General features: G+C 58.6%; 1 protein-coding gene across 2 annotated transcripts; it reads left to right on the plus strand.

Moving 5' to 3' along the window:
• The first annotated feature begins 5661 nt into the window (after positions 1-5661).
• Positions 5662-56441, plus strand: ZFYVE28 (zinc finger FYVE-type containing 28). Of its 2 annotated transcripts, XM_068975345.1 has the most exons (13): positions 5662-5796; positions 14049-14186; positions 15338-15540; positions 16633-16722; positions 17883-17972; positions 20789-20890; positions 28465-29583; positions 44707-44757; positions 51429-51562; positions 53009-53125; positions 54200-54304; positions 55455-55558; positions 56310-56441. In XM_068975345.1, exons 2-13 carry the CDS (start codon positions 14079-14081, stop codon positions 56439-56441), a joined length of 2355 nt encoding a protein of 784 aa, XP_068831446.1. In that variant the 5' UTR covers positions 5662-5796; positions 14049-14078. The 2 variants fall into 2 exon arrangements, with proteins under 2 accessions (XP_068831446.1, XP_068831447.1); XM_068975346.1 differs by lacking the exon at positions 17883-17972.
• The last annotated feature ends 8051 nt before the right edge of the window (positions 56442-64492 follow it).

The raw sequence follows: 64492 nt of genomic DNA on the forward strand, positions 1-64492 counted from the left end.
GGGGATTCCATGTTCCTCCCCAACCAGTGTGTTCCTGGGACCCAGGCAGGAAGGGGCTCTCCCAGTCCACTTCACCCCAGCCCAGTGGGGGGACGTGCCCAGGACAGGGGGACGTGCCCGGGGAGGGCTCCGGCCTGGCCCGGCAATCCTGAGATCAGGGTAACCACCTGCAGTAATCCACATGGCCCAGAACCCGGGATCCCTGTTCCGGACTTCTGATTGCTCCTCTGATTAAACAAATAGGTTCAATTCACTTGCATTATAATTAAGTCATCTCAAGTCCTTTTTGAAGGAGAGAAATAATTCATAATAAGCAGTTTAAATTCCCATTTCCCACGAGTGGATTTCCATCCGTCCTAGAAGCTGAGAAGACCGCAGCCTCTCCGCGGCTGTTTCCCGGGTTGCTGTCAACCAGGTAGGGCTTTTCCCGGCAGCAGGGCACGGCCCCGTGTCGCCCTGAAGGCCCGAGGCTTCTGGGACAGTGTCCCCTGGCTGTCAGAAGAGAGTGAACAGACTTGATTGGCATGCTAACAAGTTCACTAGGTAATAAGTCTTAAAAATAAAATGCTTTTTAAAGAACCTGAAACCTATTGAAATTCAAAGACGAGCTCTCCTGCACTTTGAAAGCCCAGCTGTCAGATGCCGTTTGTTCGCATTGGTGCCACGGGGACCCCCTCTCCGCCCCGCAGGGCGGTTGCCACCCCGGGCTCCTTTCTTCTGCGGTTACGGAAGAGCTTCTTTATGGCCCACTGCAGCGGCTGCGGTTAAATTTCCTGCAACTAGTGCTCTTGGCCTGTCGTCTGTGTGTATATACAACCCCCGATTGGGAGTTTTATCTGAGAACGCATTCTCCTTCTGAAAACCGTCCTCGAGACGCTCAGCCATCTCCAGGCCTTGTGTCTGCATGTGCCACAGCCAAGGCCCGGGTGGGCTCCTGGGGTGTCGGCAGGGCCCCGAGCCCAGCTGTCCCCCGGAAGGAGGGTGTCCAGCCCGACGGGGCCACCTCATTCTGGCGGGACCAGACCAGCTTCCTCCAGGGAGGGGCCTGCTTCTCTGGAGCCGGTTCTCCTGTGCGGGGGGTCGGCATTATCCAGGGGCCCTCGCTGTGCCACACGGGCAGGGACCCTCTGCGGGGGTTCTCCTGAGGCGGGCTGCCCTCCAGAGTGACCCACGGCTCGAACTGCCCCTCCGAGCCGGCTGCGGCTTTCGGCCGGGGGTAACACTGCCTGGAGAGACAGCAGGGGCGGGGAAGCGACTCACTGGGTGTCTAAACTGGTCCGGGAATGGAAAGCTTTCAGGGCACATGTTCAGCAGACCGTCTAGTGGCCACAGAGGCCTGGCCTTGCCGCAGGGCCATCAGCGGTCGGCTCTGCGGAGGAAGGTTCTCTTGTTCAGGCGCTCGGTTGTGTCCCACTCTGTGGCCCCGTGGACTGCAGCAGGCCGGGCTGTAGAGGCGGTGACCTGACCCCAGGTACGGGTCCCAAGAGTGAGCAGGGGCTGGAGGCCCAGCCGCAAGGCCCTGGTGGAGGAGCCTGGATGGGAAGGCTGGCAGCTGGGTGCAAGTGCGTGCAGCGTAGCCAGCAAAGGCAAGGGAACGGCAGCAGCGCGCGCCCGTCTGGGGCTCCCGGTCCGCTGATGGCGGCGGATGATGCGGCTGGGGCCCTGACGCGCTGCTGTGGACCAGGCCAGCCTTGAGCAGCGGGGTCACGGCTGCCCGGCCCCCCCAGGCCCCGGGGACGGAAGGATGCGGTGGAGACCCGCGGAGGGCCTGGCTCAGTGTTTGTTTGGAGGCAGTGAAGGGTTTCCGGTTGGTGGCCCGTGGTCAGTGGCTTTCCCTGACAGTCTCGTGTGGCCTGGGCAGCTTCCCCTGAGCCCAGGGCCCGAGGGCCAGCGGGCTGTGGGAGGCCCCGCTCGGGGAGCAGCTAGACTCTGTGTTCACGACCTGAGGCTCTTCTCCGCTTTCTCGGCTACGCTCTTGTGTTCAGGCTTGGCAGAGCGGGGTGTAAGGCTTTGCTGGAGGGCTTGTCCAGGAGAGGCCCAGGCCTGGGCTGGCTCCACCAACTCTCACCCCTGAGCTGCCTGCCGCCTGTCCAGCTGCAGCCCACCTGGGGAGCCACCGAGATCTGGAAGGCTCTCCTCTGCCCAGCGTGAGGGTGGTGGGGGTCGTGTGTGGTGTGGTCTTGGGAACAAGGGTTTGGAGCCCAGCTCCTGTCCTGGGGCAGCTGCTGGGGGGCGGGGGCTGGCTGCTCTCCATCGCCGGGCTTGTGCTGGGGGTGCGAGGGGGCTGGTCCTTTCCGACCTGGCCACGCTGCTGTCCTGCCATCTGTCCTGCCCACCTGTCCTGCCATCTGCCTCCCCTTCTTCTCCCCTTCCTGGAGCTTGGCTGAGACCGTGCTGCCGTGCTGCAGTGACCAGGCATCCTTCTAAGGGTTTCCCGCTGCAGCGTCTGCTTCCTACTTGGGAAGCAAGAGTCACGGATCCGGTCCTGATTCTTCTTTCCCACGCGGACCCCCGAGTGTCCTTAGAGTGAGACCTGGGCTGACCGCCGGCTCTGCTGGGCCCACTGAGGTGACCCTGGCCGTTAGTTTGCTTCATCTGGGTTAGTATCGGGCCACCTCACAGAGGGTCTGTTGGCACCTACTGGGACACAGCCGGCGGTCTGCCCGGGGCTGGGGGTGCTCACGGTTCAGGCCACGTTCTGCCCCGGCCCAGCTGGCCAGCCTCACGAAGCGTGGGTCCCTCCAGCATCGTCCCATGCCTGGCTCAGACAGGCACTTGAGGGCAGGGCCTCAGCTCACACACACCCCGGCGTCCACGCCCGCATCCCACATCCCCAGCCTGCATCACAGAACAGCTGTTTGAGTGACGGATCATCCCATCGGCTTCACAGAATCGGTTCTGAACTGTCAACCTTGGCGCTTCGGACTCGCTCAGTCACTGCTGTGGTTCTGTGTGTTTTCTCTTGCCTTCTCGGAGGCTGCTGATTCACTACTCATCTAACCGCCTAAGTGCTATCTTCGTGAATTTTATTTTTGTCCTGTAACAGTGAAAGCTGTCACTGCTATGAATTTATTTTGAGAAAATATTGACATCGTGTGCCAAAAAGACATCCTTATTGGGCTCTATTTTATCCTCTCATGGTTTTAATTTCAAGGTAGGGTGAGTACTTCTTACTGTCCGTATCAACTGATTCTCTTTGCCGTGGACACTTTACTCAGGGACCTTTGAAGGTCTCATTTAAAATTTAATGGTAAACGTTGTTGAATGAGGCCAGCTGACCCAGGTCGGAGAGAGCAGAATGTCTGTCCTCTTCTGCGCTCTGCTTCCCTGCAGTCCACAGTCCTGCCTCCAAGCTGGCCTGAGGGTGACCCTGCCCTGCTGGACCGATTTAGGTCTGAGTGATGAGCCAGGCTAAAGATTGCTGTGTTCGCTTTGTTCTCTGCATACTTAGAAATGAAAATATGGCACCAAAATGTTCTTTTGGATCCTGGTGATCAGCACAAATTGAATCGTTGAAGTTGTGTTCATTCATTTCCTGGACCCCTGCCCGGAAGTTTTGTCTTCATAGCATTTGGGTCTCCCGGTGGCATCGGCAAGATTCTCCCGCCGCACCTTGGCAACCCGAGCCCCCCGGGAACTTTTTCCATCTTTTCAGTTCTGGCTGCTTGTTGTGCCCTGCGGGATCTCAGTTCCCTGACCAGGGGTCAAACCCGTGCCCCTGCGCTGGAAGCACGGAGTCCTAACCAGTGGGATGCCGGGGACGTCCACGGAGGGGAATTTTGATTCTTTGCTGGAAATCATCCCTTCTGAGGGGACCAGAAAGCTATCTTGGAATATAACTAAAATTTTAAAATCACACAGGCCTTCTGTGTTTCAACAAAATAATTGCTAGCTTAAAAAATACTTTTTTTCTGACTTCTCTGATTTCTTCAGTGCGCGCACGTGTGCACACGTGTTGTGCACACCTCTCTATTTTTGGTGATGGTCAACACACTTGTAGCTCTGGTCTCAAGGTCTTTGCTGTACTGGAAGCAAATCGTGGTGAGCGCAAAGGGCTCGTCTCGGCGCTTCCACTCCCAGGCAACAGGGTCCGCTCCGCCCAGGCCGTGTTCCCAGGGAGAGGGGAGGCTGGCTTCGGAGGATGTTTGTTGCTCATGGTCATGGAGGTGTTTGGCCCACCCAAGTCTGGGGGGCTGCTGGTTGGGGTCCCCGGTACCGTGTTGCCGTTTTCTTCCCTGCCTTCCCCTGGGCGGGCGGCCCTCCCCAGCTCCCTCCTGTCTTCTCCCTTGTGTGGGTGCCTGCCCCGCCCTGAAGGTGCCAGGGTAAACCCTGGCTGGGGGTCAGAGGACAAGCGTGTCCCTCCCTGCCCCCAGCTTCTGAAACCAGGAGGAGGCCCCAGGGTAGGAAGTGGGTCTAGATGGGCCGTAACGGACGGATGTGGGCCTGGGGGGCTTGAGACCAGGGCGGTGGGGAGCGTGTGTGAGGGCGCCGTCTGGGCAGATGCCCGCCTTCCAGCCCCTCTCCTTCCGGTCAGCACAACAGGAGGGGGGCAGAAACGCACTGCCAGCTGCTGACCCCACCCCAATTCCCCTCTCATTACAGAGGGGTCCCTGGTGGGCATCCTGGAGGAGTCAGCTGAGCCCACGGAGGGGACCAGGGAGTCAGGGACGCCGGGGGCCCGCAGGGTGGGGTCTGGCCGGCCCTGGTCAAGGCGTGTCCCCTGTTCTGCACTCTCAGCAGTGGGTGCTCAGGCGCCTTTGCTGGGTAGGGGGTGGGGGTGAATCCCCGATCTCCTGTGAAAAGTATCTGGGGGGGCCTCTCCCTGGTCCTGATAACCAAGACCCCTGCTCGGAGGAAGATCCACCCGGGAATGGGCCACACTGGGGGAGGGGCGAAACTCAGGCTCCATCAGCCAAGCAGAGAACTGAGAAATCACAAAAACAAGTTAGCCTGTGTTCAGCAGACTGCAGGGCATAGTCACGGGCAGGCTGATTCCCAGGCGGAAGAAGGAGGGAGCAGGGGCTGACCTGCTGTCTGGCCTTCGCTCCTGTCTCTCTGTGATCACGGAGGGCCCTCTGGGCTGCCCCAGAGCTGGCTAGGACCCCTTCCGTGAACATGTCCTCACCCTGCACTCAGATCGAGGGGACACGCCCTCGGCCCCCGGGCCGGAGGGAGACCACGTGGAGGCCTGCGGTGGCTGGGAGCGTGTGGGCAGGACACGCGGTGGGTGCCAGGCTGGAGCCAGGGGTGGGCAGGGACCAGGTGGCCCGCAGGCCGGACAGAGGCGCATCGAGACCAGGATCAGAAGGGCCCCCTGGGGTTCTGTGGGAGCTGAGCCTCTGAGAGGAGGGTGTCCCCCCCCAAAGGCCCGCTCCTCCTGGCGTCGTGGAAGCCGGGCTGTGGGCTGGGGGTGCTGGGGGCGCTGGCGGGGCTGGGCAGGGGAGCCGGCCGTCCGTTCAGCCGCTGCCATCATGGCCTCGGCTTAGTGTCCGGAGTAAAGCTCCTTCCTAAGTGAGCCCACTGTCCTCGGCCCCCAGCACTCCCCCAGCCCCTTGTCTGTGATCACCAACCACCCCCCCATGCACACAGGGATGCAGGGGCCCGTCAGGTGAGGGGGCCACACTCGGGTGTCTGCTCACTCCGCTCTCCCCACAGCGGTCGGACCCGCAGCTGCTGGCACAGTTCTACCATGCGGATGAGGAGCTGAGCCAGGTGGCCGCCGAGCTGGACAGCCTGGACGGGCGGAAGGACCCCCAGCGCTGCACGCTGCTTGTCAGCCAGTTCCGCTCCTGCCAGGTGAGGGGCGGGGACAGCGGAGGGGGCGGGCAGAGCTGCTGAGGAGGGCCGGGCTCACGGGCCCCCTCCAGGGGAATGGGGGGGACAGAGGGCCCTCGGGGGGCTGCCCCAGAGCTGGTGGGTGGTGACTTCCCCACTGCAGGGTCCAGACTGACGGACGGTCCAGGCCGCCCTGCTGGGAATTCCTACAGCTCAACAAGCACGGCTTCACCAGCCTGACAACTTCCATTCCAGAGTTCCAGAGCCTGCTCAGCCCGCCAGTCCACGCCTCTCCACTTGGGGAGGTGGGGGCTTGGGCGTGCGTCCCAGATCACAGGCGGGTAGGGTCCCCGAAGGGTTTCAAGCATCACGGTTCTTATAGGAGGAGCACACCCTCCTCTGTCATCTCTCAGGAGGGGCCAGGGCCCAGGGCCACGGGGGTCTCCCACCTGGCTGGCCCCTGGACAGCCTGCTTCCCCAGCGGAGGATGGCCACAGTCCTTGCAGCTCGCTGAACCCTGCCGGGCAGGAGGCCGCTCTCTGCCCCTCCCCACCTGGCCCGGCTCTCCTGGCAGGGGGGGACTTGCTTCCTGGGACTCTTGGATCCCAAGCCCCACCGGGCCTGCTCACTGCATGTTACACAGACGGACCAAGTAGGTGAAACTCAGCTGGCGCCTCGCAGAGCCTTGTCGGGAAAAGCAGAGAGGGAGGTCGGCCTGGGACTGGATGCCCGCGAAGCAGCTCAGAAAAGGTGGAAGAGAGTCATAAAAGTCGGCTGAAGCACCTCGCAGTCACACGGCAACACCAGAACCTTCCACGCCTCACACTCCCTGAGGACCTCCGGGTCGGGGTCCCCAAGGCCACCCCGGGTTCCAGCAGGAGGACGCGCGGACCGGGCACATCGGTCCTCTCGGCTCCGATCCATCACAGCCAGAAGCTGCGAAGCAGAACCAGCGAAGCGAGAAGGCCCAGTGGGGGACGGGGTGGGGTCCAGGGGAGACGGGCCCCAGCTTCCAGAATCCCGTCCCGAGGACACACACGGACCCACAGAGACACGTGTCCCCAGGGAAGCGTGTCACAGACTCAGAGCCGGGGTTCTTACTGGGGGCCGGCCCTGCGGGCCCCTCTGCTGGGCAGACACTCAGTCCAGCCCCAGGAGGGAGGGTGTGAGCACAGACAGAGCACGGAGGCATAGGGAGCCCCCATCCGTGGGGGTGCTGGGGGCCCTCCCGACACCCCAGCTCCTGGACGCCAGCCCACACATGGGCCTCTTGGAGGACGGCAGTCAGGCCCGCTGGGAGGACCCCTCTCTGCACAACCGCATGGCCCCAAGTGTGGCTGAGGCCCCCCGGGCCCTGCTTAGTACTCAGCTGCCCACTGAGGAAACAGGACTTAGAAGAGCCGCCATAGCGAGCCTCCCTGTGCGAGCCGCCCCTTCACAGAGGCCCGGCAGGGTCACATGTGGCTGGCCCGTTACTGCGGCGCCTCTCGTTGTCGGGGGCTCCCACGGCAGTGAACTCCTATGAAGCTCAGCTGGTCACAGGGGGACGTGATTTTCATCTCTAACGTCTCCTGAGACAGGCATTTTGCCCTTTCTAGTTTTCATTGAGGTCTCACGTTCTGTTTGTCACGATGCCACTGGTTCATTCCCTCCTTCGTTCTGTGGCGCTTCCCCGCAGAGGTGCCCCTCTGCAGAAGGTGGATGATGGCACTGGGGGCGGGGGGACGGGGTGGGCGTCTGCAGGCAGGGAGGGGTTTGGACAGAGGCCGCGCACCGGGAGGTGCCATGAGTGACCACAACACACGTGAGATAAAACGTGCCAGCCTGGTGGAGGGGCTGGTGGCAGCATGCCCTGCCGGGCCCCCGCGTGGCCTTGATTCAGAGCCCTGTCACCCTGGGGGGTCTCCCAGCTCCAGATTTAGCTGGTTCCCGTCCAGGTGGCTTGGTGGTGAGGAATCCATCTGCCAGTGAAGAGATGTGGGTCGATCCCTGGGTCGGGCAGATCCCCTGCAGGAGGGAGCGGCAGCCCACTGCGGTCTTCTTGCCAGGAGAGTCCTACGGACAGAGGAGCCTGGCAGGCTGCAGTCCAGGGGGTCGCGGACTCGGACCCTGAGCAGGCACGCGCTTGCTCTTCCCGCTGGCTTCTTCCCCGCCCCTGATGTTCCCAGCATCCGTGCGTCAGTTCCCGGAGCACGTGGACGCCCCCGGACGTGCCCGGAGGTCACAGCTTTCTCAGCCGCGGGCAGGGGCTCGGCCCCTTGCCTGGGGTGCCTCAGGCTTCCCAGATGCCATCACATCAGGTGCCCTGCACTCAACAGGGGCGTCTGTGCGGGGCCCGCAGGACAGCACCGGCCCAGCCTGATTCTGCTTCCCGGGGGGGCCTGGGGGTCACATTTTCCTAATTGTTTACGAGCCTGGTCATTTTTCTATTGGATGCCTGGCATTGGGAATTCTACCTTGCTGGTAGCTGAATAGTTTTGTTTTCCTGTTAAGCTTTTAGAGCTTATTTTGTAATACAGTTTGGTTGCTTGGAAATGGTTTGATCCTTTTGGGTCTTTCTTTTTTTTTTTTTAAGATGTTACGCAGCTTCAGAGCTCTGTTTAGTCTGGGGCTAAGAAGAATTGCTACCGGGTACACCTGGTGTTACTCAATGCCCTGTGATCTGTGAGCATTTCTATGCTGTGGGGCCTGCGCCCCCTGGACCCTCAGGGAGGGGCCTCCCCGTGACTGTCTCCCCAGGCAGCTCACTCACCTCCGCTACTCTGTCCTCTGGATTCTGGTGGCCTTGGCTTCCGCAGACTCTCGGTTCTGCCTCCCCATGCTGGGCGCTTGCTGGGCTCCGTCTGGTCCGCCCTGTCTGTGCCAGGACCCGAGAACCCCCCCAGGCGGTGGGCTGGGCAGTCACGGCTCCCTCCTCCTCTGCTCCTCTTCTCTCTGGGGTCGCGCGTTGCCTGATGTGCAGTGTCTGGAGAGTCCTTGTCTTGCTTCCGTCCTTATCGTTTGAGGAGGTGGTTTTCATTCCTGTTACTCCATCCTGGCTGGAATCGGATGTCCCAGTAGATATCCCGTGAGGGACACTGCTCTAGCTCTGGGGACCCATCAGCGTTCCTGGGTCCCTCGGCGGCTGTTTACCGGGATGTCCTCAGGCAGCTCCTGTCCTGGGCTGGGCGGTGGGGAGCATCCCCACTAAAAGGCCACACGACTTTGGGCAAGGGCTTGGCTCCCTGGCCCGCAGTACCCTCTGGTGTTTCCCGGGCACTTGCTGCTGGTTTTGACATTAGTTTTTTGTTGGTTTGTTCAGTCGTGAGACAGGGACCTGCCCACCCAGAAAATCTTTAAAAAGAACTGACAGTGAGACGGCTCAGTGATGGCTGGATTGCATTTTCATGTTTGGTGCAATTCTTATGCTGCCTAATTTCCTTCAGAGATTAGCACATCACCTGTTTGCATTAGAAAGTCACGCTTCCTGCTCAGTCTACTGCCTGAGGAAAACGAAGCTCGGGCCTCAGGGGAGGGGAGGGCTGTTGAGACAAAACTGCCCGGGGCGAGACTCAGTCAGTGCCGTCTCTCTGGAAACCAGTCCGGCTGATCGCAGCTCACACTCGGCTTTGTCGCGCTGCCTCTAGGCATGGCTTATGAGGGACCAGCCTCAAGTGCAGCGTCAGGCCCCACGCGCCACATGGTGACTGCGTTATTCACGGAAAATTAGAAGTGTCGTGAGCATCCAGCAGAGGAGGCAGCAGGGAGCTGGAAGGATGGGGCGTTCGCTGGGATCTTACGAGGCTCCCCACCACAAGCTGGATTTGTGGGAAGTCAAAATAACGTCTCCCAACAGTAGGCGACAGCAGCGTGCAGAATTACGCACACAGACAATCCCAGCTGACGGGAGGAAGCCCATGGGGACGAGAGCAGGGAGGAGGCGTGCCACCTCCAGTCTCTGCTCCAAGGACACTCCCCGCCCCTCCGCTCGCCCGGTTCCCGATTCCTGGGATGGGTGTGCATTCATCTCACCCCTAACAAATCACAAAGAAACGAATTTTGAACATTCTCGTGATTCTGCTGAATGACCAGCGCACGCATACAGAACAGGACGGTTTTGAGAAAGCAGTGGGATGCCACCTAAGATTCAGTAGAGCAGGTTTGCGGAGGCCGGGCTTGCAGGTCAGCCCTTAGTGACCCTCAGTGACGTCGGATGGCCATGTTGCCATCGAGCCCAGGATGACACAGGCCAAGAATGTCCGTCAAAGCAGCACAGAGAGTAGGTGCTGAAGAGCCTCTCTAAGAGCGTCTGTCCACCCAGTCCAGTTCAGTCGCTCAGTTGTGTCCGACTCTTTGTAACCCCGTGGGCTGCAGCAGGCCAGGCTTCCCTGTCCATCACCAACTCCCGGAGCTTGCTCAAACTCATGTCCATTGAGTCGGTGATGCCATCCAGCCATCTCATCCTCTGTCGTCCCCTTCTCCTCCTGCCCTCAATCTTTCCTAGAATCATGGTCTTTTCCAAGGAGTCTGTTCTTCGCATCAGGTGGCCAAAGTATTGGAGTTTCAGCTTTAGCATCAGTCCTTCCAATGAATATTCAGGACTGGTCTCCTTTAGGATGGACTGGTTGGATCTCCTTGCAGTCCAAGGGACTCTCAAGAGTCTTCTCCAACATCACAGTTCAAAAGCATCAATTCTTTGGCACTCAGCTTTCTTTATAGTCCAACTCTCACATCCATACATGACTACAGGAAAAACCATAGCTTTGACTAGACAGACCTTTGTTGACAAAGTAAGTCTCTGCTTTTGAATATGCTGTCTAGGTTGGTCATAACTTTTCTTCCAAGGAGTAAGCGTCTTTTAATTTCATGACTGCAGTCACCATCTGCAGTGATTTTGGAGCCCCCCAAAATAAAGTCTGTCACTGTTTCCAGTGTTTCTCCATCTGTTTGCCATAAAGTGATGGGACCAGATGCCGTGATCTTCATTTTTTGAATGTTGAGTTTTAACCCAACTTTTTAACTCTCCTCTTTCACTTTTGTCAAGAGGCTTTTTAGCTCCTCTTCACTTTCTGCCATACGGGTGGTGTCATCTGTGTATCTGAGGTTATAGATATTTCTCCCCCCAATCTTGATTCCAGCTTGTGCTTCATCCAGCCCAGCGTTTCTCATAATATACTCTGCATTTAAGTTAAATAAGCAGGGAGACAGTATACAGCCTTGACATACTCCTTTCCCAATTTGGAACCAGTCTATTGTTCCATGTCCGGTTCTAACTGTTGCTTCTTGACCTGCATACAGATTTCCCAGGAGGCAGGTCAGGTGGTCTGGTATTCTTATCTCTTTTAAGAATTTTCCACAGTTTGTTGTGATCTACACAGTCAAAGGCTTTGGCGTAATCAATGAAGCAGAAGTAGATGTTTTTCTGGAACTCTCTTGCTTTTTCCATGGTCCAGTGAATGTTGGCACTGTAATCTCTGGTTCCTCTGCCTTTTCTAAATCCAGCTTGAACATCAGGAAGTTCACGGTTCATGTACTGTTGAAGTCTCCCTTGGAGAATTTTGAGCATTACTTTGCTAGCATGTGAGATGAGTGCAATTGTGCGGTAGTTTGAACATTCTTTGGCGTTGCCTTTCTTTGGGATTGGAATGAAAACTGACCTTTTCCAGTCCTGTGGCCACTGCTGAGTTTTCCAAATTTGCTGACATATTGAGTGCAGCACTTTCATAACATCATCTTTTAGGACTTGAAATAGCTCAGCTGGAATTCCATTACCTCCACCAGCTTTGTTTGTAGTGATGCTTCCTAAGGCCCACTTGACTTCGCATTCCAAGATGTCTGGCTTGAGGTGAGTGATCACACCATTGTGGTTACCTGGGTCGTGAAGATCTTTTTTGTACAGTTCTTCTGTGTATTTTTGCCACCTCTTCTTAACATTTGCTGCTTCTGTTAGGTCCATACTGTTTCTGCCCTTTATTTTGCCCATCTGCTTCCCTGATAGCTCAGCTGGTGAAGAATCTGCCTGCAATGCAGGAGACCCCGGTTTGATTCCTGGGTCAGGAAGATCCACTGGAGAAGAGATAGGCTACCCACTCCAGTATTCTTGGGCTTCCCTTGTGGCTCAGCTGGTAAAGAATCCGCCTGCAGTGAGGGAGACCTGGGTTCGATCCCTGGGTTGGGAAGATCCTCCAGAGAAGGCAAAGGCTACCCACTCCAGTGTTCTGGCCTGGAGAATTCCATGGGTTGCAAAGAGTCAGACATGAGTGAGTGACTTTCACTTTCACTTTTGCGTGAAATGTTCCCTTGGTATCTCTAATTTTCTGGAAGAGAAAATTCTAATCTTTCCTATCTCTGCTAAGTCGCTTCAGTCGTGTCCGACTCTGTGTGAACCCATAGACGGCAGCCCACCAGGCGCTGCCGTCCCTGGGATTTTCCAGGCAAGAGCGCTGGAGTGGGTTGCCATTTCCTTCTCCAACGCATGAAAGTGAAAAGTGAAAGTGAAGTTGCTCAGTCGTGTCCGACTCTTAGCGACCCCATGGACTGCAGCCTTCAAGGCTCCTCCATCTATGGGATTTTCCAGGCAAGAGTCCTGGAGTGGGGGGCCGTTGCCTTCTCCGTTCCTATCTCTAGTCTTTCCCATTCTATTGTTTTCCTCTATTTCTTTGTATTGATCACCCAGGAAGCCTTTCTTATCTCTCCTTGCTATTCTTTGGAACTCTGCATTAAGATGGGTGTATCTTTTCTCCTTTGCCTTTCGCCTCTCTTCTTTTCTCAGCTATTTGTAAGGCCTCCTCAGACAGCCAGTTTGTATTTTTGCATTTCTTTTTCTTGGGGATGGTCTTGATTACTGCCTCCTGCACGATGTCACAAATCTCCATCCATAGTTCTTCAAGTACTCTATTAGATCTAATCCCTTGAATCTATTTCTCACTTCCACTGCATAATCATAAGGGATTTGATTTAGGTCATACCTGAACGGTCTAGTGGTTTTCCCTACTTTCTTCAATTTAAGCCTGAATTTGGCAATAAGGAGTTCATGATCTGAGCCACAGTCAGCTCCTGGTCTTGTTTTTGCTGACTGTATAGAGCTTCTCCATCTTCACCTGCAAAGCATATAGTCAATCTGATTTCGGTATTGACCATCTGGTGATGTCCACGTGTAGAGTCTTCTCTTGTGTTGTTGGAAGAGGGTGTTTGCTATGACCACTGCGTTCTGTTGGCAAAACTCTGTTAGCTTTTGACCTGCTTTGTTTTGTACTCCAAGGCCAAACTTGCCTGTTACTCCAGGGATCTGCTGACTTCCTGCCTTTGCACTCCAGTCCCCTGTGATGTCAAGGGCATCTTTTTTTGGTGTTAGTTCTAGAAGACCTTGTAGATCCTCATAGAACCGTTCAACTTCAGCCTCTTCAGCGTTACTCATTGGGGCATAGACTTGGATCACTGTGATATTGAATGGTTTGCCTTGGAGACAAACAGAGATCACTCTTGTTTTTGAGACTGCACCCAAGTACTGTGTCCTGGACTCTTTTGTTGACTATGATGGGTACTCCATTTCTTCTGAGGGATTCCTGCCCACAGTAGTAGATATAATAGTCATCTGAGTTAAACTCACCCATTCCAGTCCATGTTAGTTCACTGATTCCTAAAATGTCGATGTTCACTCTCTCCATCTCCTGCTTGATTACTTCTAATCTGCCTTGATTCATGGATCTGACATTCCAGGTTCCTATGCAACATTGCTCTTTACAGCATCGGACTTGACTTCCACGCCAGTCACGCCCCCAGCTGGGTGTTGTTTTCTCTCTGGCTCCACCTCTTCATCCTTTCTGGAGTTCTTCCTCCAGTCTTCTCCAGTAGCATGTTGGGCACCTACCCACCATCTGTCACCCAGGAACTCCATTTCTCCAGCTCTGTCCTCAGAGATGTGTGCACAGGCATTAAGAGAGACACTGGGGCTGTCGCCGAGGCCGAGGCTGCAGGGAGCCAAGGGTGGGTCTGCATGGGGCAGTTCAGCCATCACGGAGGGCGCCGCACCGTGCCCGTGGGGACTGACGTGGGAAGTGGCCCCCGCCCTGTGGCGGGCGCACTAGATACCTGGCCGTGGGGAAGAGGAGGCAGGCAGGTGGTCCTCCCTGGGTGCTTCTGGGAAGGCTGGGCTCCCTGCAGCAGGCCCCAGGTGCTGCCACGTCGCCGCCTCACCTCCCAGCACACCGGGCTTGCTTCTCGGATTTGCCCAGCGGTCCTGCTAAGCTGCCCGCTGGAGCTGTGTCCTAGCACCCTTCCCGCTTCTGTTTCAGGACAACGTGCTGAACATCATTAACCAGATCATGGACGCGTGCATCCCCCATGACCGAGCCCCGCGGGACTTCTGTGTCAAGTTCCCTGAGGAGATCCGCCATGACAACCTGGCTGGCCAGCTGTGGTTCGGCGCTGAGGTAGCCCAGCCGTCCCTCCGTGCCTGGCCCCCTTGGGCACCTGCAGGTGCAGGGCGTCTCCTCTCCCACGGGTGGCAGATGGTGCTGAACCTGCTCCCCTGAAACTGCACACGCAAATACAGACATGAGGTTTCACGTGTGATTTCTGTGAGGCCCTTAGGCCCCCAGGCATGTGAAAATGGTCCTCTGCTACAGTGACACTCAAACAGCACTGCCCCCCAAGGGGCTGTTTACTCCTTCCCCGGGGCCGGGGGAGCTGCACCAGCCCACACCGCCGCCACCACCCACGTGGCCCCTCAGATCTTGGTCTTCAGCGCCCGAGGAGGCGCCTGAGGCTCTGGAGGGAGGTGCTCCCCCCAACCCCAGGCAGCACCAGCCTCGCTCTGTGCAGCGGTGTCCGTGGGAGCCCCTCGCCCGGCCCCTCTCTCAGGACGCTAGCACATGCCGTTCCCCCCGCCCAGCTCTCCAGGACTCCCATGCGCCCACTTCCCTGCACACTGCCGGCCCTGGGCCTGCCTGCTCCCCCATCTCAGTCTGTCCCACCAGCTCCTCCGAACCGCCTGGGTGGGGTGTCCCCAGTGGGGACGGCTCCAGATGGTGGGGGTGGCCCCAGGCAGGCTGTCTCTTCCCCTAGCCTCAGTTTTCACCTCGGCAAAGTGGGTCCCAAGGGCAGGGGCAGCTGTGGGGGCCGAGAGGCGAAGCAGGGAAGCTTTGTGGACACCAAGTGTCTGCATCTTAGAAAGGTGGGGGTCTCGGGGAGCAGGGGGCAGCTCCCGGGCCGTGGGCCTGGGCGAGAGCCAGAATGGGGTGTCTGCGGGGCCGGGGGCGGGGCGGGGAGACAGGGGTCACATGCCCAGCAGGGCCCCGTGTGGAGCCGCAAACCCAAAAGCGTTTGTTATCACCGCTGTGCACCTAAGAAATCAGGAGAGAGCTGGTGCCCAGAAAGGAGCAGGAGGGTCTCATGGATGGGAGGCGGGGGAGGGGCTCCGAGAGGGGCTCGGGGAGGGGCTCGGGGAGGCCACGCCCCCACCCCGCCCCTGCCGACGTGTGGCCGCGGCCTCCCGGGGCACGCGGGGGGGGGCCTGTCCCGGCGTCGCCGGGGTGGCGCGTGCTCCGCGGGCGGGCTGCCCTGACCCCTCCGCCGCCCGCAGTGCCTGGCTGCCGGCTCCATCATCATGAACCGCGAGCTGGAGAGCATGGCCATGCGGCCGCTGGCCAAGGAGCTGACCCGCAGCCTGGAGGACGTGCGCGGGGCGCTGCGCGACCAGGCGCTGCGGGACCTCAACACTTACACGGAGAAGATGCGGGAGGCGCTCCGGCACTTCGACGTGCTGTTCGCAGAGTTCGAGCTGAGGTGACCGGAGGCCGCCCGCGAGGGGTCGCGGCCCCGGCCTGCTGGTGGGGGAGCCGGCCGTCTGCCGCGGAAGACTCCGCGAAGGGAGGCGCCCTCCCCGGCTGGTTGCGGCCGTCGGGGGTGGAGCGGAGCCCTGGGGTGGGTGGGGGTGGGCACGGCGAGGGGAGGGGCCAGGGCAGGCGGAAGGTCGCAGGGACACCCCCGTCCTGCTCCCACCTCTGCCCCTGGCGCCCCCCAGCGGTGAAGACCCCGGGGCGGTCCTGTGGGTGCAGGTCATCCACCGCCCCCTCCCCACCCAGCGCGTCTTAGGGCTCCCACCCGGGACACCGCCCGAGCCGGGATGAAGTGGCTGCTAGGGTCCTGCTGGGTCCCCAGCTCCACGGTGCGGAGAGCCCCCTTCAGCTCAGCGAGTCTGCAGACGACAGGGCAGGGCCCCCTTCCCCCCACCCGCCCCCCAAGGGCCCTGGAGGGCCCGGGACTGTGGGGGCTGGGCTGCAAGGTGTTCAACAGACGCAGACACGCTTGGGGTTCCGGAGACGCAGGAGGCCCCACCCCCGCCCACCGCGGTGCGGGGTAGCAGAAACTGCCCGACTTGTGATGTGTGGGCGGAGGAGGAAGTCACAAGGTTCCAGATGGTTCTCTAGGGAGCCGGGCCCACACATGAGCTTTCTACCTTTCTACCTCCCTGTCTGCTCCAGGTTTCCCCAAGTGAGCTGTTATTACAAGAAAGGCCAGTTAGTCACTTAGGAGGAAGGGAAAGCGTTCTCACCTGGGGAATCAGCGAGACCTGCTCCGCAGGGGCCCGGGGTCCCTCGCTGGCCCTGGATGCACGTGGTCACTCCCTCGTTCCCTGGAGGCAGGGGAGCCCTCTCAGAATGAGGAGTGGCAGCTCCAGGCGGGCTGCGGCCCAAAGAGGGAGGAGCTTCGGCTGAAAACAGGAGGGGTGATGCTGGGGCCTTGTTGTGAGCCCTTGAGAGGCGGCAGGGGGCTGCAGTCAGAGGGACCCCGTTTGGTTGTCTGTTAAGCCCTACAGGGCTCGGAGGCATGGCCGGGTGCCCGGGGCTGGCCCTCACCCCGTCCCTCTGCCCGCAGCTACGTGTCGGCCATGGTGCCCGTGAAGTCCCCCCGGGAGTACTACGTGCAGCAGGAGGTCATCGTGCTGTTCTGCGAGACGGTGGAGAGGTGAGGCCCCTGTGACCCGGGGGCCCAGTGCTCCCGCCACCCCGACCTGGGGGAGGGCTGCACCTGGGAAGGGCGCCGTGTCCGTGTGCCGTGTCCACCAGCCCTGGCCGCCTGCCCCCAGCCCCACAGTCCCGTTTCTCTGGGCCTGGAGGGTCGGTCCAGCAGGTGAAGCTCGCAGGGGCCAGGGGGGCTCCAGGCTCAGCCCGAGGAGCCAGGCTCCTCACCTCCTCATCCTTCTCCTGCTGCTCCTAACATTCCCACCTCCTCACTTCCTGTCCTCCACTCCTCTCTCCACCAGGCCAGGATGGAGCCCCGGCAGGCTGGGTTTCAGGGGTGATTCATCGGTAATCTAAGCATGCGTTGTTCGGGGACAGGGGTCAGATCTGAAGTCAGGGTTTATGAATAAACTAAGATTGAACCTGGAATATTCCTCATATCTGACTAGTATTTCGCTGACAGGTAAGTTTTGAACTTGCCTAATATCACATCATTGGAGAAGGGAATGGCAACCCACTCCAGTACTCTTGCCTGGAGAATCCCAGGGACAGAGGAGCCTGGCAGGCTACGGTCCACGGGGTGCCAAAGAGTCGGACACGACTGAGCGACTAAAGAACAATGATGCCACATCATGAGTTTGTTAATTATTTGAGACAGATTATTCACTCTTAGGCGTTGATAGATATTTCAAATCAGCAGTCTGTCAGACGGCGGGGAACCTTTGGTTTTGAGCACGCTGGTGCGTGCCTGCCCACACGTGCAGGGACGCCAGCTCTGTATCCCTGGAGGCGGGTGAACGCAGGAGAGTGGCTGCTGCTTCTCAGGGGCTGCTGCTGGCTCAGGGCGGCGTTCCCGCAACACCTTTACTCTGCGGTGTCGGATGGCAAGCTGCCCCCACCAGCCCCGCTTGGCGGGCACCTCTCTCGTGCTCCCCGCTTCTGTCCAGCAGTGGGTCAGGAGGTGGGAAGGTAGGGGAGGCCAAGGAGGAGCTGGGGCTCTCGGAGCGGGCTCGTGCAGCCGCCGTCCTCCGCGTGTCCACGTGTGAGGCCCGCGCGGCCGCCCTCCAGCCCCGCCTGGCCATGGTCACATGTGAGGCCCACGCGGCCGCCCTCCCAGCCCCGCCTGGCCGTGGTCACGCCTGCTCCCTGTCTCCTCCCCGCCAGGGCCCTGGGCTTCGGGTACCTGACCCAGGACATGATTGATGACTACGAGCCAGCCCTCATGTTCACCATCCCCCGGCTGGCCATCGTGTGGTGAGTGTCCCTCACGCTGCCCCGGGCGGTCGTTTTGCAGAAACCCAGGGGTGCCAGGCCCCTCTGGGTGGTGCTGAGCGGTGCTTGTACCCTGATGGTGGCCGTCCACCCGCCCCGGAGCAGTCACCGGGCGGGCCTGCCCTTGTTCCAGCAGACAAGGAGCCAGGTTTTCCAGGTGCACCCCCTCACCCTGGTGTGGGAGGGACCCCCAGCCTCGATGGGGGGACAGGTGAGCATGTCAGCCACGGGCACTCCCAGCCTGGGGAGGAGGACCTCAGGCACAGGGGACCAGCAGGGGCTGTGGGAGCCGGCTTTGCAGGGACGAGAGGCGAGGCGCCCCTGTCCCTGGGGAGGATGTGACGAGCTTGTCTGGATGATCCGCGGGGTGGCTGGGAGGCGGGGCCCGTGGGCTGAAGAGCAGGGGTCCTGGTGATGGGGCGGGAGCACAGCGATGAGGGCTGGGGAGCTCCAGGTCAGGCCTGCGGGCTCGTGGCCTCGGAGACGGCAGGGCAGCACGTGGGTTCAGGCCTAAGAACTCGGATGCGGGAGGCGCACGGTCTCGTGCTGGGCGTCTCAGAGCCACTCGGAGCCAAGGTCGGAGCTCAGGTGTTCTGGGCTTGGTCCACGGCTGTGCACCCACACCTGGACACCCAGATGGAGACTGCCTGCCCCCCCGCCAGGTGAGGGACCGGGGGCGGCTGGGGTGCCGGGCCGAGGCCCCTGGCAGGTGTGGCCATCGGTGGACTGGCCCAGGGAGAGTGGGGTGGACACGTGGGCCAGGACCGGTCCAGGCACAGGCTGCGGGGAGAACCTGCCGGGGGTGGGGGCTGAGCAGTTCCCGGGGCCCGGCCTCTGGGACATAGAGGTGTCCATAGACTGGACCACAGGGGCCTAGATGGGTCGTGTGCCACGTGCCGGACCGGTGGGCAGCGAGCTGGGCAGACGCCACTACCCGGGGATCTGGAGCAAAGAGCCTCATGTGCCCTGGAGTACAGGGAGGACCTAGGCGATGGAGACCCAGGAAGGTGGGGGGCGAGGGGCGGGGCTGGCACCCGGGGCTTCAGAGAAGCCTGAGCAGCTGCCTTGGGACGCGTGGCGTCCACCCCCGCCACACCTGCGGCTCCCCCTGGGCTCGCGGTGTGGCCTGCACCTCGCTTTTCCTGGCCTCGCTGCCTTCCCCCTGCGGGGTCTCGCCGGTGGTCTTGTGGGAAGCCAGACCCTCCCAGGAAACTCTCATCAGCTCCCGCCGTCTTAGAGGGCACCTGCTCTAAACCTGGAAGGAGGCCCTTAGGCAGCCTGCCCGTCTAAGGTCAAATGAGCGTGTTGAACAGAAGCGCGTGCTTCTGGGTCGTGCAACCATCACCACTGATTTCAGTGACCGTCGTCTCTGAAAAGAGATCACCGGCCCCTCGGCCGCCACCCGCATCCCCATCCTCCCGCCTCTCCGGAGGTTTTCCGATTCGGGATCTGGCTCACTTTTGTGTCCCTGCCCCTGGCCTGTGTCATGGAGCAGTGTCCTCCCTGCTAGTCACCCAATGTCCTTGGTGCCTGGCAGGCGGCAGCACGCAAATTCCTGCAGAATTTCATTGTATTGACCTAGCAGGACACAAAACGCGTATTTATGAAGCTTTTTCACTGAAGTTTTATTTTTAATTTATAAAAATTTGGTACGGAGGTATGTATCCAGAATTAAAGTGTGAAAGTGTTAAATCAGTCGTGTCCGACTCTTTGCGATCCCATGGACTGTAGCCCGCCAGACTCCCCTGTCCATGGGATTCTCCAGGCAAGAATACTGCAGTGGGTTGCCATTCCCTTTTCCAGGGGATCTTCCCAACCCCAGGGATCAAACCTGGGTCTCGTGCATTGCAGGCGGATTCTTTACCAACTAAGCCACCAGGGAAGCCCTATCCAGAATTTAAGGATTGGTTAAAAGTCTTGGGAATTCCCCGGTGGTCCAGAGGTTAAGAATCCCCCTTTCAATGCAGGAGAATTAAGACCCAACATGCCACAGAGCAACTAACCCTGGGTTCCCCAAACCCGCCTTTTTTTCTGTCTGTTTTCACTCTGATTTTGTGCTGTGACCAACACATTCTCCCACGAAGTCAAAGTTCTGTCTTGGGAAATTGTTCCCCAAACACACTAATTGAACCACCGCCATCTGGAAAGTCTCGCCCGGTCTATGCAGTACCCCTGAAGGACCCCGTCCCCACCGCCAAGGGCCCAGCCCTGGGGTCAGGGCTCCTGGGCTGGGGGAGGGCAGGTTGGGCCTCAGCCCCAACTCCTGCTTCTCTTTGCAGTAGGTGGTTTCAGGGCCAGTTCTCACCAACCGTGTGTCTGTGTTATATTTAAACACAAATCCGGTGTTTCCGGGCTTCCCTGGTGGCTCAGCGGTAAAGAATTTGCCTGGGTCAGGAAGATCCCCTGGAGGAGGGCGTGGCAACCCACTCCCATATTCCTGCCTGGAGAATTCTATGGACAGAGGAACCCGGTGGGCTGTGGTCTGTAGGGCTGCAGTCTGGACACGACTGAAGCGACTTAGGATGCCAGTGTTTCCACTTTGAAGGAGGCAGGTTCAGCAACAGACTTCGACACTGAGTCGGCTGACGGCAGCAGAGAAGTGTGCGGCCGTGTTTTGTGATTGTTATGATCCCCCAAACGAACACAGGCTGACCCGCTTTGAGAAGGGATGAAACCTGGGGCACCTTCACTGCTTTTTCCTAACTTATTTACAATTCGAGCTCAGAGGGAATCGCAAGCAGGAGCAGTCTGGGCCGGCCATGGGGCTGAGGCCAGGCTGGCTTTGTGCTTGGATGCAGCGGCCTCGTGGTCTACGCGGACGGACCCCTGAACCTGGACCGCAAGGTGGAGGACATGTCCGAGCTGTTCCGGCCCTTCCACACGCTGCTGCGGAAAATCAGGTGAGGGGGAGGGCGGTGTGTGCCCTTGAGCCCCTCGGGGCTGCGACTGATCCAGGGCTGACAGTGAGCTCTCTGGATGAGTCTGGTCTTGCTTTGCCGGCCGATAGCTCCAGGGTATGCGTTTCCTCCGGGCACAGCTTCAGAGCGTGGTTGCCTTTGCACTTCTCTGTGAGGCTGACTCTTCGCCTTCTGTTCACTGAGAGCCCCGGCGTTGACCTCCGTTCACCTCGGGGGTGCTGGCGTCTTCACCGCTGGCTCCGCTGTTGGGAGCGCCCTCTGACCCCCACCGCTTCTCCCCCAGAGAACAGGTGCTTGCTCTCGGCCCGTAGCCTTCAGACCCGTCCACAAACGCCCTGTCCCGAGACAGAGCCACCCTGGCTGACGGCGTGGACGCCAGGCCCCCCTCTGGTTTCTCACAGAAGCGCCTCTGTGACTGAGCGTCTCTGTGAGACCGGGGTGGGGCGGGGTGGGCAGGGCCACGCACGGCGTCCCCCTGGGCCAGGCCGCCCCCCACGTGCGCTGGACTGGGGCCCAGGCACGGGCCTCCTGCTAGTTTTCTGACTGGTTTAGGGGGTGTTGACTAGTTTAGAGGGTGTTGACTAGTTTAGGGGTGTTGACTGGTTTAGGGTGTTGACTGGTTTAAGGTGTTGACTGGTTTAGGGGTGTTGACTGGTTTAGGGTGTTGGCTAGTTTAGGGGTATTGACTGGTTTAGGGGTGTTGACTAGGGCTGTTGACTAGGGTGTTGACTGGTTTAGGGGTGTTGACTGGTATAAGGTGTTGACTAGTTTAGGGGTGTTGACTGGTTTAAGGTGTTGACTAGTTTAGGGGTGTTGACTGGTTTAGGGGTGTTGACTGGTTTAAGGTGTGGACTAGTTTAGGGTGTTGACTAGTTTAGGGGTATGGACTGGTTTAAGGTGTTGACTAGTTTAGGGCTGTTGACTGGTTTAGGGGTGTTGACTGGTTTAAGGTGTTGATTGGTTTAGGGTGTTGACTGGTTTAAGGTGTTGACTGGTTTAGGGGTGTTGACTGGTTTAGGGGTGTTGACTGGTTTAGGGGTGTTGACTGGTTTAGGGTGTTGACTAGTTTAGGGTGTTGACTGGTTTAAGGTGTTGACTGGTTTAGGGTGTTGACTAGAGTGTTGGCTAGTTTAGGGCTGTTGACTAGGGTGTTGACTGGTTTAGGGGTGTTGACTGGTATAAGGTGTTGACTAGTTTAGGGGTGTTGACTGGTTTAAGGTGTTGACTAGTTTAGGGGTGTTGACTGGTTTAGGGGTGTTGACTGGTTTAAGGTGTGGACTAGTTTAGGGTGTTGACTAGTTTAGGGGTATGGACTGGTTTAAGGTGTTGATTAGTTTAGGGCTGTTGACTGGTTTAGGGGTGTTGACTGGTTTAGGGTGTTGACTAGTTTAGGGGTGAAGCGCTCAGTTCTCCTCAGTGAACAGTGCCTCCCCTGCCCTGAGGCTCACTCTGCCCCTTCTCACCGCCCCCCACCCTCCCAGGGTGGCCTTGGCACCATCTGTGCCATCCTGTGGGCATGGTGTCCTGAGGGCCTCCCTTGGCCTTCAGCAGTGGGTCCTCCAGCCAGCAGCCCTGACCTCGACCCTTCCCCAATAAGCTCGCTTCAGGTTGGGTGGTGCCCCCAGCAATGGTGGCCTCTGTGAGCGACAGGGCCCAGCTGAGGCTCCTGTGGGGGTGGGTCGGGGGGCTCTCCTCTGAGGCTGTGTCCCTGCCACACTCTCCCTGGCCCCATCTCGGCGGACCCTGAGGTCTTTCCTCCCACCATCCCTGGTCTCCGAGAGGCCACTCGTCCCTAATTGTTGGTCCGGAACCCCAGGGCCCCCTGCCACACTCTCCCTGGGCCTGGCAGGCCTTCCTGGCTCAGGGCAGCTTTCCTCTGCTGGCCTTCTTGCCCTTCGCCCCGTCAGGAGCCAAACGCACTTTGAATCCAGGCAGGGAGGAGTGACCCGGGAGGCCCAGGGGGGTCAGTGGGCATCCTGAGCAGGACGTGGCCCTGGACCCAGAAGCTGAGTCCCTTGCCCTCTCTGGGCGCTCAGCTGGGAGAGGAGACAAGGAGCAAGGGGAGAGGGTGGACGATCCTAGGCCGGGAAGGGAAGAGCAGGCCCTGGATGGGCAGTGGCCGTGGGGGAGGGCGGACTCATGGGGTTGGGGAGGGGCCAGGTGCTGGGGACTCTGGAAGGGCAGAGTCCAGAGCCTCGGTATGGGCAACACACTCGAAACTCTAATGTGCGTGATTGGGATCGGAAGGAAAGAACAGAAAAAACGGGCAGTTTGTTGAAGCTGTATTCAGAGAAATCATGGCCAAGAGTTTTTCAAAACTGAAGAGAAATCTCTGCCCACAGATTCAGGAGACTCAGGAAAACTACACGCAAGATGGACAGAACACATACCTGGGTGTATCACAGCAAAATGGCTGAAAACGGAGGAAACCCTTGAACACAGCCAGAGGAAAGAGACATATTGCTATGAAACAAATATAAATTGATAGCTGTCTTCTCAAAAACAGTGGAGGCAGGCAATGAAATGATGTATATTTAAAGTGCTGAAAGGAAAAAGCTGACAATCAGAATTTTATGACCAGGAGAAATATTCTGCAACAATTAAGATGAAATAGTGGGCTATTCAGAAATACAAAACTAAAGAAATTTGTTATCACCAGACTGCGCATAAAGAAAAACTAATTGCAGTTCTTTTGACAAAGGAAAAAAATCCCAGATGGAAATATGGGTGCACAGGAGAGACTTAAGACCTTGATGTGAATTAATATAAACAAATAAGGGCTGTACAAAATAATTATAATGTCTTAGGAAGTTTGACTTATGCATAGCATAGTTTAACATTTGAAAATAAAGTCAATGTCTTTCTATATTAATTTTTAAAAAGGAAGAAAAACCAAATCATTTTGAAAGTTAGAGAAAAAGAATTTGAAAAATTCAACACCTATTTTAATCAAAACATCTCTTAGCAAATTAGGAATAGAGTGACATTTTCTTAATCTAATAAAAGATACACTCACACGTATGCACACACTTATGAAACGGGACGCTTACCTAACAGCTTATATAGAAATTAACTCAAAATGGATCAGTGATCTAAATGTAAGAGCTAAAACTACAAAATTATGAGAAAACATAGGACATAAGCCCATGACATTACACTCGGCAGTGGTTTCTTGGATGTGATGCCAAAGTCACAGGTAACAGAAGAAAAAATAGACACACTAGACTTTGCGAAAATTTCAAAATTTTGTGCCTCAAAAGACACTACAACAGAGTAAAAAGGCAGCCCACGGAATGGGAGAAAATATTTGCATATCATGTATCTGTTAAGGGACTAATACCTAGAATGTGTAGGAAACTCCTAAAACTCGACACCAGGAACAGCAACAAATACACAACCCAATTAAAAATGGGCAAAGGACGTGAATAGACATTTGTCCAGAGAAGATGACCAATAAGCACATGAATAGATGCTCAACCCGATCGTCAGGGAGACGCAAATCCAAACCTCACACCCGTGAGGAAGGCTACTATCAAAACAGAACAAAAACTAGACAGCAACAAGCGCTGGTGAGGATGTGGGGAAATTGGAACTCTTGGGAACCACTGGCGGGAATGTAAAATGGTGCAGCTGCCGTGGAGGTTCCTCAAAATACTAAAAGAGACCTACCATGAGATCTGGCAATTCCTCTTCTGGCTTTCTACCCAAGAGCATTGAAAGTACATCTTGAAGAGATATTTGTGCACTTGTGTTCACCGCAGCGTCATTCACAGCAGCTAAGACGTGGAAGCAACCGTTGACAGATGAGCGCGTAAGCACGGCGCGCTCCAGCCTTACTCCGGGATGTTGTTTAGCCTTGAAAGGGAAGGGGATTACAGCACGTGCGCGACAGGGATGGACTGTGAGGCCATGCTCTGCGACACGAGCCAGTCGCAGAGGCGGTGCGCGAGCCCACTGACACAAGTTCCCCAGCGTCCGCGAGGTGACAGAGACGGAAAGCATAAACGGTGGTTGTCTGGGGCTGGAGGGAGTGGATAACGTCTCATGGGGACAGAGGTTTAGTTTTACAAGATGAAGCGCTAGGGGATGGAGGCGCAGCAATATGAATATATTTAATACTGCTGAAAATGAAAGTCACTCAGTCCTGTCCAGTTTTGCGACCCCCATGGACCACATAGTCCATGGAATTCTCCAGGCCAGAATATTGGAGTGGGTAGCCTTTCCCTTCTCCAGGGGAGTCTCCCCAGCCCAGGGATTGAACCCAGGTCTCCCACATTGCGGGCGGATTCTTTACCCGGTCAGCCACCGGGGAAGCCCTGGCGAACACCACTGAACTGTCCCTTAAAACAGTTAAGGTGGTAAGTTTCATGTTACATGTATTTTATCACAACAAAAAAATTTAAGTGTTATTTACAATAGTGTCAATAACTGTTAATCACTTAAGCATAAATCTGAGATGTCTGAGACCTCTACTGAGAGTTACAAAATGTTTTTGACCCCAAATTTTAAAGACCTAAGTAAATAGCTGCTCCATCTTCAGGGAGTGGAAAACTCAATGCCAAGAGGATATCAGTGATTCTCAAATTAATCTCTGAGTTCAATGAAACCTCACACAAAATCCCAGGAGGCTTTTTCTTTTGTGGAACTCGACAAACTAATTCTAAAATTCACATAGAAAGGCACAGGGCCTGGAATAGCCAAGAAAAAAAAAATTGCTGGAGAAAAAGGGCAAAGAAGAATATCATTGCTCTGTTCTGCTCTGAGTTGCGTTTGGGTAGTTTCCACAGGTGGGGAAGGTGACGGCGTACACTCCAGTGCTCTCACCTGGGGATCCCAGGGACGGCAGAGCCTGGTGGGCTGCCGTCCATGGGGTCACGCAGAGTCGGACACAGCTGAGTGCCTTCACTTTCACTTTTCACTTTCATGCATTAGAGAAGGAAATGGCAACCCACTCCAGTGTTCTTGCCTGGAGAATCCCAGGGACGGGGGAGCCTGGTGGGCTGCCATCCATGGGGTCGCGCAGAGTCGGACACGACTGAAGTGACTTAGCAGCAGCAGCAGTTTCCACAGACGGTGCTGGTGTGACCAAGCTTGTGAACATACGTGTGCATTTCTGCTGAGTGTCCTTCATAAAACAAGGGCACAGTTGGGAGACAGTCCCTGTCATAAACTGTAGTCATGCTGGCAGAGGCGCGGTGCGCAGGGCCTTTGACGGAACAGAGGGTGGAGAGCGACCAGCACACCCTTCACGCCAGGGATGACGGCAGGACCGTGGAGAGTGGCTGGCTTTTCCCAGTGCACAGCTGAACCAGTAACATCCACACAAGGAAGAAGATCCTTAATACACTCAAATGTGCTCACTTGCTCAGTCGTGTCCGACTCCTTGTGACCCCATGAACTGTAGCCCATCAGGCTCCTCTGTCCATGGAATTTTCCAGGCAAGAATACTGGAGTGAATTGCCATTTCCTTCTCCAGGGGGATCTTCCCAACCCAGGGATTGAACCCGCATCTCTTGCGTCTCCTGAATTGGCAGGCGGATTCTTTACCGCTTGCGCCAGCTGGGAAGTTACTACACTGGGGAGTATGTCAATTTTAGGTTGATTGCAAGCACAAAGGTGAAAAGTAAGTCAACGCTTTCAGAGGGAGAAACTGGGTACCTGTTTGTGCTCTTCGAGCAGGCAGAGACTCCTTCAACAGGGCACAGAAACACCGACCACGGAGAGACACATGACATATTCAGCCTGACCGAAATTAGAAACTGGAGTTTGTTCAAAGGCACCATTAAGAGAGAAGGCCGAAGAGCTGGAGACGACACCCAGTGAAGAACCTGGATCCAAAATTACACAAAGAGCTCCTGTCAATCGGTAAGAAGAGTTAGCCCAACAACAATGGGTGGAAGTTCTGAGCAGGCACTTGAGAGGGTCTCCAGGGGTCGGTCGGCATGCGGACGGGGCACGGCCTCCCAAGTGAGCAGGCTAAAGTGATTGGAAGCCACAGTGAGGAATGCGCTGCGCGCTCAGCAGAGAGGAGGACGTGGAGACTGAGTGCCCTGGGCTCTGGGCGGGGACCTGCTCTTTCCTCGGCACCCTGGCTTCAGAAACGCACCCCCGCGGCCCCCCGGACAGGGGCTCAGAGATGCGGGTCCCGCAGCCAGGACCCTTGGGGTGTAGAACAGCTTCAGAGGAGACCTGCGGGGCGTTTCCACCGGGAGAAAGGGATTTAGGATGACTACACGTCTCACCGGAGAGGGCTGCCAGGGCTGGCGCGGCGAAACAGCAGCTAATCCGGTTGAATTTGAATTTCAGATACACGGTAATACTTTATTACAGGAAATATGTCCCCAGTGGGGGCCATTTGGGACATACTTACTCTAAAAACTGTTCATACACTTTTTAAGTGTTTGTTGGGACTTTCCTGGTGGTCCGGTGACTTAAGACTCCAGGCTTCCAATGCAGGGGGCCTGGGTTTGGTCCCTCGTCAGGGAACTAGATCCCACAGGTCTCAACATCCCACATGCTGCACCAAAGATCAAAGTTAGCCACAACTAAGACCCAGCATAGCCAAATAAATACAAATAAACTTTTTTCAAAAAAAGCCACTTCTTTTTTAAAAAAGCCTTTGTTGTTTCCCTGAAGTTCCTATGTGACTGGGTGTCCAGTGTCTCTTCTGGCGCCTCCTCACACATCCAGCGCCGGCTGACAGCCTGCCGCGCAGGCTGCGGAGCAGTGCGGAACGTAGAGGTGGCGGGCCCGGGAGCAGGGCGGGCCACGGAGTCCATCTACCTGTAGAGAACAGGCGTGATCACTGCAGGGGCCATGGGGTGGTCACGGCAGGGAGTGACGGTGGGGGAGGGCCGCGTGGGGGCTCCTGGGAGCACGGTGAGTGCTGTACTTCTTGATCTGAGTGCTGCTTGCAGAGTGTGTTCAGCTTATGAAAGCCCACAGCTGAGTGGTTCTGAGACATGGGACCTGTAGGACCCACACTGGGCTCATCCCGGTGGGTGGCATTAGACCCACTCCACCTGGAGTCCAGTGCCGCTTCCTCCAGGGAGTCTCCGGGTTTGCTGGAGCCTCCTGGCGGGCGCGTTCCTCTGCTGCCGCCGCTGCTGTGATTGCATTTCCATTTTCGCTCCTATCTGTTTGTCGTCTGCGTCTTCCTTACAGAGCTCACATGGGCAGGGGCCATGCCAGTCTTCCTATGTGTCACCCTGGGCCTGGCACAGAGACAGTGCTCAGGAGTATTTGTTGAACCAAAGGATGAAAACCTATATGTTAAACCACATGTATCTTTTTGCTAGCAGAAGGTTTTACTAATGCAGTTACCACTGAGAATCAGGGCTTTCTTGTTTTTCAGCAAGAAGCTTCAGAATCTCATTTTTAAGGAAGAGCGCGTTCTAGAATCAGTCCGCCACCCCAAAGGACTGTTGTCCTGACCCGAGGCCCCCGAGACCCTGGAGGCATCGACACCTTGGGGGGATCACTGCAGGCACCACTGGGGACTGGCGGGGGGTCGCTTCAAGGACCCTCACCCTTCCTTTGTGCCTCGGCCCTTGTAGGGATTTGCTGCAGACCCTGACTGAGGAGGAGCTGCACACGCTGGAGCGGAACCTCTGCATTTCCCAGGACGTGGAGTTGCCCGTCCGGGCCGACGCCCCGGCGCCCCCGGCCCTGGCCCCGGCCGAGCCCAGACGCGCGGACGCGGAGCTGGCCTGCTCGGTCCAGAACGACGACCAGGAGCTGGAGCAGCTCAGCCGCCTGGTGCACAGCGCAGGGGACGCCATGGCCTCGCTGCTGTCCCCGCCCAGCGCCGGCCCGTCCCCCGCCCACAGGCCGGGCGCGTCTGCCAGCCCCCGCGGGCGGGCGTCCCCGGGCCGCGCGCAGCTGCCCCCCGCCGGCGACGAGGAGGAGGGGAGGGTGTTCTTCATGGAGGACGTGGACGGGGCGGCCGAGGCCCCGGGCGGCGGCGTCGACCCCCAGGAGACGGGGGAGGGCCGAGAGGCGCGGGTCGCCTCGCCGGCTTCGGCCAAGCGGGAGGACTCGAGCAACAGCAAGAGCGCCGAGGGCGCCGCGCCGCGGGCGGCGGCCCCCGCCTCCTGCCCCTGCCTGGACTCGCGGCCGCACCTGGACGGCTGGGAGGCGGGCGCGGAGCACGCCGAGACGGCCGAGCTGATCGCCCACCGGACCGGGGGCATGAAGCTGTCGGCCACCGTCATCTTCAACCCCAAGTCGCCCGCCTCCCTGGACTCCGCCCTCGCCCACCCGGGAGTCCCGGGAAACGGCGGCCCCGCGGCGGCCGAGGGCACGGCGGGCGGCCCCCACAGACTCAGCGCCACGGCCACCAACTGCCTCCTGAACTCCTGCGTCTGCTGCGCGGGCTGCGCGGGCGCCGGCGAGGACGCGGCCGCCCAGAGTCTGCGGGGCAAGTGCGGCTCGGGCGGCGTCATCCGCTCCGCCAAGGTGGGCGCCAAGGGCTCCGCCGCGGGGCCGCTGGAGGCCCTGCCCGCGGGCGCCCCGGACCCCGCGCCCTCCGAAGACGCCCCCGGCAGGCCGGAGCCCGGAGCCCCTGCTTCCGACAAGTGCCTGGCACACAGCTCAGGGCCCCCGGGGGACGCGGCGCACAGCCTGTGCGGAGGGGTTGACGGCTCCCGCCAGCAGGAGGAGGCCCCGCAGGAGCAGCCCCCGCCCCCGGCGGGCCCCAGGTAAGGGCCGCCGGCCTCAACCTCTGCTCGGTTTAGCGGCGTCAGGCCCCCCTGCGCGCACGCGCCCGCCCCCTGAGTCCCACCGAGAAGTGTCCCCAGGGGCCTAGGCCGCCTCGTTTCTGGCCTTACCGGCGCCTCCCGGCGAGTGCGGGCAGCGCCAGGCCCCGGTTAGCCCCTCCGCACCGCTGTGCCCCGCGTGGCCCCATGGCCCGGGGCCTAGCGCCCCCCTGACTGGCGCCACTGCTCCCCTGGCCGCAGTTAGCTGCACTAATTCGCAGCCTGGGCATGTGGCCCCGGGGCCGCGGTGGGATCCTGAGACCCGCCCCTGCCCCCAGCAGACCCTCGGCAGGGTTCCCAAGGGTCCCTTTGTCTCCCCCTGCGGCTACTGAGCAGGCGAAGCGGGCGGGCTGGGCAGGAGGGGCCCTGGCACCCACACGCCTTCCGTCGCCACGCCACAGCCTGGGCTTCGACTGAGTAGAGTAGATCCAGCCAGCACGGCCCACGCCCACCGTATGCCCCCCCATCCTGGGCTTCAAGGAAGGAGGTCCACACATGGCCATCCCTCTGCCCTCTCCCAGGAACCTGGCCCCGAGGCTCCCATCCTGGCTGCACTGTGTCTGACGGGAGTTGGGGGGTGGAGAGGCCCCCACCCGCGGCCGTGGGAGCCATGCAGGGAAGGAGGCTGGACACCAGGGGAGGGGTCTCTGGGCGCAGGGGCAGACGCCCTGTAGGCGCCCCTCCCTAGAGCTGCAGGTCCTCCCGGCAGCAGGCAGGGGGCTGGCAGGACCCCTGGGGGTCAGGGCCGCTCTCCTCTCTTCCCGTGCGGAACTCTGCTGCTCTGTGCCAGCCTTTCCTGTGTGGGCATCACCCCCCGGCCCCTGGCAACCAGGAGTCTACTCTGTGGCTCCGTGCATTCGCCTGTTCTGGACTCTCCACAGGAGCAGAGTCACTCATCGTGTGAGCTTTTGTGCCCAGCTTTCTTTGCTGAGCATCGTGTCGTCAAGGCCCACCCTGTGAAGGGCTGTCACGGGCGTCCCAGCCTGCTTCCCGTGGCCGCCTCTCCTCCAGGGGGACCACGCTGGGCTCGTGCGTCTGGGGTGTGTGCTGTGGTCCCTGCCTGGGTGTTGTGAGCGCTGTCGCTGTGACTGCGCTTGTGTGTGGTCGTGTGAGTCGGTTCTCTGGGTGTCCTCCGGAGTAGAGCTGGCGCCTCACACGGGCCCTCTACGCTCCAGGGTGCTGTCCCTGGCATCTTTCATCGCCTGGTCGTGTGCGAGGCTCCTGTTTCTCCACACCCTCACCGACGTGTCGTCTAAGATGTTTTAACCAGTTCTTTTGACCTTTTGGGCACATCCCTCTAGAAGATAGAGCCGAGTGACTGCTTCCGAGTCACTTGACATCATTCTGTCTGTAAAGTCATGCTCCAAATCTTACCCACAATAGGTTAATTTGTTCAGTTTGGCATGAGACGTAGAGATATTCCCATTTGCATTTCACTTTATAATTATGTGAAATGTTTGCATGGTTCCCAGACAAATTTATAAAATAAGTTATACCCAGAGAAATCTGTTTCTCCTTATTCTCCCCGGGCTCTAAAGTTACCGTTTTCAAATTTTTTACAGCTTATAAAAAACAGAAGCAAGGATGTATATACAGAGAGAGACATAGACACACACACAGAGACATCGACACACACACGCACACACAGATAGTGTCTTCCCCTCCTGTTCTTTGGCAGAGGGCCTCATCCCTCCCACTGTGCTTTCCTGACCCTCTAGTCTGCAGGCCCATCCGTGGCAGTTTCTAGAGACAGCCTCGTGGTCACTTTTGGCCACGTAGGACCGCACCGTGTGGCTGGATCACCGTGCAGTCAGGCCCTGCTGTTTCTAGTCTCGTTTCTACAGACGGCGCTGCAATGAACAGCTTCTGATGAGGCCCTTGTTTAGGGCCAGGCCTGGCCTCATCGCGTCCAGTGGGACAAATTATTGCCCACGACCCAGGGACAGTGTCCTCCCTTGGGGCCTCTGACTCAGTGGCTCAGAGCTGATCGGTGAGTGAATCGTTTTTTGCAAGGGTGATATGAAACCATCACAGATTCTTTGACAGGACACACGGACCTTTCAGTTTCTGATTCCCCCCTTTTCTTGCTCTGTGTCTAGGTTGGAATCCCCTCCTGTTTTCCTGACGTGTCCCATCCTGAACACTGCTCATTCACGTCTCCCGGCAGCTCCCAGACCTCCCCTGGCTTGGCGCAAACGTGGAATTCTGCCGAGCTGAGAAGAGGAAGCTGCCTCCAGGGAGCCCTCGAGAGGCACTGCCGTCTCCCAAGGAAGCGTTTCCTGCAGATGTTGAAGCCTGTGGGCCGCGGAGTGAGGGGCCGGTGGGCAGGACCGTGGACAGCGGCGCCCGGGTCCCTGCGCTGCGCTGGGAACCGAGTCAGCAGGTGGCGCCCATCCCCGCCGCGGGCAGCGCCGACCGGGCATATCGTTCATTCATGTCACAGGCGGGCGGCTGGATGACTGAGCCAGCTGCGGGAGAGGTGGTCTGACCTCGCGGAGCGTGATCTGACTCGAGTGGTTGGGACAGAGAGACAGACAGACACAGGTGATCACCCTCTTGGCAGGATCACTAGACGTCAGATGCCGAGGTTGCTGGTGCCGCTTGGTGGTGGCAGTGCCGTCTGAGTGCAGCTCCTTGTGGACGGGCTCACGTCTGCCTCGGGTGACCCCCTCCCCCCGGCAGAGGGAGAGACGGAGCCGCGAGGAGGCCGGCACCCCGCTTGGGTCCAGGGCGCCAGCCAGGGTCCCCCGACCTGCCTGAGCGAGAGCCCGTCGGCCCAGCAGCGTCCTCCTCCCTGGTCGTCCCTCGGCCGGGACGAGCCGTCGTCTCAGGTTGACCGTGAGGCCGGCCGGTCCACCAGGTGCCCCTGTGGCCCTGCCACGCGCGGCAGGACAAGTGACCACGGGTGCGGCCCCGTGTGCGAGTAAGGCGGGTGCAGCCTCAGGCCGCTGTGCCACCTTCAAGCAGGGCTCCCTGAGCCACGGCCACCTCTCTGCTTTCAGGACCAAGCGCCCAGTGGCCGCCCGGAGCGTTGTCTGCCTCTCGAGCAGCCCCTGGCCTCTGGGTGGAAGGGCAGGGCTGCCGGGGAGCAGACACAGGCCCGCAGGTGGGTCCTGGAGCAAGGCCCAGGCCAGGAGGACCCCACACGACCCCCAGCCCACTGCACACAGGCCAGTTCCCCTGCTGCCCAGGGCAGGGGACGGTGCCCCTGGCAGAGTCCTGGGCAGAGTGTTCCAGAGCCAAGTGTCGTTCAGCTCTTCTCTTTCTACACCTTTTTCATCCCCTTTCAGTGCTCAAAGATTAACCGTAGAACTCAGCACGCTTAAAAGCTTGCTATCCTCCATCTAGACGCTCCTCCTCATCCAGAACCTTCCACATCCTCGAGCCAGCAGGAGAGCTCATTGTCTCGAAGATGGAAACTCGCCCTGACTCAGGTCTGCTCCATCTTTTCTGTGGACACTTCACTAAAGTGCGCTTACAGCCTTCCGCCTCCTTGAAGGGGCTTCCCAAGTGGCTAAGGGGGCCAAGAGTCTGCCTGCAATGCGGGAGGCACAGGAGACTCGGACTGGATCCCCGAGAGGGCAGGACCCCCTGGAGGAGGGCGTGGCTGCCCACTGCAGTACTCTTGCCTGGAGGAGAACCTGGTGGGCTGCAGTCCATGAAGTGGCAGAGAGTCAGACACGACTGAAGCGACCAAGCACGCACGCCTTCTTGAAAGAACATCGACTTTCTTGTTTCTGATTATGATTGTGGCCCATTGTGGTTCATTGTAGAAGCTTATGGAAGCATAAAAAAGAGTAAAAGAAGGAAATAAAAACCGTTCCAAATTGGATGATGAGCAGTTTTATTTTTTTTCACTGAATATTATCTTATGATCATTTATCTGAAAAATTCATTAAAACACAATATTCATAGAATTGTACTCTGTCATAAGGACACGTTAATTGTTTCCGTGTTTTATCCATGTGCGGTTAGCCTGTGGTCCCTGTCCCTAAGATCCTGCCTCTGCCTCTTGGAACCGGCCATTAGCCGTCGAGTCCCCCCGGCGAAGGCAGGGCTGCACCTCCCTTGGGCGGTGACTGTGCCCCGCAGCACAGCCAGGACCCCCAGGCTGCCTGGCTGTCTTGGGAGGCAGAATGGAGTCGGACGCTCTGGTTCCTTCTCTGTGGTGGTCGTGTCCCTGCGTGCTTCCTCCTGTTGGGCTTCCTTCTGGCTGGGGTCTTTCCTGCAGCTAGCTTTCCTCAGTTTGTTACTTGCCCTTTGGCCTTATTTGTTGATGCCATTTAAAATATTAATTTTATGTATTTATTATTTATTTTGGCTGTGCTGGGTGTTTGCTGCTGCGTGGCCTTTTCTCTAGTTGCGGAGAGCGGGGACTACTCTCCTGCTGCGGTGCGAGAGCGTCTCCTGGCGGGGGCTCCTCCTGTTGCTGAGCACGGGCGCTAGGTCTCACGGGCTTCAGTCGCAGTGACCCACAGGCTCAGTATCTGCGGTTTTAGAGCGCAGGCTCAGCAGCTGTGGCTCCTGGGCTCCAGAGCGCAGGCTCAGCAGCTGGGACTCCCAGGCTCCAGAGCGCAGGCTCAGCAGCTGGGACTCCCAGGCTCCAGAGCGCAGGCTCAGCAGCTGTGGCTCCTGGGCTCCAGAGCACAGGCTCAGCACCTGGGGCTCCAGAGTGCAGGCTCAGCACCTGGGGCTCCAGAGTGCAGGCTCAGGAGCTGTGGCTCCTGGGCTCCAGAGCGCAGGCTCAGCAGCTGGGGCTCCCGGGCTCCAGAGCGCAGGCTCAGCAGCTGTGGCTCCCAGGCTCCAGAGCGCAGGCTCAGCAGCTGGGGCTCCAGAGCACAGGCTCAGCAGCTGGGGCTCCAGAGCACAGGCTCAGCACCTGGGGCTCCAGAGTGCAGGCTCAGGAGCTGTGGCTCCTGGGCTCCAGAGCGCAGGCTCAGCAGCTGGGGCTCCAGAGCGCAGGCTCAGCAGCTGGGGCTCCCGGGCTCCAGAGCGCAGGCTCAGCAGCTGTGGCTCCTGGGCTCCAGAGCACAGGCTCAGCAGCTGGGGCTCCAGAGCGCAGGCTCAGCAGCTGGGGCTCCAGAGCGCAGGCTCAGCAGCTGGGGCTCCAGAGTGCAGGCTCAGGAGCTGTGGCTCCTGGGCTCCAGAGCGCAGGCTCAGCAGCTGGGGCTCCAGAGCGCAGGCTCAGCAGCTGTGGCTCCTGGGCTCCAGAGCACAGGCTCAGCAGCTGGGGCTCCCGGGCTCCAGAGCGCAGGCTCAGCAGCTGGGGCTCCTGGGCTCCAGAGCGCAGGCTCAGCAGCTGGGGCTCCTGGGCTCCAGAGCGCAGGCTCAGCAGCTGGGGCTCCTGGGCTCCAGAGCACAGGCTCAGCAGCTGGGGCTCCAGAGCGCAGGCTCAGCAGCTGTTGCTCCCGGGCTCCAGAGCGCAGGCTCAGCAGCTGTGGCTCCTGGGCTCCAGAGCACAGGCTCAGCAGCTGGGGCTCCTGGGCTCCAGAGCGCAGGCTCAGCAGCTGTGGCTCCCGGGCTTAGTTAGGCCAGAAGAAGATCCCACGTGGGATCTTCCCAGACCAGGGTTCCAACCCGTGTTTCCTGCGTTGGCAGGTGGGCTCTTTGCCACTGAGACATCAGGGAGGCCCTGTGGATGTCTTGATTTCTAGATCCTTTAGTTAAACTTATGAGCACTCTAGAGCTTCATGCCCTCCACCTCTCTCGTTCCTCTCCACCCCAAGGCTGGGGGACATTCCCCTCATGCCCCCCGGCTCTCTGGGTTTGCCTCTGCTCTCCCCTGCGTGGTGAGAAGCCCAGGCTGGTGTGTCTTCTGGGGCCATCTGCACCCCCCGGAGAGGGTGGGGCGGTCGGGGCTGCTGCCGTTGTAATGCACGGACAGGCCCGCCGGGTGCGGGCCAAGGGCCGTGGCGCCCCGGAAGGCCGGGTCTGCCCTGCATCTCTGAGGCCCGTGGCTGGTGGTGCCTGTCCTCCCTGCTTGGGGCGTCCCCGGCGGCCCTTTGGGGTGGAGTGACAGGACTCCGGCAGGCAGGCCTCTGGCCACGTGCTCCTCCCTCGCTGAGTGCGTGGGTGGCCAAGGGTGGGCCCTGGGGTCGCCTACCCCGGGGGCCTGTTGGCCCTTGGTGCTTCCCTGCGGACCGTGGTCCAGGGAGGGAGGTGCCTGTGGGCTGCTGGTCACCCGCCTTCCTGAGCCTCAGTTTCACCATCTGCAAACAGCTGATAGCAGTCCCCAGTGCGTGTGGCGCCGTGAGGAGGTGCCATAAGGGACCCATCCCTCGTCCCTCCCCGTCTCAGCGGCCTGGTTGCGCGTCTGCGTCGCTCTCTGCCGCCCTGCGTCTTCCCCTCGCTGGGCTCCGCGGGCCAGGTCCCTGGCTGCCAGCCATCCTGACCGCCCTCCCCGCGCTCGCCCAGCCTCTCGCTCCCTGGCCTTGCCTCCACTTCCTCTCGCCCCTGAGCGTGGTGACAGCAGGACAGGGTGACCGACATGTCGCCCCAGTGTTTCTCCCGAGCAGACGGCTCTGCACCCCCACAGTGGGTGCCGTCTTCCTCTTTCCTGCGGCCTGGGTCCGGGTGGGGACCGCAGGGGCCTGGGGGTGTCCTGGGTCCACCCCTGAGCAGTGGTGACTGCAGAGAGGAGGCCGTACGCTGAGTACCCCGGAGCCACTGGCTGCTTCCCCACACAGAGGGGACTGCCGTGTGCCTGTCCCTGGGAGCCCTCCCCGAGGCCCACAGCTGCCGTTCTGACCTGCTGGGTCCACGCATCGCTGAAGCCCCTTTGCCTCCGGCAGAGGGAGTCATAGCCTCACGTTAGGGCCACCGCTGTCCACTGGCCCCTGCGGCCTGGAAGGATGCGCTTCCTTCTCCAGCTTCTGGTGCTGGCCGTTGGGGCTGTGGGGGGCATGTCCTGCACCCAGGGTACGGGGTGGGTAGCCCAGGCTTGGCATGGTGGGCACAGGGCCCAGCCTGGCCTGCCTGACCACTCCATGAGCCGGGGCTCGGGGGCACGGCCTGGCCCTGCCCACCCCTTTGTGGAGGGGGGACCACCTCTGGGGTGTGGTGACAGGGTGGGCCTGGGTCTAACTCCAGCCAGTCCTGGAAGCTGTGTGACTCTAGGTGCCCCCTGCCCGCCCACTGCCCGGTTCCCTCCCTCCCGGGCCTGCACATCACTGCCCCCGGGTCACAGAGCCATTCTGGGGCTGGGTGGCGGGCCCGAGACTGGAACCCACGGCAGCTGTCCCCGCCGCCACACGGAGCCCTGGAGTCTCCCACCCACGTCCTGGCTCTGGAAGCAGACACAGGAATGATCGAGCAGTTTAAAAACAGAGGAGAACCTGGAATTAATTAGCCTGTTGAAAACCAGATTAGGCCTTGCGATGGTCATCGAATGAACTGTTCACAAATGCAGGGACCCCGAGGAGGGGAGACGGGGGGTGCTGGGAGACTGGGGCTGCCGCACATGCATCAGGTGGGTAACTACTGACAGCTGTGCAGCTCGGGGGCTCCAGCTCATGCGCTGCGGTGACCCGTCCTGAGTGGGAAGCGCCTGAGGGTGAGTGGACATACGTGTGCACGTGACTGGCCCCCTTTGCTGTGCAGCGGAAGCCAGCACAAGGCCGTGACGCGGCGATGCTCCAACAAGAAACGTTTAAAAACCACTGGTTCCCAAGTGACGGGGCCATGCCGGCCCACCTGGGGTGAGCGTGCGGAGCCAGGCTGAGTGGGTGGGGGGCCCGAGGGGCAGCGCTGGGTGCGGGGATCCCCGGGAGGGGCCTGCCCTTCTCCTAGACGGGGCCTCCCCAGTGTCTGGCTTTCTAACTAACTCGCAGCCGATGGTGAGCTGCCGTGCTCTGGGCCCGGAGGCAGACCTGGCCTGGGCCGCAGCCACCGTGGGGGGCCAGGACTGAATCCAGGCCGCCAGGACGGCTCCTGCCAGCGCTGGCCTGGGAGACCCCTGGGTTCACACGAGGCTCCTCCCGCCAGCTGGCCGCCTCCTGGCGCCCCAGACCCTGATGGAGGGGGCGAAGGAGGGCAGACAGGAGAGAGGGGGTGGGGGCCCCCAGGGGGCTTTGTAGGGCAGGTTGGGGGACAGGTCTTTTCCGAGAGGAAGCCTCAGCGTCAGAGGCACTACCATGGAAGCGCAGCGGGGACACGGCCTGGTGCTTGACGTGGTTTCCAGCAGCTTTACTGAGATGCAACCGTCATTTGATTGACGGCGGTGCACGAGCGCCCGCTGCTCGGCGTGGCCAGGCCTGTGGCCCAGCACTGCTCTGGGCTGCGGGGGCTATCTCGTGCCCTGGTGTGGGTGCCGTCTTGTGCCCTGGCTGTGGGTGCCGTCTCGTGGCAGCGGCAGTGGTGGTGTGCGTTTCCTCGAGGACGCGTGGTGCCGCATCTTTCTGTGAGCTTGCCAGCCCCTGCCTGCGCTCTCTCGTGTTCTACGGTGAGCATCAGCGTGTGTTCTTTTGCTGTGCCTCTTAATTTGTTGTGTCCTTACTGTTTTGAGAGTTCTTTCTGTTCAGTTCAGTTTAGTTGCTCAGGCGTGTCCGACTCTTTGCAGCCCCATGGACTGCAGCACACCAGGCTTCCCTGCCCATCACCAACTCCTGGAATCTACTCAAACTCATGTCCATTGAGTCGGTGATGCCATCCAACCATCTCATCCTCTGTCGTCCCCTTCTCCTGCCTTCAATTTTTCCCAGCATCAGGGACTTTTCCAATGAGTCAGCTCATCTGGTGGCCAAAGTCTCGGAGCTTCAGCTTCAGCATCAGTCCTTCCAATGAATATTCAGGACTGATTTCCTTTAGGATGGACTGGTTGGATCTCCTTGCAGTCCAAGGGACTCTCAAGAGTCTTCTCCGACACCACAGTTCAAAAGCATCAGTTCTTCGATGCTCAGGCTTCTTTATGGTCCAACTCTCACATCCATACATGACTACTGGAAAAACCATAGCCTGGACTAGATGGACCTTTGTTGACAAAGTAACGTCTCTGCTTTTTAATATGCTGTCTAGGTTGGTCATACCTTTCCTTCCAAGGGGTAAGCGTCTTTTAATTTCATGGCTGCAATCACCATCTGCAATGATTTTGGAGCCCCCAAAAATAAAGTCAGCCACTGTTTCCACTGTTTCCCCATCTATTTGCCATGAAGTGATGGGACTGGATGCCACAATCTTAGTTTTCTGAATGTTGAGCTTTAAGCCAACTTTTTCCCTCTTCTCTTTCACTTTCATCAAGAGGCTTTTTAGCTCCGCTTCACTTTCTGCCATAAGGGTGGTGTCATCTACATATCTGAGGGTATTGATATTTCTCCCGGCAATCTTGATTCCAGCTTGTGCTTCTTCCAGCCCAGCGTTTCTCATGATGGACTCTGCATAGAAGTTAAATAAGAGGGTGACAATTGCTTGCATTGTTGGCTTCAATCTGCTAAAGTTTCGTTTAGGACTTTGCACTGATCGTGAGGAGTGCTCAGCAGCGCTTTTCTTTTCTTGTGATGCTCTTTTAAGATTTGGGTATCAGAGTGATGCTGAGTTCATCGAATGGGTTGGGGAGCAGTCCCACTCATTGAATTCTCCACAAGATTTTGTGTGGAAGTGGTATTATTTCTGCCTTGAATATTAGGTAGAATTCACCAGTGGTGCCATCTGGGGCCCCTAGGAGGGCCTGCTGGCCTTGTGGATGGGGGTGGCAGCCACGAGGGCCCGGGAGGGGAGGCCGTGGGGGGCGGAGGGCCCTGGGACCCCAGCGCGTGGGTCTGTGCTGATGTTTGGCGGAGCACTGGCTTAGTCTCCAGTCCCGTGGGGCTCCAGTGGGAGGATTGCAGTTTGCCGCGCGTCTATCATAGGCCAGGCACGTTCCCTGCAGGGCGCTATCCCTGGTCCTTGCCAGGGATTAGCAGTCATCTCCATTTTAAAGAAGAAAGCGATGAGGCCCGAAACCATCCAGCGAGAGACAGCGTGTGAGCAGGCCCGCGGTGCGCTCGAGTGTGGCACTCGGAGGCCTCTGCCGTCCCCGGGGTCACGAGAACGTGCCGTCGTGTGACCCTGGGGCCCACACCCACTGTGCCCATCAGCCACCCCGCTGGGTCCTGCCCACCGCTCTCTGTGTGCGTGCGGCCATCCTGGCCCCTGCCCAGGGCCGCAGGGGCTGACCAGCCTCCCAGGGGGCTGGGGGCTCCGGTGGTGCGGGCCCCTGACTCCCCTCCCCGCCCCTGAATGGACAGACAGGTGCCCAGGAGCCCCTGCTGGCCGCAGGAAGGGGACGATGGCTCTGCTCGGTCAGCGGGCAGTCCAGCCCGACGACTTCCAGTGCTTTCCCACAACGACGGCCTCTCCCTAACGTGCGACACACCTGGGATTGCACTTTTTAAATCTTTTCGTTGAAAATTGAAAGATGAAAAAACTAAAAGTGAAAGATGAACAGGATTTATTTTCAAAGGAATACACAGAGAACGCACAAATAAATGACCACTTCTAAGAACTCGAGCTCTAGCGCGACGTTCTAGAAATGGGTTTGAGACCCTACGCGGAACCAGGTCTGGGTGCCGTCAGGGCTGGGATACGTCACTGGGGTCGCGGCCGGTCCTCAGAGGAGGTGAAAGTTGGGGCTTATTTGGGTGGAAAAGCTCACCATCCTGGACGGTGAGCCCTTGAGTCATCCTGTGCCCTGTGGTCTGTGCTCAGAACTGGAGAAAACAGGCTTGGTCTCCGGCACCTGCGCTTTCCTGGGGGGTCGTCACCGCAGTTCTGAGTGGCCCCCGCCCCCTCCCGGACCGGGGCCCCCAGGCTGGGTGGCTCCTCCGTCACCCCGGAGGACGCAGGGCCCAGGCCAGGGGGAGAGAGACCCCCGCAGGCGCCCCGTCTCTGAGTCACATGTCCGGCCTGCTCGCTTCTTTGGACGCGTCCAGAGGCTCGCAGGTTCGGCCGTGTGGTGTCACGGCTGGAGCAGCTCGCGTTGCTATCAGTTCTTCCAGGTGTGTTTTCTCTTATTCGGTAGACCCTTAGAACGTCAGGATGACAGTGTTCTTTTTCTGTCAAAGGCTCTTTGTTTTTTTCCCCTCCTCTGACAGTGGAATCGGACACTTGCCGTGTGTCCCTGCCCAGGGCGCGCTTTGGGAGGTTTGCTGCAATGCCTTTGACTGTGTGCAGAGACATGGGCTGGACAAGGCGCTCAGGGTTCATGTGGCTGTCTGGAATTGCACAATATCTTGCTACCAGAAAAACGATGCTTCCTAGTGATTCAAACCTCAGGGGAGCTGTGACCGGGGGTCTGTGCCGCCTTCTGTAAAAGACAGCGGCGAGAAACAGCTGGAAGCCAGCTGGGCATCGGTACACAAGGCGCCAGGGTTCCTACATCCCTGTGAGCGGGAGGATCTGACGCTGAGTGACTGTGCAGACAGCGGCGATGGGAGTGCAGCCTCCCCGGGGCGGCGGGGGGGGGGGCGGCGCGGGGAGCCCTTGGCCGGCCGGCGCCCTGTGCCTTCACCCTCGCCGCTCCCAGCTGCCATCCCTCTGCCTCGGGGGCTCCAGCCACGTCCCGCCTGCACCCTTCCTGCCCCCATCGCAGATGCGAACTGCTGGGCGCCCGCTGGCCTCTCAGCTCCGCCTTTAATGCGTTTGGCTCTAGACTGGGCTCTTGGGGCCCACACACAGGGCCTGATTCTTCCCTGGGACCCTCTTCCGTCCCCAGCCTGTCTGTCCAGCAGCTGCCTACAGAGGACCCGTGCCCTTCCAAAAGAGTGACCACCCTGGGCCGTGTTCCTGGTGTTCCTGGTGCCCAAATAATGCCCATCCACTGGCCCCTGGGGAGCAGGCTGCCCCAGCCAGGCCCCAGGCTCAGCCCCCAGGTGTGGTCCTGGGCCCAGCCTCCACTGTTCTGTTCGCTTGCTCTCTGTGGCCCTTCCAAGCCTCACTGGGTTCCCTGTGGGCAGCACTTTATTGACTTTTCTGCCTCGGACCAGTCTTTTTATGGAGCCTTCGGCTCTTTCCATTCACACACACACACTCACTCACACACCCACTCACATGCACACACGCCCTACTCTGCAGAGCAGCTGGAGAGGACATGGGTTGGAGACTGCAGTTGAGGCCTGCCCCAGCCACCGCCCGCGGGCCAGCCGTGGCTTCAGTCTTCTGGGCGAGTTCACTGGCCTCCCTGTTTTGCTTATTTGGGGTCTGGGTGGGGTCTTCCTTGCAGCATGTGGCCTCCAGTTCCCTGAGCAGGGATTGAACCGGGGCCCTCTACATTGGGAGCGTGGAGTCTTAGCCGTGGACCCCCGGGGGAGTCCCAGACTTCACTGCTCTTTCAAGAGATAAGATGAGCCCCGGGCTTCGTGGCTCTCAGAGCTCTGCCCATGCTCAGGGCCCCGCCCTGGGCTCCTTGCAGGTGAGCTGCGTGCTGCCACAGCACCTGGCTCAGAAAGGCTTCTCTGGGGCCCCAGAGGGTGCCGTCCCTCCACTAAGAAACAGCCTCTGGGCCTCAGGAGGGCTGCAGTGGCACCTGCTGCAGGCACGTCCTCCCCGCAGCCTAAGCTCGTCTTCTGCTCCCAGAAGTAGTGCTTGATCTTAGAAGACACTTTGGAAAAATACCAACTTATTCATAGTCGTACTACTCAGATAAAGGTAATAGTAATGCTTTGCATTGACTATATTTTGCAATACCTCATTTATGTACATATGATAGCTCTAATTTTTAAAATGCTATCTTTTTATTTACTATTTCAGCATTTCCAGCATCATTAACTATCCTTCCTGGACACCTCTGACCTAATTTACTGAATCAACCCACTGTTGATGGGCCTCTAGCTTGAGCTATTTCTTGAACATCCCTTTGCTAAATGATTACAAGGAAAACATCTTTTTATTCTTTTTAAAGTGCACAATTCAGTGGTTTTTAGCGCATTCGCAGAGTTGTGCAAACGCCACCGCTGTCCAGTCTCAGAACGTTTTCATCACCCCGTAAGGAAACCCCAAACATTCCCCCAGTAAGACCTCTTCAGTCGGTGGCAATCATTAACCTACTTTATGTCTCCATGGCTTTGCCGAGACTTCTCTAGACTTTTCAAAGAAATGAAATCATACAACAAGTGGCCTTTGTAACCGGCTTCGGTCACAGCTTCGTGTTTTCAAGGTTCATCTACGTCATAGCACCTAACGGTCCTTCATTCCTTTCTGTGGCCAAACATTAATTCCATTGCACGGCTAGACTACGTTTTGTTGATCTGTTTATCAGCTGACCGACATTTGAGTTGCTTCCATTGTTAGGCTAGTATGTGTGAACATCCATGTACAAATGCTTGTGTGAATCTGTGCTTCAGTTCTCCTGGGTAGCCACCTTGAAGTGGAATTGCTGGGTCATTCAGCTGGGGGAACTGCTGACCTGTTTTCCAGAGTGCCTGCAGCATTTTAGGTTGTCGCCAGGAATGCACGAGGGCTCCAATTTCTCCAGATCTTCACCCACACTTGTTTTTTTCTGTTTTCTTTTAAAATTATTATAGTCATCACGATGGGTATGAAATGGCACATTGTTGTTTTAATTTGCATTTCCCAAATGACTAATGACATTGAGCATCTTTTCATGTGTTTACTGACCGTTTATATAGTTTTCTTCGGAAACATGTCTTTTCAGATACATTGCGCATTCTTTAGTTGGGTGATTTATCGTCTTCTTCTGTTGAGTTGTAAGAGTCCTTTCTGTATTCCAGGAACTTATGCACTCTTGACAGACACATGCTTTGAAAAAGTGTTCTTGCATTCTGTAGAGTTTTCCACTATCTTGATGAAATCTTTTGAAGCACAGAAACTTTTAATTTGAATTTTGGGGGTGAATCTATGTTTCAGCTCTCCCGGGTTGATACTCAGAGTGGGGTTGCCGGGCCACACCTCACGAGGAACTGCGCATGTTTGTCTCTGGTTGCTATGGTTTTCATGTCACACCTAAGAAATTATTGCCTAATCCAAGACCACAAAGATTCATGTTTTGCTGTAAAAGTTTTAGCTCTTACATATAGTCTCTGATCTATTTGAGCCAATTTTTGTATGTGGTGTAACGTAAAACTTCATTATTTTGCACGTGGAAATGCAGTTTTCCCAGCACGACTAAAATTTTCTATTGAGGTACAGTTGATTGACAATGTTCTATTGGTTTCAGGCGTATAACACAGCCTTTCAGCATTTGTATAGGTTATCCTCCATTTAGACTTGTTATGAGATGCTGGCTGTGTCCCCTGTGCCGTGCGATATACTCTTGCGGCTCGTTTATCTTCCATTTAGCAGTCTGTGCCTCTTAACCCGCTGCCCCATCTCACCCCCATCTCACCCCTTCCCGTCTCCCTCCCCCCGCTGGTGGCCACTGGCTTGCTCTCTGCACCCAGGACTCTGCTCCTGTTCTGTGCTGTCCATGCGTGTGTGGAGTTCTTTGGGTCCTGCATAGTCGCTGCATATTCACGCATTCTCGTGGCGTAACGCCTGCCCGGTCGTCCGTGCCGCTGGAACTGACACGGTTTCGTTCTGTTTTTGTGGCTGAGTGGCATTTCGCTTTTTATCTGCTTCACATCTTCTTTGTCCATTCAGCTGTTGGTGCACACTTGCATTGCTTCCGCATCTTGGCTGTTCTAAGTGATGCTGCTGCGAACATTGGACTGCGTGCTTCTTTTCTGATACGTGTTTCCAGATTCTTCAGGTGTATACCCAGGGGTAGAATTGATGGAGCCTATGGTTGTTCTGGTTTCCGTGTTGCGAGGAACCTCCATGCCGCTTTCCACAGTGGCTGTACCAAGTTACACTCCCATCAGCAGTCTAGGAGGGCTCGCTTTTCTTCCCATCCTTGGCAACACTTGTTATTTGGGGTCTTACTCATGATGGCCATTCTGACAGGTGGGAGGTGGTATCTTTGGTTTTGATTTTCATTTCTCTGATGATTAGCAACATTGAGCATCTTTCCGTGTGCTTTTCATCTGTATGTTTTCAGGAAAACATCTGTTAAAATCTTCAGTCCATTTCCTGGGGTTTCCTTGTTGGCTCAGTGCTAAAGAATCCACCTGCCAGTGCAGGAGACCCTGGGTCAGGAAGATCCCCTGGAGAAGGAAATGGCAACTCGCTCCAGTATTCTTGCCCAGGAAATCCCATGGACAGAGGAGCCTGGCAGGCTACAGTCCATGGGGTTGCAAAATAGTCAGACACAATTTAACAACTAAACAACAGCAATTTCTGATCCATTTTCTAATCCAGTTGTTTATTTTTTTACATTGCATTGTATGAGCTGTTTATGTATTTTGGATATTAACACGTTATCAGTTGTATCATTTGCAAATATTTTCGCCCATTCAGTTGGTTATCTTTTCATCTTGTCAGTGGTTTCATTTGCTGTGCGAAAGCTTTTAGGTTAAGTTGGTCCTGTTTATTTTTGCTTTTCTTTCCCTTGCCTTGGGTTTTGGTGGTCATTCAGGCATGTCTGACCCTTTGCAACCCCCTGGACTGCAGCATACCAGGATTCTCTGTCTTCTACCGTCTCCTGGAGTTCACTCAAATTCGTGTCCATTGAGTCAGTGATGCTATCTAACCATCAACAGATCCAAAAACTATTGCTACAGCTTATGTCAAGAAGTGTTCTGCCGATGTTTTCTTCTAGAAGCTTTTTAGTTTCCAGTCTTACATTTAGGTCTTTAATCGATTTTGAGTTTATGTACTGTGTGAAAAAAATGTTCTATTAATAATTTCACTTCTTTATATGTAGCTTCCAGGTTCCCCAGCACCACTTAGTGTAGAGACAGTCTTTTCTCCATCTCAGAACCATCTTTTGAAAAGGCCATTCTTTCCTTACTGGGTGACCTTGACAGCCTTTGGGAAGATCAGTCGGCCACAAACTCCTGGGTTCATTTCTGGACTTGCAGTTTTACCGGGTTCTCATGGTTCCCATGCCAGTGCCGGCCTTGTTACCTGTTGTTAAATTACACGTCATGTGACTCCTCCCACTTGGCTTTTTTTCTTTTTCAAGAGTGTTTCAGCTGTTCTGAGTCACTGCATTTCTGTATGAATTTTGCAATCAGCTTGTCAATTTCTGCATGGAAAAGGAAATTTTTTTTATATTTTGATATGGATTCCATTGAACCTATAGACCAGTATTGGGAGTATTGCCATGTTAATGATATTAAGTCCTCAACCATGAACATAAGCTGTGTTTCCATTTATTTAGGTCTAATTTATTTCAATGATGTTTCATTGTTGTCCATAACTCTTATGGAAAAATGCATCAATAACCTCAGATATGCAGGTGACACCACCCTTGTGTCAGAAAGCAAAGAGGAACTGAAGAGCCCCTTGAAGAAGGTGAAAGAGGAGAGTGAAAAAGCTGGCTTAAAACTCAGCATTCTAAAAACTAAGATCATGGCGTCTGGTCCTATCACTTCATGGCAAATAGATGGGGAACCAATGGAAACAGTGGCAGGCTATTTTCTTGGGCTCAAAAATCACTGTAGACGGTGAGCACTGCCATGAAATTAAAATGCTTGTTTCTTGAAAGAAAAGCTATGACAAACCTAGACAGCTTATTAAAAGGCAGATAAATCACTTTGCCAGCAAATATCCATGTAGTCAAAGTTATGGTCTTTCCAGTAGTCACATATGGATGTGAGAGTTGGACTATAAAGAAAGCTGGGCACCACAGAATTGTTTCTTTTGAGCTGTGGTGTTGGAGAAGACTCTTGAGAGTCCCTTGGACTGCAAGGAGATAAACCAGTCAATCCTAAAGGAAATCAGTCCTGAATATTCATTGGAAGGACTGATACTGAAGCTCTAATACTTTGGCCACCTTATGTGAAGAGACAACTATTGGAAAAGACCCTGATGCTGGGAGAGATTGAGGGTAGGAGGAGAAGGGGACGACAGAGGATGAGATGGTTGGACAGCATCACCGACTCAATGGACATGGGTTTGAGTGAACTCTGGAAGACAGTGGAGGTCAGGGAAGCCAGGCGTGCTGCCACCCATGGGGTCACAAAAAGTCAGACACGATTTAGGGACTGAGCAACAAAGGGTGACCTGAATGGTGCTGATATATGATATCTGTATAGTGTGTGTGTGAGTGTGTGTGTGTGCACGTGTGTGAGTGTATACGTGTGTGCTCATGCGTGTGTGCACGTGCGTGTGTGCATGTGTGCGCGCGTGCGTGTGCATGTGCGTGTGTGCGTGTGCATGTGTGTGAGTGCACGTGCATGTGTGTGCACGTGTGTGTGCCTGTGTGTGTGCACGTGTGTGCCTGTGCGTGTGTGTGCATGTGTGTGCTCGTGCGTGTATGTGCGTGTGTGCATGCGTATGTGTGTGTGTATGAGTGTGTGTGTGTGCGTGTGTGTGAGTGTGCCCATGTGTACTCAGTCAGTCAGTCGTGTCCGACTCTTTGTGACTCCATGAACTGTAGCCCGCCAGGCTCCTCTGTCCATGGGATTATCCCAGTAAGAATATTAGAATGGATTGCCATGCCATCCTCCAGGGGATCTTCCCAACCCAGGGATCGAACCCAGTCTCCTGCACTGGCCGGCGGATTATTTACCGTCTGAGCCACCTGGGAAGCCCTATATATATATAAATAAATATAGTATATATTAATAAAGCTGTTACTGTTAAAGACCCAATTATATTAAGATATGGTAGCAATTAAAAAAAACTTACTTGCATTCGCTTCAAGAAGATTTAAATATTTGGAATAAATGTAAGAAAAAAAAATACAAGAGTTACAGTCAGTTCAGTCACTCAGTTGTGTCCGACTCTTTGCAGCCCCATGGACTACAGGACACCAGGCTTCCCTGTCCATCACCAATGCCTGGAGCTTGCTCAAACTCGTGTCCATCAAGTCGGTGATGCCATCCAACCATCTCATCCTCTGTCGTCCCCTTCTCCTACTGCCTTCAATCTTTCCCGCCATCAGGGTCTTTTCTAGGGAGTCAGTTCTTCCCATCAAGTGGCCAAAGTCTTGGAGCTTCAGCTTCAGCATCAGTCCTTTCAATGAATATTCAGGACTGATTTCCTTCAGGATTGACTGGTTGGATCTCCTTGCCGTCCAAGGGACTCTCAAGGCTTCTCCAATACCACAGTTGAAAAGCATTAATTCTTCGGTGCTCAGCTTTCTCTATAATCCAACTCTTACATCCATACATGACTACTGGGAAAACCATAGCTTTGACTAGACGGACCTTTGTCGGTAAAGTAATATCTCTGCTTTTAATATGTTGTCTAGATTTGACATAGCTTTTCTTTCAAGAAACAAGCGTCTTTTAATTTCATGGCAGCAGTCACCATCTGCAGTGATTCTGGAGCCCAAGAAAATAAAGTCCGTCACTGTTTCCATTGGTTCCCCATCTATTTGCCATGAAGTGATGGGACCAGATGCCATGATCTTAGTTTTCTGAATGTTGAGTTTTAAGCCAATTTTTCACTCTCCTCTTTCACTTTCGTCAGGAGGCTCTTTCATTCTTCTTTGCTTTCTGCCATAAGGGTGGTGTCATCTGCATATCTGAGGTTATTGATATTTCTCCCGGCAACCTTAATTCCAGCTTGTGCTTCTTCCAGCCCAGCATTTCGCGTGATGTATTTTGCGTATAAGTTAAATAAGCAGGGTGACAATATACAGCCTTGACGTACTCCTTTCCCAATTTGGAACCAGTCTGTTGTTCCATGTCCAGTTCTAACTGTTGCTTCTTGAGCTGCATACAGGTTTCACAGAAGACAGGTAAGGTGGTCTGGTATTCCCATCTCTTGAAGAATTTTCCACAATTTTGATCCGCACAGTCAAAGGCTTTAGCGTAGTCAATGAAGCAGAAGTAGGTGTTTTTCTGGAATTCTCTTGCCTTTTCTATGATCCAACAGATGTTGGCAATTTGATCTCTGGTTCCTTTGCCTTTTCTAAATCCAGCTTGAACATCTGCAAGTTCTTGGTTCACGTACTGCTGACGCCTGGCTTGAAGGATTTTGAGCATTACCTTGCTAGCATATGAAATGAGTTCATAACTCTTGCTGTACATCTGAAACTAACACAACATTGTAAATAAACTATGCTTCATTTTTTAAGTATTAAAAATATACACTATAAAAGTGTAAAATTTGATGTAATTCTTAACCTGTTGTGTTGATGCCAAATCCATCAATGCTATTGGCCATTTAGACTTTTCAGTTCCTTTTCCTTTGCTTTCCCCTGTCCTAAATCTTTTTTTCCTCTACTTTTTAATTTTGGCAAAATATATATAACACAAAATTTACCATTTTGACGGTATTTAAGTGTACAATTCAGTGACAGTATGCACGTTCACAATCTTGTATGACCATCACCACTTTTTCCAGAAGTCTTTCATCATCCCAAACTGGAACTCTGTCCCCACTAAACCTGCCCTGCCCTGCCGCCTGGCACCCACCGTTCTGTCTCTGTGGACTTGACTCCAGTAGGGACCTCATGTAAGTATCTTTTTGTGACTGGCTTATTTCACTTAGCATAATGTCCTAAAGGTTCATCAGAATTTTATTACTTTTTAAAGCTGAATAATATCCCCCTGTGTGGCTGGACCGCATTTTGTTTGCCCATCATCTGTTGGTGGGTGCTCGGGTTTTGCACCTTTTGGCTCTCGTGAATAGTGCTGGAGTGCACGCTCGTGTGTGAGCATTCGTTTGGGTTCCTGCTTTCAGATCTTCTGGGTGAGGCTGCGAGCTGAGCTGGGGGGTGTTGGCGGACGTGGACCCTGGACAGTGACGGTCACCCCGTTTCCTTTCTCAGCTCCCAGGGAGGGCACAGCCAGGCTCACACCCTCAAGTGGAAATCCAGGGGCTTCGTCTCGGGGACGAGGCGGGCAGTCTGGGCAGGGAGGGCTCTCGGTCATCACGAGGGTCTTAGCAGAGCAGGGCGCCAGCCTCTCCGGCCCCTCCCGTCACTCCTTCATGCTCTGGAGAAGCATTACACACTCAGAGACGGATGTTCCCGTTGCCTGAGTGTGCCAGTCAAACGCACCCCCGTTTGTCTGGGGAGGAGACCCCGAGAAGCCAGTCTGGGCCCCTTCCCCTGGCCCCCTGCACTGAACTCCCAGGTGCATCCCGTCTCCGAGCTTCCTGGTGGTTGGACGCCAAGAGAGGTGCCCCTTAGTAAGACACCGTTTGGCTGCGCACCCATCTCTGCCGTTGGTGGGGGGGACGCCCACGTCCACGAGGGGCCACGGCCGCTCTCCCGTCGCTCAGGCAGGCCGTGGCCTGACGCAGCCGCAGTGGGCCGTCCTCTGTGGCTGCTGGGTTTTGCTGGAACTTCCAGGGCCGCCCCGCAGATGCTGCCGTGTGGGCAGTTGCCCAGGGTGGACTCTCAGGCGCTCACTGACCTCGGGCTGGGGGGCGTCAGCTCCACGGTATGGCTTCGGGGCCTCTCCCCATGGTCACTGGCAGGTTCACTCCCAGCAGCCACGCAGGGGCCCCCTGTCTCACCCACCAGGGCCTCTCTCTGACATTGGGATCCCGTGCATTTGAAGCTGACCTCCAGCCTGAGAAACCCCAAGTTCCCTGCAGAAAAGCGAAAGCGGAGATACTGTAGGCCCCCGAAGGCAATTGTTAAAAAATTATAGTGAATGTTTTTAGATAGATCAAAGATTTTGCATCCATGAAACCAGAGAGCAGGAAATGAATTCGGTAGTAGTGGACCCGATCAAACTTTTTGGCCAACCCAATAAAAACTTAGTAGCAAAAATGTCAAGGGGAAAACTGCGGTCGGGGGGAAAGGAGGAAATTTCCCAGAAAGTAGGAAAAACTGACAGGGGTGAAGATGAGAGGGACATTATTTTAAGGACTGAAAGGCCAGCTCATGCCCCCCCTGCAGCCGGGTGAATGGACACCTGGACAGTCCAGCCTCAGCTGCGGCCGCTACTTGGGGCCTCGGGGTGACCCCTGAACAACAGAGCTAACAGCGCCTGCGGCAGGGCCCCTGGGCTGGGGTTGGGATGTGCACGGGGGCCGGAGGGCTTGTCTCAGTTGGAGACCCGAGATCTGAACCTGGAGGGGCCACGCTCCCTCCGGAGGCTCTGGGAGGGGGTCCTTCCGGCATCTTCCAGCCTCCGGTGGCTCTCGGAGTCCCCTGGCTTGTGACCTCGTCTCCACGATCTCGGTGTTGTGGTCACTGGTCCTCCCCGCCCCCTCCTACTAAGACTCCTCGGCTCGGGTTAGGGCCACCAGAGGAGCCAGGACGTCCTCTCCAGGTCCTTGGCTTGGGGCTTCCCTCGTGGGCCGGCGGTTAAGAATCCGCCTGGCAGTACAAGGGACACTGATTGGATCCCTGATCTGGGAAGGGCCCCCACGCCGAGGAACAAGTGAGCCCGTGACCCACGACTCCTGAGTCTGTGCTCCGGAGCCTGGGAGCCACGACTGCTGAAGCCCGAGGTCCCAGAGCTCACGTTGCACAAAGGACGCCCGCCCACGGCCACTAGAGCGGGCCCTCAGCACAGCTGGAGAAAAGCCTGCCCGCACCCAAGGCCCAGCACAGCCACGAAAATGAGAACCCTTACCTCGACTGCAAAGACCTTTTTCCAACTGAGGTGCCGCGGGGTTCCAGGTTCGGGCGTGGACAAATGTTTTGGGGCCCGCCAGCCCCTGCAGAGGGTGTGAGTGGGGTGAGGATGCTTCCATAGGACGAACTCAGCCACCGGTGTTGGACCTGGGGCTCACCCAGCTGCGGGGTGGGGGGCCCTCCAGGCAGAAGTCTTGTCCCCCCTTGCTTCCTGCAGCCAGACCCCTGTGTTCCCTTCTCTGTGCAGCGGCTCTACGGCTGATCCCTGCTCCCCAGACACGAGCAGCCCCGAGTCGGCGCCCGTGGCCGTCAGAGAGAAGATGCGCTCCCGGTTCCACGGCAGCCACGACCTGGTCCACCGCCTGTTTGTCTGCATCTCAGGTGCCCCGTCGGGGCCCGGGGTGGGCACGGGCTTGGGGGTACACAGGGTCGGGCCCCAGGCTGGGCATGGGCTCGGGGGTACACGGGGGGTGGGCAGGCTGCAGGCAGTGGCTGGCACGCTGCAGGAGTCTCCCCAGGAAGGTTCAGGTGCGGGCCCTGCCCGGGGTCCCTCACCACGTCACTTCCTTGCCCCGAGCTCCGAGAGGAGCCCAGCCAAGAGGTGGGCGTCGTGTGTCCACAGGTCCTCCTTGGTGTGGGGGTGGGAGCCCAGGCCAGGCCCCGGGGCCCTCGCCACCCACCCGCGAGGTCCTGTTCAATCTGATGTCCTGACTGATCCTGTTTCCTTCCGTCCCCTGAGTGAGGGGACAGATGACTGCCTCATCTCCTAGGATTCAGAGGGGCGTGAGCGCGGCGTCTTTTTCGCCGTCTCCCTTAGTTTGTGCGTTGTAAGCTGGTGCAGGCACGTGGTTTGGAAGCGTGGCTGTGCGGTGGGGTCTCGCTCCCCGCCGCCGGCCTGCCTGCCATCCACCCCCGTCTCCGGGTGGGGCTCAGCCAGTGCCCCTCCTGCAGCCTTGTCCCCCACCTGGCCCATCCCCTGGCCCCAGGCCGTGGGGTGGAGCAGCGGGGGCGCAGCCTGTGGATTGGCAGGCGCTGCAGAGTCGGGGTCCCGGTCCCGGGTGTGACTCTGCACTGCCCAGGGCCCCAGGCAGGGCCCCACCCAGGCCAGGCTCAGGGGTGGCTCTGAGCTTCCATTTGAACATCGGGCAGAACCCACTGCAAATCCACGGGTCTGTCTTGCGGTCTGGGGAGCAGCAGGCCCAGCAGGTGCCCGGCAGGGCTGCTGACACAGCAGGAACCCTCCAGAACCGCTGGCCACAGCGTCGGTGTGGTGACAGGCCCCGGGCCCTGGGGGGTGGGGGTCAGGTGCAGTCACCCCCTGGCCTTGCTGTGAACGCAGCCCCACCCGCCCTCGAAGAGCTTTTCACTGAGGAAGGCTGAGCCCACCTGACTGAGGGATGAGGAAACCTCGGCCCGTGAGGGTGGGGGCAGCCCCAAGGGCCCCCTGTCTGGGCAGGTCCCCAGAAGGGCTGGCCGAGGTGGCCATGATGGGGAAGGAGCTGCCACAGGGGTAGGCACACTTGGGGGCGTGGAGTCGTCCCTCAGTGAGGAGCCAGAGCCCTTTGGTGGCCGTGGCTGAGACCCCCAGCACAAAAGCATGAACGGGACTAACTGCTGCCTGGGGTGGGGGGCCCTGCGGGGTCGTGGGCCCGTCCCCTCCTTCCCTTGCCTCCTGAACTTGGCTTCTGCCAGAGGGACCCTCGGGGCGGGGGGTAGGGGGCCGCTTCCCACCCCGGCTCATCCAAGGACGAGCTGGTTCCTGGCCCTGAGCTGCAGCGGCTCAGCAGCCAGCAGGCGCCTCCCCTGCCCTCCCCGCGTCTCCCGCAGGCGTGGCCGACCAGCTGCAGACCAACTACGCCAGCGACCTGAGGAGCATCCTGAAGACCCTCTTTCAGGTCATGGCCACCAAGCCAGAGACGGACGACAAGGAAAAGCTGAAGAAGGGTGAGTGCCGGCCGGGCTCGGAGGCGTGCCACCCCCAGCCGGGGAAGCTGCGGCCACCTAGCTTCTTGTATGACCACACCCCGCGGCGGAAGCCCCCAGCCGAGCCAGGCTGTCCGCTGGGGGGCGGAGGGCACACCTCGCAGGCCCCCCGAGGCCACTGCCAGGAGCAGCAGCAGCGATCGCATAGCGCCCCGGCTGGGCCGCCCAACGGCGAGGACGGCGCGGTGCCCTTCCTTGGACAGACGGGACCCAGTGGTCCACGGTCGCTTCTGCAGAATTCTGTCTGTCAGAGCAACCAGATGCCAGCCCACAGTCCTGGAGGGGACACGGGTCCCACTGCTCCAGGAGGAAGTGGCCCTTTGTGACCTGCCTCACACCCGAGTGTGCACTCACTGAAGCGCGCACACACACTCTGAACAGTCACCTGGGGAGGGAGCAGGGGTCAGGCAGGGGACGCTGAGGCGAGGGCCGGGTGGGGTTCCAGCGTGGGGGAGGGGCATCACCCCTGCTGGCTCCCTCTCTTCGAGCTTGAGGCTCTGGTTCTTGGCAAGCGGCCCCCCCATCCCAGGGGCTTCTGCTCAAGAGTGACCAGGCAGCCGGCCCAGGCCCTGGGGAGAAGTCTGTCTTTTGTGCCCACCCAGCTTTGCCTCCCGAGGTCCATTCTGCTGGGCTGCACTGCCCCCACATACCCAGGGATTCCGCGGGGGGCTCCTGTGGACCACCGCTACTCAGGAAGGGCAGTGACGTGGGCGCCTCTGCAAGCAAGGAGTGTGGGCCCCAGGGTCCGGGCCAGGTCTGGTCCACTGCCCACCTCAGGGCCACGGTCCAGGGGGACCTGACCACACACAAACAGTGCACGGGTCCGAGGCCAGCTGCCCACGTGGGGACACTCAGATGGACAGACTCCCAGGGTCGGGTCAGCACCCTGCCTGCCGGGCAGTGGGTGAGAGCCCCGGTGACCCCCTTTGTGGGCAGGACTGTGCACTGGGGGCTGCCCTCCGCTGGCCATACCCAGGCATACCTCCCGGGCACGAGTGGTGGCCCGTTGAGCCCAGTGGCCACATTTTCTTCCAGTCACCCAGACCCTGCGGAGCGCGGCCCTGGAGGACTGTGCCCTGTGCCAGGAGACCCTGTCATCCTCCGAGCTGGCCGCCAAGACCCGAGCTGGAGACTTGGAAGGTGCGTGAGGGGCCGGGGCCTCCTCTCTGCTCTGGCCTGCAGGCTGGGGGTGGCCCTCCTCCAGTGGGGGCCCCCACCAAGGCCGTCAGGGCTTGTGGCTCTCAGGGCAGGGCCCGGGAGTCCCCAGCATCCTCACTCTCCTCCTCGAGTGAGTCAGGATTTGCCTGTTGGAGCTGGCCTCGTGGCCTGGCGTGACCCCAGGAGCGGCATCACTGGGACGGTCAGGGTTTTTCCTGGGACGGAAAGGGTGGACAGCGTGAGAGAAGGCCTCACTGGGGTTGGGGGGGGCGGGGGGCGGGAGCCAGAGCAGGGGCCCGGAGGGGAGGGTGGGAGGGGCGGGGGGTCTGCAGGCAGCAGGCGGGGGAGGGCAAGTCCTCGGGCGCAGCTTGGGGAGGAGGGGCCGGAGACGGGGGCCGGAGACCATGGTCTCTCCTGGGCGAGTGGCCTCGCCAGCGCCGCCGCGCTCACGGCTGGTGCAGGGTGGGCACCTCACGTCTGGGGTGTCTCCCTGGACAAGGTGGCTCCTCCCAGCGCCTTCAGTCCCCGCCCCCCGAATTCCAGAGCAGCCGCCCAGGGGCTCTCTCCAGTGAGCGCCTAGAGAAGGGAAAGGGGGTGAGACCAGTCGTGGGGGGCCGGCGCTGCACCTGTAGGGGGCGGGGCCAGCCTCGGGGCGGGGCCATCCCCGGGGCGGGACCAGCCTGGTCTCCGGGAGACGCCCGTCCTCGCATCCCCTCCCCCACCTCCCTCGACCTGCTCTGGAGCCGGGTTGGGCGGGGCTGCGGGGGCGCCTGAGGCTCCAGCAGAGCCTTGATGGCGAGGTTGACAAAGGGGGTTGATTTCTTTCATCTGTCAGCCCCCGTGTTTGCCCGAGGACCCTGCCAGACTGGATGCCGGCCGGGAGAGGCTCGGGAGAGGGTGGCCTGGGTGCACCTCGCCCTGAGTCTTGGGGCGACCTGCAGGCTGCTGCCATAGGGGTCCGATCCACGCGCCTGGCCAGCAGTCCTGATACCTAGCCAGTAAGGAGCCTCGCGAGGACCGGAGGCTCCTGCATACCACCAGCCTCCGACCCCCGCCCCAGCCCACCGGCCCTCACTGCCGCCCCCCGCACCGCTGCCTCGGGCTGACCTGTCCCCCACTGTCATTGTCACAGATCCGCCCGAGTGGGTCCCGGACGAGGCCTGCGGCTTCTGCACCGCCTGCAAAGCGCCGTTCACAGTCATCCGCAGGAAGCACCACTGCCGCAGCTGCGGGAAGGTAGGCAGGTGGGCGGCTGGGGCTGCCACCTCAGACATCCCAGGGAGCGTCTGCACACCCTGCGCCCAGGTCCAGGGGTCAGGACCGATGCTCCGGGGCTGGCGAGGACTTAGGAGTCCTGTGCAGAGAGACACCCATGAGCCCTGGGCCCTGCTCTGACTTGGCACAGGGTGTGGCCTTGGGTTTCCCAGGTGGCGCTGGCGGTAAAGAACCCGCCTGCCAATGCAGGAGGCACGGAGACCTGGGTTCGATCCCTGGGTCGGGAAGATCCCCTGGAGGAGGGCATGGCAACCCACTCCAGTATTCTTGCCTGGAGAATCCCATGGACAGAAGAGCCTGGTCCATGGGGTCAGCGAAGAGTCTGACACGACCGAGCGACCTAGCACGCATGAACGCGGCCTCGGGCACGCAGCCACCAAGTGCGATGGTGCAGTGGCCAGTCCTGGGTCCTTCAGACCTGGGGGTCTGGTGGGGGGTGGGGTGGGGGGCGGAGGGTCTGAATTGGAGCCTGCCGCAGCCTTGGTGTAAAGCCAGGACCCCCTTCCTCAGCCTGGCCTCTTGGTCAAGACCTGCCGCAGGTTTTCCTGAAGGTCCTAGCTCCGCGTGGGGGAGCGGGAGAACCCCGGGTGGGAGGAACGTGCAGGTCGGCCGGCCAGGGGGCGCAGGGCTCTGCTCCCGCCCTTGCTGGCCGTCCGCCCGAGGCGCAGGGCTGCGGAGGGCGCTCACTCGGCCGCGCGCTCCCGCCTCCTAGATCTTCTGCTCGCGCTGCTCCTCGCACTCGGCGCCGCTGCCGCGCTTCGGGCAGGTGAAGCCGGTCCGCGTGTGCACGCACTGCTACATGTTCCACGTCACGCCCTTCTACAGCGACAAGGCGGGCATCTGACCGGGCCCGCGGGCGCGCGGGCCGCGCCGGGCTCCTGGGAGGGGCTCCGGCTGCCGCGCCCCGCCGGGCTCCTGGGAGGGGCTCCCGCTGCCGCGCCCCGCCGCCGCCACCCGGGCGGGCCGTCCGCTGGCCGGAGGGGCTTCGCCGCGTCTCATCTGCCTGCTGGCCCCGCCCCTGCGGGGGCTGCGGGCGCCCGGACTCCAGAACTCCAGTGCCTCCGCCCCCCGCCTGCAGGGCCCTCGGGCCCGGTGCAGGGCCCCACGGAGGTCAGCTGCAGCCAGCGCGGGGACCTGGGGTGCCAAGCCCGGGCCGGGGTGGATCCCGCTGCCTTGCTGAGACGCCGTCGGAGGCTCAGCCGTAGCGGAAGGTCCGCTCTTCCTGGGCGGGTGAGAGGGGCCACTCAAAGCAGCCGCACGGCTTCCCCCATGAGCTGGCCGAACGGGGAAAGAGTAGGCTGTCCTCTCTCTCTGCAGGGCTCTGCGCCCACAGCCCCCCACCCCCTGCTCCCCCTAGGACCTTGCCTAAACCACGTCTCATTTCTTGTTGGAGAGGGGACGTGCAGAGCAGACCCTGTAGTCCTCTGGGCAAGCGGCCGGCCCCTGCTGTGCTCTGCCCACCTCGGTCCTCCAGCTGATGGGGGGCGGGGGGCACGAAGCAGCAGGCAGAGGTATCCCAGCTTCCGAGGCCAGGGCGCTCCAGGGGGCGGAGGACCCCAGTGATGACCTCTTGGCTGCCCTTACTCCCATCCCTCTGACCCCCTGGGACCCTGGCCCCAGAGCGGCCCCAGGCCCCAGCACGGACACCTCCTCAGGCTTAAATCTCAGGCTTCACATTGCAATGATGATTGCAGTTTTATTTTTAGAGAGATGACACCTACTGCTTCTTTTATAGCATAAAATCCAATTACTGTTTGACAGTGGAATATACACGCACAAAAAAACAGCTTGTGTGGGAGAAGAGAAGTATATAATGGAGGGTATATTATGTATTGAGATTATTTTTATTTTCTAAATGCTGTAATTCAAAACCATTTCCATAAATCTATTTAAGGATTGCAGACACTCTTATTTCTCGTGTGAGCATGGATGGACTCCTTTTTCTTTGTCTGGGACGCGATGGGGTTCTTGCTGAGGTGCGCTCTCCTCCAGGAAATGAGGAGGACTTCTGGACTCCTGGGACAGTGGGAAGGCAGGACGTGGCTTGCCATCAGCCCCCAGGAGAAGGGTGACCACCCCTTCCTCCACCCCATTCCACTCCTTGCGATGGGCTCCAGCCTCCCCCACTGTGCACCCATCCTGCCCAGCACCCCAGGCAGGCCAGCAGACAGGTGGACACCCACACGGGGCGGGGGCACAGGAGAGGAGAAAGACTGTTCGTGTCCTGGAGGCTGGTGGTGGCGGGAGGACCACTGGCAGCATATGGGAGGGCCAGGGCTGGGGTACACCCTTCCCCCGTGGGTCTGGGCTTCTCCAAGGCCCCTGCTGCAGCCTCCACCGGCCACCAGGGGGCACCCTACCCACCGCCTCCTCCCCACTGGGGCCTGGTGGCCAGGGCGTGGGGGCTTAGAGCCCTGCCTGCAGGGGCTGTCCCACTGTGGTGGGCACTCCAGGTTGGAACAAGGCCCCCAGCACACACGCACCCGGCAGCCAGGCACTTGTTCTCAAGGAACTGCAGGCAGGTGGAGAAACCAGAGAGGGTCCTGGCCCAGCAAAGATCACAGGCTGGGCGGGCCACACCCTTAATGGCAGCGCAGAGTGGGCAAGAGGGCTCCTGGTCAAGCTGGGCACTTCAGACCACCAGGGCTGGGTGTGGGGGCTGACACCATGGAGGGGGAACTTCCCGGTCATTCCCAGCTGTTCCTGTTCTCGGGACTCTGCAGAAGTTGGGGGGAGGTGTTGTTCAGTCACTCAGTCGTGTCCGACTCTGCGACCCCATGGACTGCAGCACGCCAGGCCTCCCTGTCCATCACCAGCTCCTGAAGCTTGCTCAAACTCAAGTTCATCGCGTTGGTGATGCTATCCAACCATCTCATCTTGTCGTCCTCTTCTCCTCCCGCCTCCAGTCTTTCCTAGGATCAGGGTCTTTTCCAGTGAGTTGCCTCTTCGCATCAGGTGGCAGAAGCAGTGCAGCTTCAGTTTCAGCATCAGTCCTTCCGGGGGGAGGCGAGCGGGACCCAGGGTTCTGCCCTAAGCCACCTCCATAACCCAGAGTCCTGGAGGCTCTTGTCTGCTCTTAGGTCCACCAAGAGCCACCTCCTGGGCACCCCCCACCCTCCTTGGCCCCCATCCTCACACTCATTTTCAGAGCAGAGTCTCAGACTTGTTGCAGGAGTCAGTGAACCTCTCAGAACCTCTCCTGTCTGTGAGACCGGGGAGAGACAGATTCCAGGCTGGCACAAACTCAAACTTAACCTCAGCCCAAAGGCTTAAAAACATGTGGCCTGGGTTCTGCTGGTCTGTTCGTTTCCAAGAGTTCAGCGCAGGTCAGGGGCTGGGTCCTGCACCCGAACTGGGCAAAGATGAGCATTCCCACATTCCAGACCTGGCCTGCCCTGGGGGGTCTGCAGGTCTGGGGGCTGAGCAAGCTGGGCCTTGCGGGGTGGGCAGGATGCTGCTGGAGAGTGGGATACCAGAGCTGCACAGACACAGAACAGCCCAGTTCGAAGTGGCGAGGGTCCCAGTGAGGGTGGAGTACAGATGGCGAACGGGGGGTCACCCCAGGCACCAAACACTGGGCTTCGAGCAGGGGAGGACACAGTCAGATCTGTGGTCTGGACACCTTGTGGGGAGGATGAGTTGCGGGGGCAGACCCCAGGGCCCCCACTGCTCCATCGCAGGCAGTAATGCAGCGTAACTGCGGTCGCTGCTCTGACCTGGCTGTCTCTCCACCTCGTCACTCAGGAGCGCCTTGAGCCCTACGGGCTGTGAGCTGAGCACCCTCTGATCGAGGCGGCTCAGGGCATGCTTGCCCGAGCCTGCCCTGCTGCCCTCTGGGTCTAGAAGCCGCTGGATGCCTGGGGGCCTGGGATAGGGGCTCGGGCCCTCGGGGCATCCAGTTGGAGACTGTGAGGCCTTATGATGGTGTGTAGCAGCCAGGGCCAAATGAAGGCCACCTGCGCATGTTCTGGGAAGCCCAGAAGTCTTCCTGGAAGAGGCGGGGACGCAGGCCAGAAGGCCTAGGCCAGAGAACGCAGACAGTAGGGCTGGGAGAGGGATGCTGGGGTGAGCCCTGAAGCCCCTACTGTCTGGGGGAGGAGACTTGCCGTCTGCTCCAGGCTCACGCTCCTCAGGGCTCTGGGAAGAAAGGGCCTTGGAGGTAGCTGGCAGGGGCCAAGGGGCGGCAGTAGGGCTGAGCTGGGCACTGGTCCTGCCCCCCCAGCCTGGGCCCAGGCCCTGGGAGAGGAGCAGGCTGGTGGCCCTGAGCCGCCCGCGGCCACACCCAGCCCCGCAGCGGGCACCTCAGTCTGCACCACCTCCCTCCTTCGTAGGTTTCTCCCCCTGAGAGAAAGTTTAAAAGAAAATCTTACTGCTTTGCTTTTGGACATTTTTGGGTATTTAAGACAATCACCTATACATTGTCCAGGGGTCATGGAGTATAGTTGGAAAACTCTGTAAAGAGAAACAAATATACCCCACAAATTGTTCACAAGTATAATGAGCTTCTTTTCTTATTTTACGTTTAAAACTGGCATGGACATCATGCTGACGAGGCAGACATTTGTTACATCCTCACGCATCTTGATTTTGCTGTCTTTTGGTATGCTGGGGACAAGGCTTTCCCTAGTGTTAAACCCTTTCGAAGGCCCGCCGTGCCCTTGCCCAGGCGGCTGTGCGCCCTTTTACAGAACTTGATGCTGACTGCGACTGCCCAGGCCCCGCGCCCGTCTCCCTACGTGGAGCGCGCGGACTGAGAGGCGCTTGTGGGCTTCCCTGGTGGCTCAGTGGCAAAGAATTGCCCGCCAGTGCAGGAGACACGGGTTCGGTCCCTGGCCCAGGAAGAGCCCCCGTGCCACGGAGCAACTAAGCCTGCACGCCGCGACTGCTGAGCCTGCGCTCGGCAGAAGGGAGACCACGGCCGCGAGAAGCCCGCTCACCGCACCTGCAGAGCGGCCCCCACTCGCCACAACTGGAAGAAAGCCCGCGAAGCAACGAAGACCAGGCACAGCCAAGAAGTACAAAGATCTTTAGAGAAAGAAGCGCTTGCTGATTTGGGCCTGATGTTAGTGTCTCTGCCATTCCTGACCCGGCCCTGCGCCTGGCATACTGCCTCCCAGGGCTTCCCATGCAGCCTTCACCGCACCCCATAACAACCTGAGGCCGCTACTGCCAACTCCGGTTTATCACTGGGGAGACCAAGGCTCAGAGAGGTTTAGGGACTTGTGGCCAGACATGAATCTGGGGTGGCTTTGGGGGAGGGGCCAGTGACGGAAGCCCCCGGGGCTCACGCCTGGTCCTGGCACACAGCGGGCGGCTTGCAGGCTGACCGCCGTGCTGGGCTGGGCATGGCCCTCCAGCCCCTGACAGATGACCCCAGAGCTCATCTACGTCTCCCTGCGCTTCGGTCCCTGTTGGAACCTGCCACCGCCCGGGGTCTGCACTGGGCTGGGGGAGGGCGCCAGCCCTGACCGCTCACTCCCAGCCTCCTCCCCCGAGCACTGGGCCTGGGGACACTGGGGGCAGCAGGACTCCAACCCAGTGACCGAGGGGGCGAGAGAGAAGGCAGGACAGGGCCTGGTCACCCTGGCGGTGTGAGAGAGGGTTCTGGAGGGGGAAGGGCCGCACACACGGTCTCCTCCTGGGGCAGTGCTTCCCAACGCTCATCTGAGAGCCACAGGCATGTCCCCAGTGTGTGTGCTGGCTGAGGGCTGGGTGACAGGCGCCCTTAGACACTAGATCCAGGGCAAGGGAGCTGGGGCCCGGTCAGCATGGGAGAACTTAGGAAACGGTCTTCCCAAGGGGTCCTTCCCTCGCAGGATCCTGGGGGTGGTGAGTTCGCCAGCCTTTCACAAGCTTCCCCCCAGGACTCCTCCTAAGGTCCTCCAGTGCCCAGAGAAGGGTGTGTAGTTCTCATTTCAGAGGCAGGGAAGTTGAGGCAAGGGTGGGTTGGCGGACGAAACCCGCCCAACAGACCCCTAAGGCCTCCTGGACTCAGGCCCCGCAACTTCTTCCTGAACCCCCCAGGCTAGGAGCCCTGAGGTGAACTGGGCTTCTCCTAAGAGCAGCAGGGGAAAGAGTTTGGAGGAAGGGGCAGGGAGGGGGATGTGGCTGGGGGGTTGCCGCTGGGGGCCTGGGAGAGGGGAGGGGAGTTGGGGTGGGTAGGAATGGTCCAGGGCCTGTCTTGGACGCTAAGTGAAGGAAAGGGGTGGGGGCCTGGACTGCCAGAGGGAGGAGGCCTCCAAAGCCTGCTTCCTCCCTTCCAGTGTGGCCTCGGCGGGGCCGCACTCTGACAGGATAGGTCTCTTCACAGAAGGGGCAGGGAGAGCTGGCCAGGCGTGGGAGATGGGGTAGGCCAGGAGGCTGCTGGCCCAGCCTGGGCTCAGAGAAGGCTGCCTGGAGGAGGTGACTGGGCCCTGCTGGAGACCTGCTCTAGGGAACAGTCCCAGGGTGGCACCCTGCCATCCTTGGACCTGGGCCAGCCAGCACCGACCCAGGGCAGCCCTCAGTGCCTACAATGCCCCTTCCACGGGGCAGGGGGGTGGCGTGCATTGAGGCTCTGCGTGCAGACACCTGACGGGTCCCGGGCAAGGCCACCCCATCCATCCTCCCCCTCACCCCAGCACCCTCAGCTGGCAGCCTCGGACTCTCCCCGGGGAGCTCTGGACTCGCTCACAGCCGCAGCTACGGCCGTGTGGGACCAGTTCTCCTGCTGGCTCTCTCCATCCCTCCATCCACTGCTCCACACACATGGCGTTGTGGGGCTGCCCCCCGCCCCAGCCCCACAATGGGACCCCGATGCCTCTGCCCACACCAGTCGGCCCACGTCCCCATCCACCCTTCACTGTGCGGGGCGCCCAGGCAGCGTGGACCCCGCGGGCACGAGGAAGTGGTCCGTCCTGGGTGTGGCTGAGGGTGGGGGTCCCCCAAAGGCCTAGATGTAGTCAGTGGCGCAAGGTGGGGACCACGCGCACCCCTGCAGTCACATCTCCACCCCTGTGCTGCCGCTGTGGCACAGAGCGCGCCCCAGGCCCCTCGACAGGAAGGGAGGTGGGGGCCCAGCAGGTGCGGTCACACCGGCACACGTGCAGCTTCAGGACTGCAGCCAGCAGCGCGTCCCTCACATAACCAGGGGTGGCCTGACCTTGCCAACACCAAGCGGTAAGCCAGGGGTCCTGCCTCCAACCCCCAGAGCCCGCGATGCACCCCGGCTCTCCTTTACCCTGCACAGCCCTGGCTGCCCCCCAAACTAAGTGGAGGGCCCAGCACTCTGCGCTTGCTAGGGGTCCGCCCTGACCCTGGGGTGATTGTGGAGCAGGGGCAGGAAGGGCCAGAGCTCACATCCAGGTAGTGTTTTGCATTGTGTTTTCACATTGCCCGCAGCTTGCAGGGTCTCCATTCTCAGCGCAGGGGCTGCACCTGGGCCCTAGGCGGTGAGTCAGGAGTCCTAACCTCTGGAATGCCAGGGAATTCCCTGGAAGTGCTGTTTTAATGTCCACGCAGGGCTGTCTAATGCCAGTTTCCAAGTTCCTCGCTGGGGTGGGGTGGGGGTAGGCACACATTCTTAACCCCCTTTCTCAAATCAAGTTGTGCTGGGCCTGGAGGTGGTTTGGTCTCCATGCTCCTGTGTCACCAGCCCTGGGTCACATGTCTGGCAGCACTAATCATTCTGTTGGGAATGCTGGGAGACCCTGGCCAGTCCTCAGGATTCCCAGTCTTTCTGCCTGTAACCTGGGGATGTGGAAGCCCAAGGAAATGCATACATACAGTCACTAGGTCCTGGGACTGCATGTGCTCGAGTTTTAGTGTTTGCTCTCTTTCGTTGGCAGCAGCACCGGGGAATCCAGTCATTTATACCCCACTCTCCAGCCCGAGGGCCCCTCTTGCAGGAGCTCCCAAGCCAACAATCTCAATAACCTCTGAGAGGGAAAAATCAAGTGAGAATGAGGCCCATCTGGGGCTGCCCCCCACCCCCAGGCTGCCAGTTCTGCTTCTGTGGGCCAGCTTAGAGTTAGGGGTCACTAGGGCCACCCGCCAGCCAGCTGGGTGCTCGATGAGAGCTCCCCTCCCAGGCAAAGCAATTTTCTTCCCTAGAAAGCGCTTCCGTGGCCAGCGGGGACAAGTGCTAGCCTCTAGGAATGTCCCCACCCTTTGGGCCAGACGTGATCACGAAGTCCTCTACTCATGGGGGCCCGTCTAGACTGGCGGGAGAGCGTTGCCCCCTTTTTCTCAGATTCTTCCTCCCGCCCTAGGGTCCACTGGGCGGCTCTGAGGGACCCCTCCTGCCGTGGGCCTCAGTTTCCCCACTGAGATCCTCAGGAAAGCCTGACCGTTAGGCTCAGACCGTCTATGCCCCTCCTCCAAGCCCGAGCCTTTCCCGGGGTCACGCTGTGTCTGGCGGGGAGGGTTGTCGTTTTTTTTGCAGCTTCACGGAAGACCCCTGAGGACACCGCGAGGACCCGAACTTCCGCGAAGCCAGTGCGGCAGCAGGCTCGGGGCGACAGGTTCCTGCGCAGAGGACGCGGACCAGCGGACTGGCGGACCGGCGGGGTGTCCAGATCGCTCCCCGAGCCCCATCGGACACTCATGCGGGGGCCGGGCGGAGGGCGGCCCAGCCGCGCTCCGCTTCCTCTCGGCAACGCGTCCGACCGCGGCGCCCTCATTGGCCGCGCGCCCCGCGGCCGACCATTGGCTCCGCCGGCCCTACTTTACATGGCCCGCTCTGGGCCAATAGGCGCGAGGCGCCTACTTAACATGCACGCCGGCCTCCAATCAGCGGGCGCGGGGGCCGGGCCCCCACGTGCTGTTGCTAAGCTTGGGCTTCTAAATTGTTACTACCGCGGCGGGCCTATCCGAGCGGAGCCTCGCAGCTGTCAACATTCTCGGCCCCGCCCGAGG

Source organism: Capricornis sumatraensis, chromosome 7 (genome assembly GCF_032405125.1).
Source record: "Capricornis sumatraensis isolate serow.1 chromosome 7, serow.2, whole genome shotgun sequence".
Classification (NCBI taxonomy): Eukaryota; Metazoa; Chordata; class Mammalia; order Artiodactyla; family Bovidae; genus Capricornis; species Capricornis sumatraensis.

Excerpts from the sequence above, each read along its gene's own strand:
- ZFYVE28 (XM_068975345.1), top strand. The coding sequence starts at position 14,079 with ATGGACGCGTGCATCCCCCATGACCGAGCCCCGCGGGACTTCTGTGTC. Across the intron at positions 15,541-16,632 it reads TTCGCAGAGTTCGAGCTGAG|CTACGTGTCGGCCATGGTGC; the intron begins GTGACCGGAGGC and ends CTCTGCCCGCAG. Across the intron at positions 17,973-20,788 it reads CCCCGGCTGGCCATCGTGTG|CGGCCTCGTGGTCTACGCGG; the intron begins GTGAGTGTCCCT and ends GCTTGGATGCAG.